General features: G+C 39.5%; 2 protein-coding genes and 1 pseudogene across 2 annotated transcripts in view; 2 read left to right on the top strand and 1 right to left on the bottom strand.

Annotated features, from left to right (window-relative positions):
* Positions 1 to 2,866: 2,866 nt before the first annotated feature.
* Positions 2,867 to 5,555, top strand: LOC129349941 (tripartite motif-containing protein 16-like; annotated as a pseudogene).
* A 2,914-nt stretch (positions 5,556 to 8,469) lies between these two features.
* Positions 8,470 to 50,608, top strand: LOC111563110 (solute carrier organic anion transporter family member 5A1-like). The gene is made up of 9 exons (XM_023262027.3): positions 8,470 to 10,103; positions 28,947 to 29,079; positions 32,383 to 32,600; positions 33,698 to 33,862; positions 37,562 to 37,760; positions 41,740 to 41,899; positions 43,613 to 43,857; positions 45,690 to 45,754; positions 46,395 to 50,608. Exons 1-9 carry the CDS (start codon positions 9,143 to 9,145, stop codon positions 46,901 to 46,903), a joined length of 2,655 nt encoding a protein of 884 aa, XP_023117795.1. The 5' UTR covers positions 8,470 to 9,142; the 3' UTR covers positions 46,904 to 50,608.
* Positions 50,609 to 60,800: 10,192 nt separating this feature from the next.
* Positions 60,801 to 72,089, bottom strand: part of stard3nl (STARD3 N-terminal like) — a 15,408-nt gene continuing 4,119 nt past the window's right edge. The window contains exons 2-9 of the mRNA XM_023269106.3: positions 70,027 to 70,321; positions 68,190 to 68,267; positions 68,016 to 68,093; positions 66,752 to 66,805; positions 64,435 to 64,552; positions 62,998 to 63,096; positions 61,878 to 61,939; positions 60,801 to 61,580 (exon numbers count right to left, since the gene is read on the bottom strand). Of these exons, the coding sequence (XP_023124874.1) occupies positions 61,887 to 61,939; positions 62,998 to 63,096; positions 64,435 to 64,552; positions 66,752 to 66,805; positions 68,016 to 68,093; positions 68,190 to 68,267; positions 70,027 to 70,230 (684 nt within the window). The 5' untranslated portion in view covers positions 70,231 to 70,321 and the 3' untranslated portion in view covers positions 60,801 to 61,580; positions 61,878 to 61,886. The remainder of the gene's footprint in view (positions 61,581 to 61,877; positions 61,940 to 62,997; positions 63,097 to 64,434; positions 64,553 to 66,751; positions 66,806 to 68,015; positions 68,094 to 68,189; positions 68,268 to 70,026; positions 70,322 to 72,089) is intronic.

Genomic DNA, 72,089 nt, shown 5'->3' on the forward strand with positions numbered 1-72,089 from the left:
TTCATTTTTCAATCTAAAGTCCTGCGGCTCGATGGAGGTGTACATGGACATCTTTAACACTTCTGTCTTTGTTTTGGTTTGGTTTGACAACACCTCAGAGGAAATCACTGTAACGGGACATTAAAACTGCTGAGGATCATCAGCTCTGACCTTTCCTCCATGAACCCTACATACACCTAGAGCATCCTCAGGGACCACCCAGATCCTGCTCTGTCCAGGTGGACTCTGGCTACAACCTGGGACCCTGCAGAGCACCAGACCTCACAAGGTTCACTTCCATAACAGCTTATTTCCAGCCACTGTCAGGCTTGTGCCTCAGGACATTAGGGAGGGGAGGAAGTACGTCACTCCACAACCCCATCAGTCTCTGGACAATTAACCACCTCACCGACCACCCCTCCCCCATCTCCCCATCCCCCCATCTCCCCATGCATAATGTTCCAGTTCATCTACAGTATAATTGTGGTCATTTTACTTTCACCTACAAACCAACATGTGCACTATTACATCAGTGCACTACATAATATGTGCAACACCTTCTCAGTGTATTTATTTTGAACATGTGCTTTTTTATAATATGTACTTATTTTTATTCTGATAGTGTATATTTGTATTTTTTTATTGCTGCTGCTCTTACTTTTATTATTTACATTTTTTCTATATAGTTTAAGGTGACTTGAGAAAACGCACAAAAATTCAAATGTACTTATACTGTAATGTACCTGTGCAAACGGCAATAAAACTTTACTTTAAACCTTGTTCAGACATTTAGACATGCCAGTTGGAAAACGTTTTTTGATGACGGCTAAAAATCTCCTATTTTTTTTTCATTCAGACCAGAAGAGCACTCGATGAACAGAAACACAAGAAAAGGTGTAAATGAGCAATACCATAAAGGTAATATGCATGTGTCCCCTCTGGTCAGTCATTCACAAGTTGATCTAAGGTCATGACCTGTTATCTAAAACTGATGCTACGCAGCATATTGTGACGACCCTCCACCTGGACACCAGGTGTGTCTGTTCCAGTCGTCACCTGATTGAGCCACACCTGTGATCTAATGGCTCAGCTGCACTTATTCTCTCCCACTTCCATTCAAGCTGGCTCTCTGACAGGAGCTGCTGCTGTGTGCAGCTCCAGCAGCATGATTCTGGGTTTTGGTTTTGGTGTTTAATGCCCATTTGGTTGTTTTGCGTGGCAATAAACTGTTTCTAGTCACCACACCGTTGTTGTCTCCTGGTTTTGTTGCGGCTTTTGGAGCCAAGTTGTAACAATATTCAGTACATTTAGACTGAGATGTTTTTACGTCTGGTCCTCTGTTTTGCTGAATTAACTGCCTTTTAAAGCAGCTGCATGGGAAAAATGGAACAATGGCGCCATCAGGTGACAGTAAAACATAACTGTGTGCGGTTTGTGAACTCGAAGTTCTTAGAAATAAAATCTGCATCAGGGATGTAAAGGAATAGATTTAACTTATATGAAAATGGACCAGATCTGAAATTAAAGACTAAAACTGTGTATATCAGGACAGTGTCACGTATTTTGTTCTTTAACAGTTTTGTTGCAGGTCTTCTGGAAATATGACAAAATCTGCTGGGTCAAAATATACATACAGTAATGCTAACGTTTGTCCATGTTCACCTCAGTCTGGTTCTTCTGGTTTCCATCTACAAGCTTCTAGCTTATCCTTGACTCCCCTGGACTAAACTGGTTCAGTTCAACTAAATTAGTCTTTCTGACTCAGACTTGTTTCTTCTTCAGTCTTCAGGTTCTTGATGGGTCTAAGTCAGGACTTTGGGGAGACCAGTCTAGAACCTTCATTCCAGCCTGATGGAACCATTTCTTTACCACGTCTGATGTGTGTTTGGGCTCATTGTCTGGTTGAAACATCCAACTGTGTTCAACATCAACCTTCTGCTGATGGTTTTAGGTTCTCCTGAAGAACGTGGAGATGATCCTCCTTCTTCATTATTCCATTTACTTTGTGTAAAGCTCCAGTTCCACAGAGCATGATACTGCCACCACCATGCTTGATGGTAAGTTTGGTGTACTTGGGGTTAAAGGCCTCACCTTCAGTTTTAGTTCCATCTGACCACAGAACTTTCCTCCAGAAGGCCTTTTCTTTGTCCATGTGATCAGTAGCAGACTTGAGTAGAGCTTTAAGGTTCTGTTTCTAAAGGAAGAACTTCCTTCTTCATGGATCCTCTAGAACCCTGTGGACACTGACAGCTGTGTTCCAGCAGCTTCTCATTCATTCAGACCTGCTTTCTGATGGTTCTTGGTTGACTCTTGACCATCCTGACCAATGGTCTCTCAGCAGCAGGTGGTAGTTTGTGTTTTCTTCCTGATGGTGGCAGCAACACACCTGGATCATGAACTCTATCCTGACAAACAGATATTTTTTTGGACGTGGAGCTGCTTTGAAATGGCTCCAAGTGACTTTCTGACTTGTTCAAGTCAATGATTGTTTTTTTCAGATGTTTGCTGAGCTCCTCAGACTTTCTCACTGCAGTGTTTGAATCTAATGAGTGGATCTAATGGTTCTATTAAAAATGGCTCAAAGGAGTCAGCAGCTGTAGTCAATCATAATCACTCAGGAGAAGTTAAGAGGTCATGAAACTTTCTACATCTTTAAAGCTGATAATTCAAGTTGTTGTATGTATATTGTTGACCCAGCAGATTGCATCATATTTTAAGAAGATCTTTAATAACCTTATGAAATTTTAAAAAATGCATGTGTTTCAGGAAAATAAAGAGGTTTAGGAGTCATTAGAACCAGTGTTTGTTGTCCACAGCTGATTTATATGGTGTGAAAACCTTCTCCTTTCAGTTATTAAATTATTGCTGCCATCTAGGCTCAGCAGGACACATGTTAAACTCTCAGTGTCTTCCTGAATGAATCGGCCTGACAACCCTCCCTCCTCCTGGTTCCTCCCCTCTAGATCTGCACTGTGTGGATGGGTGGAACCAGCATGATGGAAGTGGAACCAAGGGGGGTGGAACTATTCACTGCAGGAACACATGACATAGAGATCAGAGCTCAGAACAGTTTCAGCTACGAGGAAATGAAACTCAGTCAGTCGCTGCTGCTCAGAGGAGAAAATGGCTCAGAAAGGAGTTCAGCTGGACCAAGACACCTTCTCTTGTTCCATCTGTCTGGATCTACTGAAGGATCCGGTGACTATTCCCTGTGGACACAGCTACTGTATGACGTGTATTAATACCTTCTGGGATGAAGACCAGAAGGGAATCCACAGCTGCCCTCAGTGCAGGAAGACTTTCAGACCGAGGCCCGTTCTTTTGAAAAACACCATGTTAGCAGCTTTAGTGGAGGAGCTGAAGAAGACTGGACTCCAAGCTGCTCCTGCTGACCACCACTATGCTGGACCTGGAGATGTGGCCTGTGATTTCTGCACTGGGAGGAAGATGAAGGCTGTCAAGTCCTGTTTGGTTTGTTTGGCTTCTTACTGTGAGAAACACCTTCAGCCTCACTATGATGTACCTCCATTAAAGAAGCACAAGCTGGTGGAGCCCTCCAAGAACCTCCAGGAGAACGTCTGCTCCCGTCATGATGAGGTGATGAAGATGTTCTGTCGTACTGATCAGCAGTTTATCTGTTATCTCTGCTCTGTGGAGGAACATAAAGGCCACGACACAGTCTCAGCTGCAGCAGAAAGGACTGAGAGGCAGAAAGAGCTGGAGGTGGGTCAACTGAACATCCAGCAGAGAATCCAGGACAGACAGAAAGATGTGAAGCTGCTTCAACAGGAGCTGAAGGACATCAGGGTCTCTGCTGATAAAACAGTGGAGGGCAGTGAGAAGATGTTCAGCGAGCTGATCCATCTCATCCAGAACAGAAGCTCTGAGGTGGAGCAGCAGATCAGATCCCAGCAGGAGATTGAAGAGGGTCGAGTCAAAGAGCTTCAGGAGAAGCTGGAGCAGGAGATCAGGGATCTGGAGAGGAAAGACGCTGAGCTGAAGCAGCTCTCAGATACACCAGATCACAGCCAGTTTCTCCACAACCTCCCCTCAGTGTCAGCATTCAGTGAGTTCAAACACTCATCCAGCATCAACATCCGTCCTCTGAGACACTTTGAGGAGGTGACAGCAGCTGTGTCAGAACTCAGAGGTAAACTAGAGGACATTCTGAAGGACACCTGGACAAACATCTCACTGACAATCACTCAGCCAGATGTTTTACTGTCAGGACCAGAACCAGAACCAAAGACCAGAGCTGGATTCTTAAGATATTCATGTGACATCACTCTGGATCCAAACACAGCAAACACATGGTTGGTTTTATCTGATGGAGACAGAAAAATAACAGGAGTGAAACAACAACAGTATTATCCTGATCATCCAGACAGATTCAGTAGATGGTCTCAGGTTCTGAGCAGAGAGAGTCTAACTGGACATTGTTACTGGGAGGTGAAGATGACAGGAGGATCTTCTATAGCAGTCGCATACAAGAGTATCAGTAGAACAGGGGATGAGAGTGGATTTGGCCAAAATGACAAATCCTGGGCATTAGAATATTATGACAACAGTTTTAAATTTATGTACAACAGCATCTAAACTCCCATCTCAGGTCCTTATTCCTCCAGAGTAGGAGTTTACCTGGATCACAGAGCAGGTATTCTGTCCTTCTACAGCATCTCTGAAACCATGACTCTCCTCCACAGAGTCCAGACCACATTCACTGAGCCGCTACATGCTGGAATCTGGGTTTATTATGGTGGAGACACAGCTGAGATCCTTAAACTGAAGTAGAGTCACAGAGGTGAAGAGTTTAAGTGTCTGTTTTTCACAGGGCTTCTGGAAATATGACAGAATCTGTTGATTCTAGAACCTTCATTCCAGCCTGATGGAACCATTTCTTTACCACGTCTGATGTGTGTTTGGACTCATTGTCTTGTTGAAACATCCAACTGTGTCCAAGATCAACCTTCTGCTAATGGTTTTAGGTTTTCCTTAAGACTGTGGAGGTGATCCTCCTTCTTCATTATTCCATTTACTTTGTGGAAAGCTCCAGTTCCACAGAGCATGATACTGATTCATTCTTCAAAGGGCTTAAATGTGTTGTAGTTTTGCATTTTATTTTCTGTCCCTGATTGTTGTGAAGAGATCAGCTGTCAGTCCAACATCATGATGGTTCCTGGACATGTTCTCCACAGTTGTTCTCTTGAAGTGATCAAGGTTCTTTCTTGTGTCTGTTCAGTCCTGAAGGCTGTCGCTGCTCATGAAGATATAAACTTCTCTGTGCTCTGAATGTCTCAAACATTTGTACTGATTAACTTTCTCCACATCCTGATGTGCAGCACAGAGATTTGCAGCATTTTTCATTCTGTATGTTTCATTTGTGGATTTGAAGTCTGATTCTCTTCATGTTTGTGTTTCCATTCATGTAAATGATTTCTCTTTGGATTTCTTCAGCATGGCTTCACAACATTATAACAAACACTCTTCAAACTGTAATTATCATTATTATTAAGACAGCAAACATTATCTTATATTGCATGTGGATGATTTGACTCATTACATTAAACAAGAGTCCAATAATGATTGATTTTATTCATTGTTCATTCCAGAAACTCAATGAAAACCTCAGACTGACTGTATGTGAGAGTTTTCCTTCACTGACTGATAAGTGATTGTTCAGAACTATTAGAGACAATGGAAGAAGAAACCAGGATCATCCAGGAGACACCATTCACTCTGAGGAGAAACAGTCTATTTTTTTTTATTTAGATTTGGTTGCTTTGATCTGAAATGACCCGTCGTCCTTTATCTTTACCTTTGCAGATCTTGAGTTCTCCACTAGAGGTCAGTGTTTACAAATGTATCCCTCTGTCACCGCCTGTTGTTTTCAGTAAGAACAGTGCACTGTATGGCTAAAAGTATGTGGATGTTCCTGTCTGTTTATTCAGATACAATATGCAGCAGAAGTCAGCCTAATATCATTTGAATTTAAAATAATCCAAAGCTGTAGCACCGCACAGTAATCACATCTGCTCTGTTTGGTGGTACTATGACTCCATCTAGACCTCCTGATTAGTGGTACTATGACTCCATCTAGACCTCCTGATTAGTGGTACTATGACTCCTTCTATACCTCCTGATTAGTGGTACTATGACTCCTTCTATACCTCCTGATTAGTGGTACTATGACTCCTTCTATACCTCCTGATTAGTGGTACTATGACTCCTTCTATACCTCCTGATTAGTGGTACTATGACTCCTTCTATACCTCCTGATTAGTGGTACTATGACTCCTTCTATACCTCCTGATTAGTGGTACTATGACTCCTTCTAGACCTCCTGATTCCTGCTGACTCTGTGCTTCTCTGGTTTTTAGTTTCTCACTGATCTTCCTGGATCTTTTTCCATCTTTGTTGAGTCTCTCAGTCAGATGTTTCTCTTCCTCTGTTCAGTTCTTTTCCATGTGGAGCCATGATGCAGACATAGATAGACCCAGTCCATAGGTCCAGGACTGAGAAAGTTCTGCTGTTTACAGCTCATTTTAGAACCATGTTCATGGTGTCTTATGTTTAGTTTTGTTTTATTGTGACACACAGCTACATGTGAGTCAGAAAATGTCGCTAGTTGACTTCTGCATTATTCATTGTTTTGTTAAAATGAGCTCAAAGACAGAACTTTCATGATGGCTTCATTTTTTCCCCCATATTTCAACTGACCCATAATCAGAGATTACTTCATCAACTTATCCAATATTACAGATTCTGAATCAGTGACATGATGAGAAATAACAGAGACAATTTCTTTTATCTTTAGTCCTGAGATATTGTCCTTCGAACTTACATTTCTGTGTGTGAAGAAAAATGGCTAAAAGTGGGTCGACGAAAAAATAAGTATCTGTGAAAGTATTGGCTATATCGAGCTGTACAGATATCTTGATATATATATATATATATATATATATATATATATATATATATATATATATATATATATATATATAGATATATATATAGAGAGAGAGAGAGAGAGAGAGAGAGAGAGAGAGAGAGAGAGAGAGAGAGAGAGAGAGAGAGAGAGAGAGAGATATCCATGCTATATAAAAATTCAGGCAAATCAGGGATGGCTGAGCAGAAATAGTTTTTAAAATCAGATGATTTGAGACAGAATTTTGTTGTAATGAGTTTCTACTTTCAGTAAAATCTTTCTAAAATCATTTAGTTTTTATTGTTGACATGAGGAGTCAGAAATAATGCTAATATTCAGAGGTGATGTTTTGAATGATTTCATATGTAATTGACATTGCACATATGTTTAGTCACTTCCTGTCCCTGCACTGCCACATTTAATCCTGATATTCCCAATTTTAGCTTTTTTTAGAGCCTATTTTAAACCTAATTTATGTGTATTTTCTACGGCTTAGTGTTCCGTTTTGCATCTTTTCCTTTATGTTGTCCTTTTGCTAAACTGTGCGACCAGACTGCTGGGTGCTGCTGTTCCTTTATTTTGAAGGCGGACTGTCAGTGTTTAACTGCACATTGACGGCGCTCATACTGAAGATGTTTTCTTGGTGTTATTTCTAACCGGTTTTTCTGCCTCAGAAGGTGCAGAGCAGCTCGGACACGAAGGTTTAAAGGCGTCGGTTACCACAGACTTCCAGGTCGGTGCAGCGCAGCGTCGTCCTTGTTGCTGTTGTTTAATTCATCGGTGAGTTAGCAGTTAGCTCAGCGGCTAGCTCACCGATGCGGCTTTCCAAAATAAAATCACATGAATGCGCCTGTAACTGAAATATTAAACCGGTTTAACGTGTTGGTTGTAAAGGTTTCATCAGATATCCAGGACAAATTAATCTACAGAGAAAAAATTCTTACATTTTACAAGAAGTTAATGGGGTTCAGCAGTGCTGCTAACATTGTATTTTTTCACAGGGGATTTAAGTATCTAAAAAGGATCTAAATAGTAAATGATTCCACTTTATGCTTTAGTTTGACTGCCCAAAACGTACACGCTTTTCTAGAAATCTCAAATATTGTTTTACAGAATTAAGTTAATGCTTCTATTTTGCTAAAGTGAGTATAATTAACTGGCTGATTAAATGTAAATTCTAGCAATTACTGAATTCGTGTTCTGGACGAATTCATCAGTAAACAACAACGATTCACACACCTGTTTCGGTTTGATCAGATATTTAGGACTCATGAATCTACACAGAAAATAATTTTAAATTTTATCGGAAGATAATGGGATTCAATATTGATTTGATCTGACTTAATAAAGGCACGTTCGTTCTTTTAAACTAAGATTTTTAGTGTTATTTTTAATGTTAAGTAGCTTAACATCTTAAATGTAACAGTCATTCAGTCGTAAAAAAGAATAACAAGAAAAACAAAGAAAAAACACGTATAAGCATAAATAAACGTATGAGCTTCCATAGTGAAGGCGCGGCTTTTATTTTGAAGAGCACCGGTGCGGTGTGCGTGTGCGCACTGTGCGCTTTGACGCAGTTGTTTTTGAAACAGCGACCGAGCAGCTGAGCAGCACTGCGGTGGTCTGCGGCTCTGCTCCGTCTCTCCTTTCTCTCTCCGGTTCCCTCGACGGCTCCGGTTCTCTGATTCCCGTCTTCTGTCGCTCCTCTCCAGGGTCCCAGCAGGAGTCTGGCCGCTCCATGAACCCGCCGCTGCGGCCACAGCATCGGAGTCGGGGTTGCCCTTGACTCGGTGGAGGAGTTCGGAGGAGGGGGGTCGATCATGCAGAGCGGAGGACATTGTGACTGAGATCCGTCAGGATGCGGATCTTCCTTCCATCCCTGCCGGCCTCGGAGCCTCATCGTCCTGAGAAGCATCTGCGGACAGCCGCGGCCCCGGAGCTCCGCCGGGCGAGCTGAGGAGGCCTGAGGTCTCCTCCTCCGGATTAGATGGTGGCAGAAGGCAAGTGTGCATGACAAGATAAACAAACCTGGAGACTGTCCTGCCTGCTGCAGATAAGCAGAGCTGAGGTCCACTCTCTATTGGCTGTCATTGTTGTTTATTTGGGGTTTTGGGGCTCCGCAGACTGTTTGTGGGAGTAGATGCTCATTTAATAATGGATGTGATGTTCAGCAGCCCCTGAACTGTACATGTAGGCTTGGACCAGCTTATTTTTCTAACCCTAAAGAGACTGAAAACGATGGCCGACCACGAGGATGTGGAGCTGTCTGAGTCCCTGCAGAAGGAGGACAGGTTCTCCAGCGAGCTGGAGGAACCTGGTACCAACTTCAAGTCTAAAAGTTTGCCTATTTTAAACGAAGAGGCGCCTCAAGAGAAAACCTTGCTGGCTAGCTCAGGACGGATGTCCACAACAGCAGAAGAAAGCGCAGAGTTCATCCAGCTGCCAGCCAAGACCGAGTCCTTCCAGGCCGAGTCTCCGACCAGAACCAACTATCTGCCCAAGCCGGGGAAGTCGGCGCTGAACCGGCCCAGTTCGTACATGGAGAACACGGAGATCCGCAGGAGTAAAACCACGGTGAGGAGGAAGCCCCCGGGGTTCTTTGCTGCCAGGTTGGCTCAGATCCGTCTGCCCAGCAGGAAGCACCTCGGCGTGATCCTGCAGGACTCCCGCTGCTTCCTGTTCTGCATGTGCTACCTGACCTTCATCCAGTCGCTCATGGTGTCCGGCTACCTCAGCAGCGTCATCACTACCATCGAGAAGAGGTACAGCCTCAGGAGCTCTGAGTCGGGCCTCCTGGTCAGCTGCTTCGACATCGGAAGCCTCCTGGTGGTGGTCTTCATCAGTTACTTCGGTGGGCGGGGCCAGAGGCCTCGCTGGCTGGCGGTAGGTGGGATCTTCATTGCTGTGGGTGCCGCCCTCTTCTCCTTACCTCACTTCATCTCACCGCCATACCAGATCCAGGAGGTCAACTCGTCCTCGGCCAACGAGGGCCTGTGCATGAACAGCAACGCCAGCGGCAGGGACCGCGTCGACATCACTTCCTGTCCCAGAGACCAGGAGGGCAACGAGCACAACCTGTACGTGGCGCTGTTCGTCATCGCTCAGATCCTGGTGGGGATGGGCTCCACGCCCATCTACACACTGGGACCCACCTACCTGGACGACAATGTCAAGAAGGAGAACGCCTCGCTGTACCTCGGTAAGAGCTGCTGGGCATGTCTGGGTGTTTGGGTTGTTCTCACCAGTAGAACCGGGTTCTCCACGCCTTTCACCAAAATGCAGCTGAAACAGGAGCTGGTTTTATTCACAGCGTTTTACTGAGCGAACAGACGAATGACACCACCAAGTCCTCAGCAGAGTCCTTCAGGTTGTGTTTCAACCAACGGACAGCAGCCGGCAATGATTTGTTTTTACAAAAGTCAGTTCTCGATGGACAGACAGACAGACAGACAACAGACAGACAGACAGACAGACAGCAAGTATTGACCCATATGGATTCTTTTCAGGGCTGGTGCCGATTGTTGGCCATCAAGAAAGACCAACAACCAACATTTAGACTCCATATCCTTTAAATGTAATGTTTTAACAGCACGTTATAGCTGGGACCCGTCATTCATTAATAAGGGTGACTATAACTGAATACATAGAATAGAGACTGTGATTAAATTATCTCCTCTGTTTCAGGGAAGTTTGAACTCAGTGTAGAAAGTGTAAAAGGTGTACAGCTTGCAGGGTATTTTTGTGTATATTCAGTGTCAGTTGAGCGTTCTCATTGGTCAGAGCAGATGAACGTGGTTTTCTAAGTTCTGTAAGTCAGAGAGAAGAGAACTGAACATTTGCGGGTGTTTATGTGGAGATAATTAAGCTGCATTTCATACTAAACAGGGCCAGGATTACTGCATGCCATGAACCAACCTCTGCTGAGTCCACGTGACGTTAAGTTTAGCCAGCGAGGAACCACAAAAACCTAAACCACAGGAAAATGTGAGAAAGGAAAGTTTCACAGCGTCAGACTGAAGATAACCAACACAACAGGTTGGCTGCTGCCTTTAGAAACACCTGAGATCAGCCTCATCGTAAGGACTTTAATTGAGCAGCCACAGTTTGAAACATCTGCCCGTCCATCAGTCGGTTTCAGCTCCAGTCATTGGTCAGCTGAACTTTTTAGAAAATGGCCGCCCGCTGCAGAGTCCAAAAACCAGAGGCTGCAAAAGCATTCGAGTTCTCCAGATGATCACAGAAGTAGAAGATGGTTTTTAAACTGAGCAGTTTCCATCCATCAGCTTCTCTCCTGCTCGCTGAGCTCACATTAAGGGTATTTTAATAGAACTAAATTCACAGTAAAGCTGCTCTCATTTACAGATGTCAGAAAACAGAAGAAGTTCATTAAAACTAAAACTCTTTTATGACATCGACTGACAAACTCACCAAACACAGGTGTTAAAGACGGCGGATGTCTGAGGATGCAGCTGTTTCCACTGAACTCAAAGCTGCTACCAAAGTTAAAGGGAAAAAATGAACTGATTTAGCCGCTCTAAGCTGTACAACATCCACGCCTCCATGTTGCACTTTGTTTAACGTACAGACTGAACCTTTGGCTTTGTTAAGGGATTTAATAGAAACATGGATTTCTTTTGGAGTCTTTTGTTCAGTTTGTTTTTGTCACGTTGAGTTTCTATTTAATTCTCCAGTGTTGCACTTTAATATGTGAACCGTCCATTTAGTCCTGTGCTGCATTATTTATTGCTATAGAAGCTGTCCAGATAGAATGAACTTGGTTTTCGGAGGAAAATTGATCCTTTAAATGAACAAAAGTAGTCGTGAGTGGCAGCTCTGTAATAATATCACAAACAAACCTCACATTTTGACAAATGTGTGTGAATTTGTGAGGAAAAACTGTTTTTATCTGTCGCTTGGCTGCAGTTGGTTACAGATAACGGACATAAACAACTAACCGCCAGGTATTCTGATCTCCTTACAAAATGGTAATTTCATGCGACGAACGGTGAAAAATCAAACATATCCAAGTTACTTTAATAGAATCCAGGAAAATCAGCAAAATTCTCTTGAGATTTTAAGAGTTTTACTTATCAGATGTTCGATTATTAATTTGTGGTTCTAGTTTGAATCCAGATATGGAGGTCCTCGACTTACGTCCGAGTTCCGTTCCTACGGCCCGACCTAAGTTGATTTTTGCTATAAGTCGGAACTGCGACAGAAATGTAAACAAAGCCGTTCCGTGTATCACGATATCGATCAGTTCTCCAGAAAAGTCATGAATACCAACGACTTTCATGCATGTGTCATTTTACAAGAAGATAACACAATATTGTAACCGACTGATATTGTTGTTGATGTTGAGGATTCAATGTTTATTGTTCAGTTCCAGATTTACCTAATGTCAGTGACCGTTCCACATTTAGTTAGCTCACCTCTGATTGGCTGAGAGTCAGTAGTAGAGAGAGCTGGGAATGGTGGCTAATTCTGTAGCTAAGTTATGGGGTTTTTCTAGTTATTCTGGCGTTGGCTACAGCCCACAGTAGCCTGTATGAAGGCTACTGTATGAATAAACGACCAGAGAATGGGATTAAGTCTCACTCATTCATGACAGAGGGTCACTATAGAGTCTGATTTAAGTTTGGGAGCCAAATTAAGGGCAAAAAGTTAGTGAATGTAGCACAATCTAAGGTGGCGTACAACCAGAGAATGTAGAAAAAGCCGTCTGATAGCGCCGTGTGACGACGTATTCATCCGCTCCAATCATCACCTAGTTCCACGTAACCAGCTCTGATATAATGATGAAACACCGTAGGTTGATGGCGTCATAAACCGAGGACCTCCTGTATTAGTGAAGAACACGTTTGGCTTCATTTGGGGTCGAGGCGAAGTCATGGTTTGTATGTGACATAAATTTAATCAAACGTCCTGATTGGCCGGCTGACGAACTGATCGGAAACCCAACTTGTTCCTCAGTTTGGTATTCCACATCTGTTTTCTGTTTCTCATCTCGTCCAACCAAACACAATAACCGTGAAGCTTCCTTTCATATCTGACAAAGAAAAGCAGCTAACTGTCACATTTTAGAGGCAGATCAGCAAATGATTTGCTTCTGCTTGAGAAGGGACTGAAGTGGTTCATTGATCTTTAAACCAGTCATCAGCTAGTGGAAGCCGATGGATTAATTATCTGGTGCTGTTCTAGTTTAAAACATTGAGAACATCCAGGCAAACAGAAGAAAGGTGGATGACAAAGTGGTAGATTGTAAAATTCTGCATATTTCTGGTATTTTTTTGTTGTCGTGAGTCTGAGCTGAATTGCCATAGACTGTAGCTGCAAACACTCTTCAGATCTGTACCTGTTGAGTTTATATTTAAAACTCAGGTTCTCAGTGACTAATGCACTGAGGAGAGATATTTTTAAGTTGAACGTTGAACTTTATTACAAAAGACTAAAGTTGACCTCATGATAACTGGAAATCACATGTTTTTACCCCTTGGGTGGATTTCTTTTGGTTGATGCTGACATGCTGCCATGTGGACACCTGTGATTCCCGTCTAAAGCTGTGGACTTTTAACATGCAGCTATAACAGCATTATGTGGAGGATTTCCATCAGATCTGGATCTGCTTGCAGGGATTTGCTTCCATTCAGCTGGATTAGAGTCACTCAGGTCCAGCGGCGATGTTGGATGATAAAATCTGCCTCACAGTTGGTTCCAGACTAACCAGCACATGACTTGATTGCTCTTTAGTTGGTTTTCTTCAGTCTTAAATGCTGATGAGTGGTTGTTTCTGCATTTGCTAGTTTTTCACTGATGTAAAACTTGACAGTAACTCGAGACTTTGCAATATTTGCGAATATTTTTGTGTGAAAATGTGTTAGTTTTCGCATATGTCTTGTCCTGGAGGTTGTTAGATATTACTGATGTAAGCTGAGCACAAGCTTCTTGTCGATCATGTACCTGAATGCTACCTGTGGAGGCTAAAATAGAAGCTAGTTTGTTAGCTCTGCTAAGAAAAGCTTCTAGTCTCCACTGAGATTCTGTAGCACAACAATTCAGACAGGGATGAGACCAAAAATGAGCTTAAAATGCTGAAAGAAGGCAAGTTGAAACCAAGAGAGCTTTCTCCAAGCAGAGCATTTTGAACATTGGTTTTATAGCCGGTCATGTTACTTCAATCAAGGGTAATTATTATTATTTGATTAATTCCGTCGCCCTAGTTCTGCATTAGCCGTGGTAATAAATTTAGTGATTTTTTTCTTCAGTGGTTCAGTTGGATCGCATGGATTTTTATCATCAGTCGGACCTTTCCTTTCACCTCTTTCTTCTCATTTTGTTGTTAAAATAATCAGGTCAGTAGCGCTTTGTCTTGCTTCAGGCATGGAGAGGCAGTGAAGAAGAAAAAGCTCTTTAAACTGAAAAAATCTGTCACAATAAAAAGTTTTAATTTCAATCACTATTTATTGGTTGCTTTTAATGACCTAATTTTTATAAATACAAAAGGTAAAAAAAAGTTTTTGTTTTGAATTTAACTTCCCGTACGTACATAGGTAATAATTTTAATGTTAATGCAACAATGAAAAACACACAGATGAATACATGTGCGCTCTTAAACATAAGTATAAAGGGATCATGTAACCTTGATTCACATTAATTAAAGAAAGCCGCTAACATCTGGAGGTGCTGGTCTGAACCTCTACCTAATCTGGTCTGAGATCGGGTGGAGGTGATGGAGGACACTGGGTCTTGGGTGTATGTAGACCATCTTATAAAGGCAACCATGGACTAGGACACCTGAATGGTGATGTAGGGCGAAGAAGCTGAATTATCAGGAGATGTGATGGGTGTTTATGATCCTGTTGATGAAGCGTCATAGTCTAGTCAATACGTACTGCCACTGATTTGTCTCCTGCGTCTGGTTTCAACCACAGTATCTATCACTGTAGCTATGCTAGTGGTCATCGTGTGCTTGCAGAAAACCAACCATTTTACCTTCCACACCCTCACAAACTGGATACAACCATTTTGGTTGTAGTACTCGACCAGTCAAGTTCAAAACCATTTGTTTGTATTCAAAATATCAATGTGTTGAAACAGGAAGAGGTTTTCCTGAACTATCTCAGTTAGTTAGTTAGTTCTTGGACAAACACTATCCGTGTCCCAATTCAGAGGCTGTATCCTTCTAAGGACGCAATGGTCAGACCTTCGACAGACTTCCTGCTTACTGTAGCACCGCACCTGTAGTCTAGAAACCTGGACTGCCAAATTTTTATCACAAAGTTAAGAATAAGACAATAAACTATGATGATGTAGTTTTACCTAATCCTAAAATTGTCCATCCATCCATTATCTATACACCGCTTAATCCTCACTAGGGTCATGGGGGGGCTGGAGTCTATCCCAGCTGACTCAGGTGAAGGCAGGGGACACCCTAGACAGGTCACCAGTCTGTCACAGGGCTACATACAGAGACAAACAAGCACTCTCACATTCACACCTACGGGCAATTTAGAATGATCAATTAACCTCAGCATATTTTTGGACTGTGGGAGGAAGCCGGAGTACCCGGAGAAAACCCACGCATGCACAGGGAGAACATGCAAACTCCATGCAGAAAGATCCCGGGAAAGCCGGGACGTGAACCAGGGATCTTCTAGCTGCAAGGTGAAAGTGCTAACCACTACACCACTGTGCAGCCTATCCTAAAACTGTGCTTTTTGTTTTTAATATTTTCTCTATACTTGAAGAACTTCAGGTGTTTGTACTGTAACGGTTGTACTAGACTGAACTGTCTGAAAAAGAAGAAACGTTCAGGGCTTGTTTAAATCTGTTAACATTTACACTAATTTGAACTTAAAATACAAAATCGCCACAAATTTAGTAAAATACGACTCCAACACTGAAGCCGTGCAACTGGAAAGTTTTAAATTGCAGCAGCTCACGTCAATTTCACATAACTTAATCAATTTTTTAAAAACAAATTTTAAGTTTTTTCGGATTTGTATCATCACCGATGAATTTTGGGAGCTGTTGGGCTGCGAAGCATCCACCTGATGCATCCTTCAGCTGTGGAAATGAAGGACACATTCCAAGGAGTCTACATGTCTTAATGAAATGAAACCGCCTTCATATTCAGCCTTCAAATACAGCCTTGGAATTGGCTACTGTTGTCTAAAGTATTAAAGTTGTACTGGTCAATGTGTGTCCTGCAGCTCATCTACCAGTTAAAACCAGAGCTGGCAGCGCTGGTGTTTTCTGGAGTGGTTGCATCAGCACGATTTGTTTGCAAAATAGTTTCCTATGTCAGAAATGAACTTATATTATCATTCAAATGTTTTGGATCACTCAGAAATGTCCTTATTTTTGAAAGAAAAGCATTTTTTTTGGAATAAAGATAACATTAAATATGTCATGAATCCAGTGTAGACATTGTTAATGTGGTAAATGACTATTGTAGCTGGAAACAGCTGATTTTTAATGGAATATCTCCATAGAGGTACAGAGGAACATTTCCAGCAACCATCACTCCTGTGTTCTAATGCTACATTGTGTTAGTTAATGGTGTTGAAAGGCTCATTGATGATTAGAAAACCCTTGTGTAGTTATGTTAGCACATGGATAAAAGTGGGAGTTTTAATGGAAAACATGGAAATGTTTGAGTGACCCAAACTTTTGAACGGTAGTGTAAATAAAAGGGTTATTTTGCTTGTTGGAAAGGTAGAGGTTGACTCAGCCAGTGGAGAAGGAAAAGGTCTAATTTCAACCAGAGCAGCCAGATATTATCCAACACTCACACCAGTGTGACCACTTGAACAGTCTGAAAAAATGTTCTCATATGCGGCCATCTTGGTTGCAGACTGGAGTCTCGGTTCAAACATAAAACGGTGGCACCGGGTTCCTCTGGTTGGCCTCCAACACGGCCTACATATCTGAGACTTACTCCAGAAAGTCCTGCAGCCAAATCAACTGTGTGACCTCCAGACCGCCTCCCTCTTTTCCCAGTTCACATGCTTCCCCAGAAATTCTCGCCCCAGTAGTCTCAAACAAGGAAAACCTAATTAACCCAGCAAATGAGAGCCGGGTTATGAAACAGAGCAGGGGAAGGTGGAGGGAACAGGGCAGGTCTTATGAGCATTCCTGTTGTTGGGGGGGAAAGTGAAAGTCCCACAGAGGCTCGGCTGTGGTCCGACCTCTTTGTTCTTTTTAAAACAACCAGAGCAGCAAAAAGGGAGAAGCTTTGATCAGCCGGGCAGCTGGACGGTGGTACGATTCTGCCTGGTTGGTTTCCAGGTTGGAGAATAAAAATGAAATGAAATGGCATTTAGCAAAGAAACACTTTATAGATAGATAGATAGATAGATAGATAGATAGATAGATAGATAGATAGATAGATAGATAGATAGATAGATAGATAGATAGATAGATAGATAGATAGATAGATAGATAGATAGATAGATAGAAAGATACTTTACTAATCCTGAGAGAAATTAAGTTGTAATTTGCAAAATGCAGCTTATTGGTCTTAAATTCAAGATGGAAAAAGTAACATTTGCAGTGAAAAACTTAAGAAAAATTCCCCTATACAACATACTGCGTAGCCAAAAGTATATAGACACCTAAATCTGTCAACACAAAGCAGAAAAAATATCTGGAATAGTCTTGGAACTTGGTCGATTCTGGAAAAATATTACTGACTGAGTTTAACTGCAGTTTTTATATTATCTGACAGTTCAACAGGCACTTCACGGCTCTTTATTTGAGATGTGATCTGCTTCTCGGAGGAATTGTTCAGATCTTTATTTTGAGGGTCCAGTTGAGCTAACCAGTTAGCTCTGGCCCATCCCATCTCGTTATTACCACCTGCAGACTTCGTAGGCCGCTATTGTGATGATCTTTGATGTTATTCGGGTTATACAGGAGAAGATAGCAGTGACTTTGACACTTCATCCATAAGAAAATAGCTGAAATGTTCAACAGCTTCACTGAAAACCACCATGAAAGCTCGTAACCGAGACACAAAGTTGGGTTGCGTCCTCCGTCCCTGGGTGGTAAACGCTCTGTCGTACCTTGTTAACTCCATCACTTCCTTTTGTGGCTGTCTGGACCTAGAATTGAAGCTTCACGGTCTGAAAACTCCCAGGATTCTGTGTCCTCGGCTCCCTGCTGAGGACTGATGGACTTGACGTAGGGGGCTCGTGGACGTCGGTGTTGGGCCTCCGTCCGGTGATACTCGGTCCAGTTCCTCCACTCTGAGCCTGAACTTCAGCTCAGCTTCGTCCTGGTCCCTCTGTGTAGCTCCGGGTTTTGCTGGATTTTTTATGTACGTTTCACTCTGCGCCTGTGACAAAATAACCCCGATGATGTCACAGTGATGTCATCTCGCCACGGGCTTCGGTGGGGTTTTCCCTAGTGCGTCTGATTTTTTTAGAGCACCGACTTTTTGTAAGCAAGAAGCTGAATCGTTCAATAAAAAATGAAATGTTTTAGAATGCTTTGGAAGGAATAGCTCAATAAATTGTTGTATCTTTTACATATTGTGGACTTTCAGGCCGATCACCTGTAAATTTTCTGATTATTTTTCCTAGAGAGAACTGACAAACACACCCAGACCTTCCTCCATCTAATGCTGACAAAATGATAATCTTTTTATTCCCCTGCATTTCTCTGTTCAAGATTCTTGCAATTCCAATACGTTTTGGGTTTTTTCGGACACAAACAAATTGTGATTTTGTGAACTTGTGGCTTTTTCTCAAACTTAATTATCAAGTGTTTAGGTAAAAAGATTTTCCTGGACCAGATTCTTCTTTTCCAGTGTGGAGAAGAGCTTAAAACGTAGATTTTAAAGTTGCAGTGTGTGGCTTTGGAGAGCATCCAGAGTGTTTGTCTGGCCGGAGCCTCTTGACCACTAAACGCTGGTATTCAGTCTCTTCTGTGGCGGCTGAATAGAAGCGTTTGTTCCCAGTTTGTGGTGAGCGGCGGCGGCTTTCCTGGCGAGCAGAGCCAGACTGAAGCATGTCGGTGGGTTAACAGCAGCCGACAGCTTCTGCAGTTACTGGAATCAGGACACGGTTCAGTGAAAGCAACGGTTTTCTTAGTCTCCTGTCCTGAAAAAACGCCCATCTGAAGCTGGAGTTTTATAATAATCTCACCTGCTATTAAATACATAAGAATCCATCATTAGGAGGGAATATGTCTGATAAGAGCCACTTTAGTAGTGAAGATTTTCTTGTCTTTTAACTTTTTGTGGCAACATAATAATTGTCATGAACAGACTCGAGTCTCGGACGTCAGAAATCTTTTTTTGTTTGCTTTGATTTAAATAGAAGCAGCGTTTTGTCAGGTTTTTCCCACCAGTCAGTTGCATTAGTTTATGTTCAGACTTGAATCTGTTGTTCACCATAATTCAGAATTTTGCTGAGATAGAAGAAATTGTGTGACTTTTTGTGGTATTTTTTCAAACATGTTTCTCTCAATCGTATGTTAAATATCCCCAGAGTCTCTCATCCACGAAGCCTGACTTCGTTCCCACCATGTCCTCTAAACTCCAGAAATTGCCTTTTTAAAATTTAATATTTCAAATACAGATCCATTTGTCTCATTTTTCCTCACAGTGTCTCATTCTTCACTGCAGTATAAAAATCTGCAGCTCTGTGAAAATAATATAAAACATCAGAACAAGTTATAATGAAACATTTAAAAACATGAAAACCAAATGCAGAGTTTCTTTATTTATTATTTTTTTATTAAAACTTTGAAACCTGGAGTCAACATGTAAAACCATTTTTCAGAATTGTTGCTAACACTGGAATAAATGGTGAACTGCACACTATTGATATTTTACATTTCACATTTTTTAATAGGTTTCACGCTGTAAACACAGCCTGCAGTTCAACACATTTCAGCTGAAAACTTGCTGAATTTTTGCCTCGTGGCTGTTGCTCACAGCTAGATCACTCATGGCTCTTTTGTTTCGACATGAGGGGCAGAATTTTTTGTTTTTTACGGAATGTTTTTAGAGCAAACTGTTTGGTAACTTTTTAAATTTGTGATTTTAAGCTGAGATTTGTTTCCGACTGAACGTCACACACGGTTAGTTCAAGACCGTCGGAAAGCTGACAGTTTGACAGATCTGTGTCTTTTCCTTCAGTTTCTGACTGATAAATAGTGCACTTTGCAGTCTTATTTCGGGTCCATTTGCCCCTTTAGAGGGAGGAGTCTCTTTATTATCTGTATTTATTTGCTGAAACATGGATTCTATGAAGACGACCATCTACAGATAAATAGTTTGATGAAAATGTTCAGATTCAGATGCTTTTCTTTGGGATGTTTTGGACTGATGTCTTGGACAAAACACTGAAAAGCACCAAAATGAGCAAATATCTTTTGGAAAAATGGTGTTTATCAATCCAGTGGAGTTCCAGAGACTTTTTTAGGAGAACTGAATCTGTTCTGGAGGCCAAACATCTCCAGCTGTTTCATTTGTCTGTACATTCAGCTGGACTTTGGCAGGATTTGTGTAAACACCGCCGACCGACCTGCTCAGGAAGAAGCATAAAAAGGACTATTGTTGTTTTGTTTAAGGATCTTTATTTTGCAATGCGTTCAAAATGTCCCATAATTAATATTGAGCGCTGGTTTGCAGATTTGACTGTCTTTTTTACATGAGTCTTAACACAGACCATGAAGGGCTCACAAAGGGCTGACTGTACACAGATAGGCCTCTTATGCTGCTTAGCCTACTTAGGTTGTTATGTTAGACGGAACGTGAGATGATGTCTTATTGAATCTGTGGATTCAGCAGAAGCTTTTCCAGCTCAGATTCATCGTCACAGATCAGTCCATCTGTCTGCTGATCTCCGGTCAGAACAAAGCTTCTGGTTTCTGTCGACCGCTAACCGGCAGGAAGATTTAAAGTGGAGGTTCCAGTGAATCTTTGCTCGGATAATGCAGCGTTTTCTTTAAGAACCCCCTCCAACTGGGAATGTCCTGCCGGGACAAAGACAGACTTCATTCCTGGTATTTGCTCATTTAAAGGAAACTCACATGACACAGCAGCTTCAGGACTATTGAATGTTTGTAGCGCTGCTGCTAGCGCTAACAATGCTAAAGTCTCCTTGCTCTAAATGTATTTACTGCAGCACAAATCAAACAAAACTGCACAACGTCACCTTTCCAACAACCCTGCAGCATCAGCAAGAGGAATAAGTTCAGTTATAGTTCCAACCGACGTCAGTTTCCTCACCCACATATCTTTTATTTCAATATTAGTATAGATTAGCTTCATGACTTTAGCTTGCTGTCTCAAATACTTTCCACCAAACAGAGATATTTGACAGTCTGATCAATGTAGAACACAATTCTGGAGTTTCAAAATGGTTCTTGAATAATATGTTGCCGCTTTTTTTTGTTATTATGAGCCCAAAGATGGAACTTTGTTTGATCCACAAACTCCAGATATTTAAAGTTGTCTTTGTAAAACTTGAGCTTAAAATATCAAATACTTGCAGAGATCATTAAAAAAAGTCTGCCCGTTGACTCACTTTCAGCAGCTTTTTTTTGCTCACATTTAAATTTGAATCTGTTTGAACAACAATATCTGAGGAACTATTAAAGATTAAAACCTAAAAACTTTCTTATTTCTCATCATGTCACTGATTCAGAATCTGGAATACTAGAAGCATTAGTAGGTCAAATAATTTCTGATTATGGATGAGTTAAATATGAAAAGAAGCTGATGTCATAAAAACTCGACTTTAAACTCAACAAACAAACAAAGCTGGAAGTCGTTTTGTTTATTAGAGTAAAAACAGGTGTTTTCATAAAGAAAAATTTAAAAAAGTCTTGCTGCTGTATTTTTAACCAAATGGAAGAAAAATGAAGAAAAACTCTCCAGTCAGAGTACAGATGTTTGAAAAAGACAAACATCTGTTTTCACTGTTGAGCTCATTTAATCTCAGATCATCAGAATTCTGCTTCTCCATCTCTGATTTCTGTGAAAATGTTGTGTTTTGTACATTTTAATATCTAATTTATGTTTACAGCATAAAATTTGAACATTTAAAATGATATCTGTGAAATTTTAGATCAAAATATCAAAAACCTTCAGAGAAACATTTTTTTAAAAATCTGCCCTTCGACCCACTTTCAGCTGTTTTTTCTCATATTTCTATCTGAGTCTGAACAACAACATCTGAGGAACTATTAAAGATAAAAACCTGAAATTTTCTCTCATTTCTCATCATGTCATTGACTCTGAATCTGTAAAAATCTGTAGAACTATTTATCAATATTTCTGTTTCTGTGCTACAACTATTCAAATCTGCTCAATCAGTTATTAAACTTAAAGAAAAATAACTTTTCTCTCATTTCTCTAACCAAATATTTCAAATTAAAGTTTTTTTGTATGTTTAGTTTTGTAATATTATGACCTGCAGCTACATGTGGTTCAGAAAATATCACTAGTCGAGTTCTAAATGTCAGTTTTCTTGTTAATATGAGCTCAAAGATGGAACTTTTGATGGTGGCTTAAATTTTTTAAATATAGTTCAACTCACCAATAATCAGAGATTATTTTATCAACTTGTCCGATATTCCAGTTTCTGAATCAGTGACATGATGAGAAATAGGAGAGAAACTTTCAGCTTCTTATCTTTAATAATTCCTCAGATGTTGTTGTTCAGACGCTCAGATTTAAATGAAAGAAAAAACAAACAAGCTAAAAAACAAATCACAGTTCAAAAATATCTTTATAAATGTTCATTTTTTATCATATAAATCAGGCAAAGAGAGATAAAAAATTGTGTGTTTCTTGTCCTTAGTGACTCTAAACTTTCCAAAATGACACTAAATTTGTGAATAAAATGGCACAAAATTTACCTTAAATTACTGAAAACTCGTCCACAAGGACTCAGAGTTGTCTGAGATTACATGAAAACTGTTGTTCCTTATTTCAGCTGAGCCATAATCAGAGATTATTGATCTACTGTCTTATATTCCAGATTCTGAATCAATGACATGATGAAAAATAACAGAAAATTTCAGGGTTTTATCTTTAATGGTACCTCAGATATTGTTGTTCAAACACAATCACATTTAATGTGAAAGTGGGTCGACAAGCAGCTTGTTTTTTTAAATGTTTAAGAAAACTTTTAATGCATCAATCTCAAATTTCACCGATATCTGTATAAATATCCATATTTTATGCTGAAGCAATTTAAATTATGCCAAAAATGTGCAGTTTTATGAGAATGTGTCTTGTATTTAATATATAAATTTCACATATTCCATTTGAAATGTCTGTATTTTGTGGAGCAGATTCCCTCCATGTGGACGCCTCCAGAACAAACTGCTTCACGTTAGCCTACATATGAGATCATGCCCAAAGGCACAACAGACATCCATTAGAATAATTCAGCACAATATTGCTTTGTAGCCCCAATAAGAGACGCTCTGTTTGGCTGCACAGCGACGAGCTGCAGCCACTTGAAATTTTAATGCGACAACTCAGAGACACAATCTGGTCCTCGCCGGGTTTCACGGTTTGGAGCGCTTCATCATGTTTCTGGTCCACACATGAGCCCAGAGCTGAGTTCTATGTTCTCCAGAACCGTGGTTCCGAAGTACTGATCATGAAGAAACGTCTGCTTTGACTCAAGTTCAGGGAAATAAATCTGCTTTTCTGACTCATTTGGCTTTGGTCCACAAACATTGGCTGGTTTTTGACCCTTAAGTCAGGATAATTTAGTGTATAATCAACCAAATCTGATAAAACTTCCCACCTAACCTCCTCAGAATCAGCTGTTCTGTATCCGTAGTAACTTTATTTACCTTCATACTGTGAATGTTTTACTGGAGTGAATGAGGAATTAATCTGGTCTGTGAACAAATCATACCTGCTGTAATGTGACACAAAACAACCCCAAAATGATGAAAAACAACCAGAATGAGACGCTAAACTACCACTAAAGGATATAAAACAGCTAAAATGTGATGCTAAATGAACTCATAAAGATATAAAATGACCAAAATAATATATAATTAAAGAAATTGCGTGTTTATTTTTTGTTTTCTACGGTTTCCATCATTCTAACTGTGTGATAGTGCTAGGAGACCTTTGTGAGTTCTGCTTCCGTTCAGCTGGACGTTGGTTCGTCCGTCGAAGAGCTGAACAGACTCTTCAGCGAGCAGGAGGCCTGGACACAGATTTCAGGGATGTCGGTTCTTTGCAGCCCGCTGGGAAGTTGTAACCAGACAGTGCTGTGTCAGCAGGTTGCCACGGCAACGCCGCCATCCCATAACATTTCATTGTGCCTCCCTCTGCTGTGTTTCCATCTCGGCCTCAGCAGTCCGTCTGTCTGTCCGAACGCCACATTAGCTCCTCGCTCAGCAACACAAAAGACAACAAACAACAACCGACAAACAAACCAAGTTTCTGCACGAAGCAGCTTTAAAACAACCAAGAACCTGTAGACAGACGGATACGAAGAAAAATGATTGATCCTCTGCAAGAAATTATTTTGTTACAGCAACGACAATCACAGTCAAGAACCCACAATATAGGAAATACACAGTGTGCAAAAAACCAAAGAAATAGAATAAAATCAGTCATGCAGCAGCAAAAACGTGCAGAAGCAACAAAAAGCAACAGAAATATGTGCAAAAGCAACAAAATGTCCTAAAAATATGTACAGAAAGCAACAAAAAAGTGCAAAAGCAACTAAAAGTATCAACAAATATACAAATGAAACATAAATATGTGAAAATGCAACAAAAAGCAACTGAAAATATGTAGAAAAGCAACAAAAAAGGTTCAAAAGCAGCAAAAAGCATCAAAAATCTGCAAAAGTAAGAAGAATATGTGCAAAAACACCAATAAGCAAAAATAAATATATACAAGAGCAACATAAACCAACTGAAAATGCGCAAAAGCAACAAAATGCATCAAAAAGCATCAACAACTGTGCAAAAGGAACAAAAAAATTTGCAAAAGCAGCAATAAAAGCCAGCTGAAAATGTGTAAAATCCACAAAATGTCATAAAAATATGTGCAAAAGTAATGACTGTGCAAGACCACCAAAAAAACTAAAGAAAGATGTGCAAAGAAACAAAAATATGTGCAAAAGCAATATAAAAACAACAAATGTATGTGCAATAATATAAGATTAATATATATATATATTGTTTTTAATGTCAAATAAAGGCAGATATCTGTAACATAACTTTATTTCTACTGATTTTAATACACCTAAAATAATTCTACACTGATGTCATAAAGCAATAAACTACTATTTTTAATAATCCGGACTGATGCTTACGTTAATTACTGTTTTCAGTCTATATGTAAAGTAATTTAATGTAATTTAACAAAAGAAAATCTGTTAAATAGCCGTAAATTGTTCATACATTCCAGTCAAACTATGAAATGATGGGTTTTTTTTTTAGAGAGGGGTTTTTCAGACTTTTTCCCACTATTTAACAGGACCTGGAAATTTCTTCTACATTTTCTGCTCGTCTTTATCTGCAGCCGGTTGTGTAACCCAGCAGGCTGCCAGCCGAGGGTTTTCCTCCCCGGCTGGATCAGGGATTATCCAGGATGCTCCATCATCCAGACTCTGGTGATGTAACATGGAGGCTGGAATACAGAGGAATAAACTCCATAAACCATGAGGACGGGCTGGGAGTTTAAACGCAGACATCTTAGTTTTCATGCTTCAGCGCAACAAGAAAAACCTCCAGTACCTTTATCAATAATCAGAGTTCTACCTTCATACTGGGAATATTTCAGAGTTCCAGGTCCTTCAAGTCCATAGAGGAGAACGTCCCCTGGAGAAAGTTCTAGAGTAGACCTACCGACAACTGGACAATCGTTGGTAGGTCTACTCTAGAACTTTCTCCAGTTGTCAGTAGGTCTACTCTAGAACTTTCTCCAAGTGTTAGTAGGTCTACTCTAGAACTTTCTCCAGTTGTCAGTAGGTCTACTCTAGAACTTTCTCCAGGTGTCAGTAGGTCTACTCTAGAACTTTCTCCAGTTGTCAGTAGGTCTGCTCTAGAACTTTCTCCAGTTGTCCGTAGGTCTACTCTAGAACTTTCTCCAGTTGTCAGTAGGTCTACTCTAGAACTTTCTCCAGTTGTCAGTAGGTCTACTCTAGAACTTTCTCCAGTTGTCCGTAGGTCTACTCTAGAACTTTCTCCAGTTGTCAGTAGGTCTACTCTTGAACTTTCTCCAGTTGTCAGTAGGTCTACTCTAGAACTTTCTCCAGAGGACGTTCTCCTTTCCTGCTTCCAGTCTTTCAGTTTAGTCTCACTGAGAACATTCCAGGTCCTTCAAGTCCATAGAGTTGGGTCCAGATTTATCACTTTTTATTGGACTTTTCCATCATTTCTGATCCTCAGAACTTCATCAGTCCAGCAGATAGAACCATGACATTTAGGAGGAGAAACACATCTGAGTTCTGGTAGAAACTGACACCAGTTTAAATCCATCCAGGCATCACAGTTTGAACACTGGATCTGGTTTCTGTTCATTTCCTCTATAACCAGCTATGATCATCAGTATTATGGGATGTATCCTAGTGTGAACAGTTTAATATCTATGACGTAGGAATCTGTTTCAGTTTGTCCAAAGTTACTAAAATGGTTGAATCTTCTTTAAACTGCATCAAATCCTTCTCAGAATGACTCCTAATGTGTCCAGAGTTCCTAACATCTGTCCAAAATGCCTCAAAGCTTTTCCAGAGTGACTTGAACCTTGACCAGAATGACAACAACTTGTTAAAAATGTCTCAGAAATTATCTGAAAAGACTTTGTTTCATCCAAAGTCTCTTCAAAATGTGTCCAGATGATTCCAAACCTGCCTTAGATCAGTTAAACATTTACTGAAGTTACAATAAAATGGTTCAAAATGGCTCCAAACCTTTCCAGTCCATGTTAGAACCAGCTGTGATTATCAGTATTATGGGATGTATCCTAGTGATCATCAGTATTATGGGATGTATCCTAGTGATCATCAGTATTATGGGATGTATCCTAGTGTGAACAGTTTAATCAAAACCTTCAATCAAATGTAAAAAAAAAACAACAACAAAGAATCAACTATGAATGTGTGAATCTGAACCTCCTGGTCTAGACCCTTGTCTGAATTCTGGATCTAGAACCCTTAGATAAGCGTTCTGGACCCTGGTCTGGACCCAGTCCTCTTAGATAAGCAGTCTGGACACTGGTCTGGACCCTGGTCTGGACTCGGTCCTCTTAGATAAGTGGTCTGGAACCAGAACCCTTAGAAAAGCGGTCTGGACCCTGGTCTGGACCCAGAACCCATAGATAAACGATCTGGACCCTGGACTGGTCCCGGTCCTCTTAGATAAGCGGTCTGGACCCTGGTCTGGACCCGGTCCTCTTAGATAAGCGGTCTAGACCCTGGTCTGGACCCGGTCCTCTTAGATAAGCGGTCTAGACCCTGGTCTGGACCCTGGTCTGGACCCAGTCCTCTTAGATAAGCGATCTGGACCCTGGTCTGCACCCTGGTCTGGACCCAGTCCTCTTAGATAAGCCTTCTGCTGCTGCAGCTTTAGTTTTCAGTCACGCCACCAGATTTCTGCGTTCGTTTCAAGTCGGGCCAAAGATTTAAAGATGTTAATTCCCTCTAATTGGAGGAATCTGACCCTGAAGGAGGCGTCATGTGATCCGGACACATGGAGACTCACATGGTCCAGATTAGTTCTGGTCCGACCCGTTATGTAACAGCAGATGTCGGGGAGTTTGGATAATTGATACTTCGACCTCTCAGGAGGCGTTCAGGTCCCAAAACACAGAAACTCAGAAAACCAGCGACTGAAAGAGACTAAATGAGACGATCAGCTGACTGTTAATAAAGGAATAAAAAGAGTGAAGATGTTACTATGAAGAAGATCTGATGTGTTTTTGTTTCCTTAAACATCCTAAATCATTTTATTTATTAACCTTTTGAAGGTTTCAAAGACGTAGAAGAAGAAGTTTATCAGCCAGAAACTGTAGAAGCAGAAAGATTCATTGGATTTTCAACTTTCTGACGGTCCTTGAACGACTCATCTGTCTGAGTGGAGATATTTCATTTAAATCATTTTATTCTGTGTTTTTCATTTAACAACAATGTGCTCTTCATTGTTTATTGTCTTCTGTTTACCTCTGCTGCTCCTCAACATTGTTAAAATATTTTCTGCATTTCTTTTTCTGTTTCTTTTTTATTCAGTGTATTGACATTTTCAAAGCATTTCCTGTTGTTTTTTGTGTCAGTTTTTATTCCTTTTTGTGAAAAGTGAACATCAAATTCTGTAAAAAACAACTAAATAGTTTTACTGATTGTTTTTATTTTTCACTGAATTTTTCACTAAATATTTTCTGCATTTCTTATTTAATTAATAGGAAAACCACAAGTTACTTTACCAGATGTTTTAGGTTTCAGTATCAGAGGATTTTATTCTGTTTTTGTTCACAATTTTTTTTGGAAAATTGCTTTTCATGGGGCTGCACAGTGGCGTAGTGGTTAGCACTTTCGCCTTGCAGCTAGAAGATCCCTGGTTCGCGTCCCGGCTTTCCCGGGATCTTTCTGCATGGAGTTTGCATGTTCTCCCTGTGCATGCGTGGGTTTTCTCCGGGTACTCCGGCTTCCTCCCACAGTCCAAAAATATGCTGAGGTTAATTGATCATTCTAAATTGCCCGTAGGTGTGGATGTGAGAGTGATTGTTTGTCTCTGTATGTAGCCCTGTGACAGACTGGTGACCTGTCTAGGGTGTCCCCTGCCTTCACCTGAGTCAGCTGGGATAGACTCCAGCCCCCCCATGACCCTAGTGAGGATTAAGCGGTGTATAGATAATGGATGGAAGTTGCTTTTCATCTCAGCAGCAAATGGAGTCAGTTGAATGTCTATCAGCTAAATAAATCTATTTTTCTGTGGGCCTGATGGAGAAACTAGACTGAATGCTGGAGCTCTGTTGATGTGAACTGACTCCAGATGGATCTTTTTGTGTCTGTCGGCTCATTTCTGATATTTTTTCCGTCCTCAGCCATCATGTATGTGATGGGAGCTCTGGGACCGGCGGCCGGATACCTACTGGGAGGCGTCCTCATCGGATTCTACGTCGACCCGAAGACGGCCGTCAACATCGACCAGAGCGACCCTCGCTTCATCGGAAACTGGTGAGAACCTGCTGCTGTATGAAGTTTATTATTTTAGATTCAGTGCTGATGCTAGAACAGCAAGTTCAATATTGTAGTCTCTGTTTCACAGGTTTCTTAAATTCATTTTTGTCTCTTTGCTGTTGTTTTTGACTTTTTGAGTTAATTTTACGGCCTTTTTGGTCAATTTTAATGTCTTTCTTGTCATTTTGTGCATTGTTTTGAGTATTTTGGGTTTTTTGGTCAGTTTTGATCCCCTTCTTCTCATTTTTTGTGCCTTTGTGTTCATTTTGCATCTTGTTTAGTTAGTTTCAGTCTCTCTTTGGTCTTTTTGTGCATTTTTGTGTTCATTCTGTGTCTCTTTCAGTCAGTTTTCATCTCTTTCTGGTCATTTTGTGCACCTTTGTGTCCATTTTGCATCACTTTTGGTCACTTTGACATTGTACCATTTCGTTTATTTTTGATATATTTAGCGATATGAAAAAACTACAGAAGTTTTCAGCGGATGACTCGACTGATTGATTTGAAAGTTCAGACTAACTGTGTGGAGGCAACAAGTGCAGCGATGTATCGTTCAGCCTTCACAGGACTCTAGATAGCTCAGAGCAGACTTAGTTCCTGCTCAGATCTGTGATAAAAGTCTGATAAAAGGAGGAGAACTTAGTCTGAAACTGGACGGTGGCCGGGAAACTTCACAAAACCCTGAGATCACAACACTCAGCGTCACTTTTCCATCCTTAAAGTGCACGTTTCTGCTCAGATCTTCCATCTGATGCGATTAGTCATCTGTGCAGTGACTCGCAGCTGAAGACTTCCTCCATGAATTATAGCAGGAAGACGATGATGAATGTTTGTTTATTTATTAATGAGATGATATCAGGTCCAGATTGAGTCCTGGATGGCAGACGGAGGCGTCTCATCCTCCGACTGACTCACCAGCCCTCCTTTAACTCTGAGGAGCTTCAGTTTTCTGCTTCTGTCTTGTTTTTACTCACCGTAGGTTCATTTTTCTCTGCAGCTTGATGAAAAACAGAACGACCATGAAGGAGAGAGAACTCAGAAAAGTCGCAGTTTTTATACATTCTCAATAAAAAAAATTAACTTTTTGGATTATGTATGTTACAAAAAAATAATAAAGCATGCAGTCTAGATGTTTGACATTTTTTATAGTGCCCCCAGGTGTTATTAACGCTGGAAAAAATAACCATAGCGCCTCATACTGTCAATATTTTACTGATCACATTTTTAATTTAGCTCCACACTCGTCTCCACTCTGCTCTCTGGAAACACTTCCTGCAATTCAGCCGAAAACTTCATGAATTTTCGGCATGTGACTGTCGGTCACAGCTGAGTTGGTCATGGCTCCACAGTTACGCTGAGGATTGAAGAATTTTTTGTTTTTTACAGAATCTGGTTGGATCAAGGCCTTTATTTCTGGAGAATTTTCAAACAGCAAATGAAAAAAAAAATCTTGATGAAATATTGCAATTAAAACTGAGATTTGGTTCATTTTCCTGACAAAACTGAAGCTGAAATTCTGATGATTCTCCTTGTTTTTACTTATTTTGGCTCTCATGATTAGTTTTTTGGGGGATTTTTAAAAACACAAGATGTCATTCAAATCCAGCAGCAGGTTTTTGGGGTTAAATTTAATTCCTTTAGAGACTGAACGTTTCATATAAACTGCTTCTTTTTAAGCGTGACTCAGCCCTGAGCTCTACTTCCTCAAGCTTTGTTGGATTTCAGCACCTCAATTATGTGTTATCATCTGACAGTCATATATGACAGATATTTCTCTATTTTCATTTTTAATTTTGCTCCACACTCGTCTCCTTTCTGCTCTGTGGAAACACTGCCTGCAGTTCAGCCCAAAACTCTCTGAATTGTTGTCGCCTGACTGTTGGTCACAGTTGAGTCACTAAAGGCTTCACAGTTTCATCGAAAACTGTAGAATTATTAGTTTTTGTAGAATCTGGTAGAGACGTTTAGAATTTTTTTTTAAGATTTGGTTATTTTTCCAGCCGAAATTCTCACCACACGTGATACGCCAAAGGACTGTTGGAAAGTTAAAAATCATACAATTCTTCTTGATTTTATAGTTTCTGCCTCTGATAGATGCTGTAATTTGGGGACATTTTTCATCTTAGTGTTTTAAATTAGTTTCCGTCCATGTTTTCTCTCTGCTCTGTGGAAACACTTCCTGCAGTTCAGCTGAAAACTCTGAATTTTAATCACCTGACTGTTGGTCACAGCCGAGTCAGTCGAGACTTCACGGTTGCAGTTTTTAGTTTTTTAGGGAATCTGTTTAATTTCCAGTAAATTTTCAAATGAGGCAAGCAAAATTAAAGGTCATTTGATGACATATTGTGACTTTAAGGTTGGATTTGATTGATTTCACCAACAAAACTGTGAGTCCCTCATGGTTACTGAACCTTTTGTCTCCTTTTGTCACAAGTTCTCATCATACCACTTTCATTCAGACTGCAGCATAGACAGCGTATCCATTCCCCCAATGCCAGTTTGTGCATATTCAATACGTACCTCGGAACCTTTTAAAACACTGGTTTCTGGTAGGATCGTTTGGAGTGGGACCTAATTATTGTAGATCTGTTATTATTATAACTGTTCCATATGTAATAGACAAATTAACAATCTCCACTTATTTTAGCATCAGCTGGAAAGCAAAAACACCCAAAAGGTTATTTTTTTAAATTTAATTGTAAATAAATTCAGGCATTAAGGGGTTAACAAAACTTCCTTGTATAGTTGAATATTTGATAATTCTCTTTGTTATTACAACTTGTGGCTCTTCTAAATCATGTAATTTATAATAATAATAATAATAATAATAATAATAATAATAATAATAATAACAAACCTTCCATTCCCAGCAGCTAGTTTTGGCTGTTAAGATTCCTGAGGAAACACTGCCTGCAGTTCAGCCGAAAACTCTGAATTTTCATCACGTGACTGTTGGTCACAGCTGAGTCAGTCAAGAGTTGACGGTTGCATCGAGGAGTGCAAAAGTTTGAGTTTTATACAGAATTTGGTTATTTCAAATACTTTATTTTTTGCAGACTTTTACAAAAGTGATTTTGATGAAATATCACAGTTTTTAAGCTCAGTTTTTGTTGACTTTTCTGCAGGAACAAATGTTGCAGATGAGTCGTTCAAGTACCATCAGATTCTTTCTTTTCATCCAGTTTGTGGCTCTGATAACTTGTGTTTTTTTAAAAACATTTTTTGACGTTAACATGCCTTTAAACCTGCTGGTGGGCTTCAGAACTGCTAACTCGGTGGTCTTCCTGTGTTTTGGTCGTTCAGGTGGAGCGGCTTCCTGCTGTGTGCCGTCGCCATGCTGCTCGTCATCTTCCCTATGTTCACCTTCCCCAAGAAGCTGCCGCCCCGACACAAGAAGAAGAAGAGGAGGAAAAAGCTGAGCCTGGACGACCTGTCCAGCGACGACGACGTCCTGAAGGAGAAGAGCAACAACAAGAACCAGACGGTCACCTCGTCCATGGGCTTCGGCAAAGACATCAAAGGTAAAACGCTGCTGCTCCACCGTCTACCTTCAGTTCAGTTTATCTGGGCCCCAGAACGAAGATCTGCAAAATATGTTGGCTGAATTTAGAGAATGTCATGTTTTCAGACCCTAAGGAAAAATGTTACCTTGAAAAACCACTTTAATCTTTTGGTGTCACCAGAAATAATACTCTCACAGCCCATAAATGTGGTGAGAACAAACAGAATAGTTTCTAGTAGATCAAAATGATTGAATGGATTCAGCAGTTTTAATTTTTGGTCCTTCAAAATGGAAATCGTGCAAAATTTCCAATCCAGGCTGGTCTAGTGTCTCCGTAAAGTTCCTGTAAGTGTTTATATATGGATGGACCCAGTCTTTGGTCGACATTTCACCAACTTTTGAGGCTCTAACATCAGTAGAATCTGACCTTCAGATTCAGATTCTTCACCTCTATGAACACCAACATCTACACCTCTGTGAATATCTAGACCTCTATGAACACCAACATCTAGACCTCTATGAACATCTAGACCTCTATGAACATCAGGTTCTGGTTCCTACCAATGAGTCCACATCAACATTTAGTCTAAACATGTAAAAACTGGAACGTTGTCTGGTCAAACTTTAACACATCAGATTCTACTGATTTTAGAGCCTCAGCAGTTGGAGAAATGTGGACCATAGACTGGATTTTAGTAGAAATATGGATCCATCCATAGATAAACACTTACAGGACCGTTACGGAGACACCTTACCACCTTTGGCTAATCATTTTGAACCTTTATTCCATTTTCAAGGGGAATAAATGTTCAAGGGAATAAAATGGACTTTTAGCTTCTGATCAGTGACACTTAAAGGAGACCGAATACAAAGAGAGGAAGTAGAATCATTTCACTTCCTGTTTTACTTTAGTTTACACAGTTGGAACCATGAATTCTCTCATTCGTCTGATGTCGAGCTGAAGTTCAAACTGGAACAGGAATAACAGCTTAAAGTGAGTCTAGGCAGGACATTTTATTCATAAACTGCTGCTGGTTTCACTGTACCTGCTAACACAAAGCCTGCAGTTCAACCAGCAGAGAACATTAAATATTAAAGCTGTTCCTTTCCTTCCAGACCTGCCCAAAGCCGCCGTGAGGATCCTGAGTAACGTGACCTTCCTGTTCGTCAGCCTGTCCTACACGGCCGAGAGCGCCATCGTCACCGCCTTCATCACCTTCATCCCCAAATTCATCGAGTCTCAGTTCGGCATCCCGGCCTCCAACGCCAGCATCTACACCGGTGAGCTGAACTAGCGCTTCCTCATCACCTCATCCAGCTCTGGAGCCTCTGAAATAGGACTTCTTAAAAATCTGGTGCTTCGAAAAATCTATTTTTTGCATAAAAGCCTCTTAAAGAATCTAGTTGTTGAATATCTCACAGACAGACCAGAACATTGACACAGGACTTTAGTTTCTGCCGGTTTAGCTCTGGTTTTTCTCAGCGAGCTGAGCAGGAGGAGCTGAATACATTAATAATAAAGCAAGTCTTCAAATGAAAGAGGCACCTGGGAGCTCTGAGTGCTTTAAACAGCGACGTTCCACAATCACACGTTAAACACTGAAACACAGAGAGTTAGCTTTAGAGTCGACACAAGGAAGCTTTTAACTGGTGCTGCACAGCCTGATCACCACGGTAACTGATGCTGCGGAGCTAAGCTGGTCTGGAGGAGGTTCTGTTTGGATTTAAATCGGCTTTAAGGAGCGTCTCTCTTCAACCAGCTCTTCTTCTGATGATTCTGATTCTGAAGTTTTATCTGCAAACCTGTAAAACTGAATGAAGGTTTACAGTTACAGCAGGTACACTGTGTGCGGTGCGTTTCCATGGGAACCTTCATACCTTCAGTTGATTTTGCAGAATACACATAAAGACGTTTTTATGTTTGGTTCCAGTCAGTTTTACTCTGCTGGTGCTGAAACTCAGTCAGGTTTTCAAATTGTACTCAAATGAAATTATCCTGCAACCATCGATTTCTAAAAGCCTCCTGTTTCAAAGTTAGGTCTGACTGAAGTGACGGTATGGAAAGAGTTAGCAGCAGAATGTAGGAAGGAAGTCTGTTCTGTGCACAAGACATAAAGTGACCAAAGTACGGCACAAAACAATCATAAAATTATGGAAAACAACAAAACCGGGATGTAAAAAGATGTAGAACGATCAAAATATGACACCAAATGAACTCATAGACATAAATTGACCAAAATTTTACACAAAACCACAACATAAAGAGATAAAACCACTAAATGTCACACAAAAATCACAAAACGATGTAAAACAGCCAAAATGAGACGTCCAATCCTAAAGACATAAAATGACCAAATGATCAGTCTGTTGGGGTTTATAACAGAAAATATTCAATCAATAACTTCACTTTGATTTGTCCAAAAACTGAACTGGTTTCTTGTTTCCTTCATTCTGGGACCAGTCGATGTTTAAATGAATGAAGTTTAAAGTTTCAGAGCTCTAATGTTCAACTATAAAATCAATATATTTACTCACAGCGTCCACAGTTTTCTACCAGAGTTTATCTCATTTAAAATAACTTACTGTAATAAACATTTATATTCCTCACAGCTCTCCGTTATAAACAGAAATAAACAGCACAACAATTAAATCTTTTACTGGAGTCTGAGGCAGAAAACCTGGTCGACAAATCCAGCTGAGATCCACCGTCTGACCCCTGATGGAGGTTTTGGGTTTTGTTGAGCCGGTTAAGGCTAAATAAAGGCTGAACATGTCAGAGCTGCTGTAGTGCAGCTCTCAGCTCCTCTGTTCCAGTTGAAGCTGCAGATCCATCCTGCTGACGATGACCTTCTCAGTCTCTGTGGGTATTTTAGCTTCACCACATTTAGAAGCTCTCCTCTGCTTTTCTCTCTCAGTTTCACCGACATGTCTGCAGATACACACTTCTCTCCAGGAACGAGATGGAAAATTCTCCAACTAAACCGGGCTTTGATATCGGCATTCACGTGGTTTTCCGTTGTCGGAGGGTTGAGCTGCAGGATGAAACTGTGGCCTTTTGAAAACCTGCCTTTGATTTGTCGTCACAGCTGCAGGTGACTCATCTGAACCGTCCACACAAAAAGCTGTTATTCACCGGCGAGTTTTTAAACACTCCACTCCCTCATCCGGAGGTTTTAAGGCGTCTGAGTCACGCTCCTGTCCAGTGAAGCCACATGTTGTTGTGAGAAACGTTTCGGTGCTGAGTTGTGTAAGTGTCTCGGCTGAGTGGGAAGTGAAGCCAGAACCGCCACTCAGACATATTTCCACATCATCATCCTCCAGAGACAGAAATCAGATCATTTCTAAGAGATAGAGAGTCTGTGGACGAGTGAGGAAGAAGTGTGTAGCAGGTTGAAGATTAGTCAGCACAATCAGTCTGACGTCAGCCCAGATAAAATCAAGCACATCTGAGAAAACCTCCTCAGATCATCTGGTTCTTTATGTCCACTAACTTTAGTAATGATCAGAGTTCTACCTTCATACTGGGAATACTTCTGGTCTGTGAACGAATCATATCCACTGTAATGTGATAAAAAACAACCACAAAATTATGTAAAACAACCAAAATGTGACACAAAATGAACCCATAAAAGACATAAAATGACTAAAGTACAACATAAAATGGCCACAAAACGATGAAAAACAACCAAACTGGGATGCATGAAAATGTAAAACGACCAAAATTACAAAGTGCCCAAAATGATGTAAAACAGCCAACATGTGACACTAAACTACCACTAAACAATACAAAACAACCAAAATGAACTCATAAAGACATAAAATGGCCAAAGTACAACACAAAACAACCACAAAATGATGAAAACAACCCAACCGGGATGTAAAAAGATGTAAAACGACCAAAATATGACACCTGATGAACTCAGAAATATAAATTGACCAAAGTTTTACATAAAACCACAACATAAAGACATAAAACAACCAAAACGTCACAAAACGATCACAAAATGTGACATAAAATGAACTCATGAAGACACAAAATGACCAAAGTATGGAACAAAACACTAACGCTAACAATAACCTAACAAAAAGAATAAAAATCATGTAAATTAACCAAACTGTGGCTTAAAGGTGAGTTCTACCTTCATCCTGTGAATATTTCAGAGTTCCAGGTCCTTCAAGTCCATAGAGGTGGATCCAGATTTATCACTTTTTAATGGACTTTTCCAGAACTTCATCAGTCCAGCAGATAGAACCGTGACATTTAGGAGGAGGAAAATCTGAGTTTTGGTAGAAACTGACACCAGATCAGTTTAAATCCATCCAGGCGTCTCAGTCTGAACACTGGAAAGAGGAAAGAGAGAAAGAAACAAAACTGTCCCAAAAACACATAAAACAATCAAAATGTCACATTAAACGACAAAAAGGAGACACAAAATGCCTAAATTTAGACACAAAGCAAAACAAAGAGTTATGAATGAAATTATTAAGTGGTGAAGATTAAAATCATCAAAAAATGCCTCATTATTACAACAATTTCTGCGTTCACAGCATAAATATGGATATTTATGTGGGGATTTGTTGGGTTTTAGCTACAAACCGCAGTAAACTTTGTGGAGTTTTTAAGCCACAAATGATAATAAATTAACATTTCACTTTCATGTACAACATTGTCAGTCTAATATTTAATTTTCATGTTTGTCTAATTTTTCAGGTGCAATATTTCATTATCATGTGTATATTAGTATAATTACCAGCATTAGATTAGACTTTTATTTATTTTATATCAGTACTGTGTCATTTATAGCATGTTTTATGTCATTTTGTTTAGTTTTTGTCATTTTTCATGTTAAATTCAGGTTGAACCACATTTTTTCTCAACAGTTTCATGTTTCCCGTCGTCGTCCACTGAGTTTGGAACCTCTAGTTTTACTGCTTTGACCAAACCTGCGTATTAATGGGGATTAATTCTTCCCTCCTCAGGTGTGATCATCGTTCCCAGCGCCGGCGTCGGCATCGTCCTCGGCGGCTACATCATCAAGAAGCTGAAGCTCGGAGCTCGCGAGTCGGCCAAGCTGGCCATGATCTGCAGCGGCGTGTCGCTGCTCTGCTTCTCCACGCTGTTCATCGTCGGCTGCGAGAGCATCAACCTGGGAGGAATCAACATCCCCTACACCACCGGGTGAGTCCAGGACGGACAGAAGAGCTCCAGCCGCCCACACAGAAAAACACAGTTATGAAAGAAAGAGGAGTCTCTCTTTTTACCTCCTCGGCTGCTCTGTAGATCCAGTTTAACGTCCTGTAGCTACAGAGAGTTTAACATTCAGACAGCAGGAGAAGTTAACATCTTCAGCTCCAAATCACAGGTCAGACGGTGTGTTTTCAGCAGAACCTCATTCAGAGTCCTGATAGCCATTATTGGTAATAAAGTAAGAACAACTAGAAAAGCCCCCAGAGAGTGCAGTCCTCCTCCAAGGCTGCTCATTACCCCACATGGCAGAAATGCAGTGGGGTTTTTTGGTTTTTTTTTAAATGCAACATTAATTTTTAGTTATTGATGATCAGAAATCACAACAACATGGAATGTGGTTATTTAATGTAGATGAACCCACAAACTAAATGACCTTGCTCTGAGCACAGGCGTGTGTTCTGCATGTGTACGTTATGTACGGATATCGGATCACGTGACCTAAATATGTAGCGGGCGGCGGGAATTGATGTGACTCAGAAACACCCCCACAATTTAATCAGTTGTTCCTTGGATCATTTCTGACTGATAAGTCCTGATAAGTCCTCAGAGGTGGATTTGTAGTAGGATCACAATCATGTGATCGTCAGCAGGCAGCTGATGTAGTGTTCACTTGTTGTCATGGTTACAGTGACACTGTGCTGCTATCTGGCAATGATACAGAAATATTTAACAAATCTCTGGATCCAGACTATAAGCTGCATCACTGCCAAAATCTAATCACTTGGTCCTTGTGTCATTTCTGATCTTCACTGAAAATTTCATCCAAATCCGTTGATCTGTTTTTGAATCATGTTGCTGACAGACAGACAGACAGACAGACAGACAGACAGACAGACAGACAGACAGACAGACAGACAGACAGACAGACAGACAGACAGACAGACAGACAGACAGACAGACAGACAGACGCTGATCATCACATAAATTGGCCACGTTCCTTGGTGGAGCAATAACCGATATTTGGAACTGATATACATTAAATGTTTTAACATCACGTTATAATAGAGAACCTGTCGTCCATAATTATCATTCTCTATTAATAAGGATGATTGTGGGATCAGCCGACAAAAACGTTTCCAAAATGACTGAAAGTTCCAAAGCGACAAAAAAATTGTCCAAAATGACTTAAAATCAGAAAAAAATGACTCAGGCATTTTATGAAATGACTCCAAACATTTCCAAAGTGATTCAAAATTCTTCAAAATGATTACAAACTTTTCCAACATGACTTAAAAATGCTTTAAAATGGTTCAAAAATTGTCCAAAATGACTTAAAATATGACAAAAATGACAGAATTCTCCAAATAGTGTAAAATAGGATACAGTGAGGAAAAAAGAGCCCATAGTGAGTAAAAATGAGCCTGTAGAGAAGAAAAATGAGGACACTGAGGAAAATTTTGTCTCCAGTGAGGAAAATGAGCCCAAAATAAGGAAAATGAGCACACAGTGAAGAAAAAATGTCTCTACAATGAGGAAAAAGGAGCAACGTTTGAATAAAATTGAGCCCGTAGAGAAGTAAAATGAAGACACGATGAGGTAAAATTTCTCCACAATGAGGAAAATGAGGCAGCTTATAAGGTGATGGGTGTTTTTATGTTTCACACAGAAAATGATCCGTCCTAAAGGATGCGTTCCAACATTCTTTGCTTAATACTCTGGGTAGAAACAGAAACATCACATAAATGATCACCAACAGTAAAAACGCTGAATTCTGCTGAGTCTTTCCTTCGACACACTAAACTGATTTTAGCTAACGGCGTCTTTTAATCTTCCTGATGGACGCGCTGGAAGCTTTCCTGGATCTTCTCAGAGCTCCACCTGAAGCCGCTCGGCCTTTCTTCAGTCGTTTTTATCAGTTTTTATCGGCCCATCTGTGGCCGGGTGTTCAGACGGGGGCAGGATGGCGGCGAACGGAGGCGTTTCCTGTCGGACTCGGCGTCCCTGAGAGCGATTACATGGCGGCGATGGAAGACGTCCAAGGACAGCTTGGAGGAGAAGATCTCTGGCTTCCTGCCGGCCTTCCTCTTCCTCCCTCTGGCCTTTTTATTTCCCTCCCAGTCCGTTCTTCCAGCTTTTAATCTCCTCCCATTCATCTTCTTTATCTCATTATCTCTGTTTTCTGCTTCTTCTACTCGTCCTTTCTCCGCCATGCCGTCTTAGTTTGTCCTTTATCCTTCCTTCATCTTCATCCCTCTATTTCTAAACCTTCTGTCACCGTCTGTCCTGAAAACTGGTCTCTCAAAGTCAGCAGGAAAAAAACATTCAAACAGACCTGAGGAGGATCTACAGTAAGGAAGAGTGAGCAAACAATGAGGAATGATGGGGACAGTGAGGAGGAAGAGCGACTGGTTCAGGGAAGTTCAGGAATCAAGAAACTCAGTTGAATGTTGGTGATTTTAAGTCCTGAAAGGTTTGAGGAAGTTGATGATGGGGTTGTATTTTAAAGCTTTAGGAACATTTAAAAGTGAATATATTTAGCCTCAGAAACAAGAACTCAGGAATCATGTTGCCACAGTATCTAAGATTTAGTTAGTTTTATAGTTTGTTATTTGAGACCCAATATTTTTAGCCGAATTTTGCAAATTTCACGTTGTCACAACAGTCATTTTTTATCTTTTCATCATCAAAAAATGCCTCATATGTGAATCTATTTCAAAGATTCAGTATCTCCAGAAATAAAAGTCCAACATCCATAAAATGTGGTGAGAACAGACAGAATAGTTTCATCAGACCAGAACGACTGAATGGATCCAGCAGAAGACACCGTTTTAATGATTGGTCCTTAAAAATGAAAAAAAGTACAAAATATTCACACCAGGGTGGTCTAGTGTCTCCATAAAGTTCCTGTAAGTGTTTATCTACAGATGGATCCATGTTTCTACTAAAATACAGTTGAACATTTGTGATTTCAAGTCCTGAAAGTTGTAAAGAAGTTAAAGATATTGTTGTATTTTTAAGATCTAAAACTGAACACGGGGCTCAGAGACTCTCTCAGTTCAGACAGAATCCAGGAAACATGTTGCAGCTTCGTCTAAAACTTAACCAAAATTTTGTTCTGTCAAAAATGTTTGGCTGAATTTTAGGAATTTTCCATTTTATCTGCGAACCTGTTGAGAGGAGCCGTTACAGTCGTGTAGACGTCCAGTCGTCCGTTATTTCCCTCCATTCTTAGTGTTCTCTCCACAGCGTTTTTGCTTCTTTTTCATTCTTTTTCGTCACTGTTCAGTCTTGTCGTGCTGTGAAAGCTGTTGCTGACTTTTATGGTGTCTTTTTTCAAATTTTTCAGCATTACTGTTCATAAAACATCCCTTAACGTATTGTTTGTGGGTGGATTTTCCCCCAATAACTTAGAACACCGTGTTAAACTATTTGACAGAAATCTTCCATTTTTGTGTATTTGTCACACTGCAGTGATGTTTAGAGTCATATGCGGGTCTGAATGGTGAAATTACCAAATGAACTTGGTCATATGGTAGATTGGTAACTAAGGGGGCAATTACATTTTCACATAGGGCAAGATGGTCTGGACATCATTATACCTTCAGTAAATTAAATCATGTTCTAAAAACTGCATTTAGTGTTTCTATCACGCCTTACTCTCCCGTTTATCTCGCCTTTTTAATCACTTGTTTCTCTGTCTGTGCTCCTCACCAAGGAGAAACGATACTAAAATAAATTCCATGTTGTACAAAACCAAAGTTATTGATTAAAAACAAGCCCATTATTAGCATCTTACAGTTACTATGATGGTTAACAGCTCAGCTTGAATAAAACGTTTGGTTTAATATTCAGGCTAAATGTTGATTAAAACCACCAGACGCTGTGTTGTGATTCTACTTTAGCTCCACTAATCATATCAGTGTGTTCAGGAAAGCTTCAGTTTAAATGCTGGTTTCTGTTTCCTCTGCAGACCAACACTCACCATGACTCAGAGGAACCTGACCGGAGGCTGTAACGTGAACTGTGGCTGTAAAATCCATGAGTACGCTCCGGTCTGCGGCTCCGACGGCATCACCTACTTCAACCCCTGCCTGGCCGGCTGCAGCAGTGTGGCCAACGACAGCACCGGGGTAAGAAGCACCAGAACTCACCTCCGCTTTCCTACTTTCAGTCCCAAAGTCCAACAAATACACCATGAAAAATAAATTTAATGGTCTTCAAGACCTGAGGAGGAACGGCGACTGGTTCAGTGAAGTTCAGGAACCGAGAAACTCAGAAGAAACTCAGTTGAACGTGTGAGATTTTAAGTCCTGAAAGTTTTAAAGAAATTGATGATAGGGTTGTATTTTAAAGATATGGGAACATCTAGAAGTGAACATGTTTGGTCTCAGAAGCAAGAATTCAAGAATCATGTTGCAGCATCTGAGATTTAGTTTGTTTATTTGTTATTTTGGACCCAAGACAGGTCAAATATTTTTGGCTGAATCCATTTTAAAGGCTCAATATCTCCACAAATAAATCTATCGGACATGAAATGTGGTGAGAAGAGACAGAATATTTTCATCAGATCAGAACGACTGAATGGATCCAGTAGAGGACGATTTTTAAATGACTGGTCCTTAATAATGGAAAAATGGGCAAAATCTCTAAACCAGGCTGGTCTAGTGTCTCCATAAAGTTCCTGTAAACGTGTATGTATGGGTGGATCCATATTTCTACTGAAATACAGTTTTGGTCGACATTTCACCAACTTTTGAGGCTCTAACATCAGTAGAATCTGATGTGTGGAAAGTAAATGATATTTATCATTTCAAGTATATTCACGAGAACATTAATGAGGCAAAATCAGCCTCTATGTTGGTAAATGTCTACATGAATTAACATGAAGCATCTTGTAACTCTGCTCATCTATTACCAACATCTAGACCTCTATGAACATCTAGACCTCTATGAACACCTAGACCTCTATGAACACCTAGACCTCTATGAACACCTAGACCTTTATGAACACCAACATCTAGACCTCTATGAACATCAACATCTAGACCTCTATGAACACCAACATCTAGACCTCTATGAACATCAACATCTAGACCTCTATGAACACCAACATCTAGACCTCTATGAACACCTAGACCTCTATGAACACCTAGACCTCTATGAACACCTAGACCTTTATGAACACCAACATCTAGACCTCTATGAACATCAACATCTAGACCTCTATGAACACCAACATCTAGACCTCTATGAACATCAACATCTAGACCTCTATGAACACCAACATCTAGACCTCTATGAACACCTAGACCTCTATGAACACCTAGACCTCTATGAACACCAACATCTAGACCTCTATGAACATCAACATCTAGACCTCTATGAACTCCAGGTTCTGGTTCCTACCAATGAGTCCACATCAGCATTTAGTCTAAATATCTAAAAATTGGAACCTTGTCTGGTCAAACTTTAACACATCAGATTCTACTGATGTTAGAGCCTCAACAGTTGGAGAAATGTGGACCAAAGACTGTAATTTAGTAGAAACATGGATCCATCCATAGATATACACTGACAGGACCTTTATGGAGACACTAGACCAGCCTGGGTTTAAAGTTCTGCATGTTTTCATTTATAACAGTCAGTAACTAAAACTGTGTCCTCTGTTGGATCCATTCAGTCATTGTAATCTGCTGGATTTGATTCTGTCTGAGTCCTCACCGCATTTCATGGCTGTAGGAGTTTTATTTGTGAAAATCTGCAGGTCTGAAGACATGAAATTCTCAAAATGCCGTCCAAATATTTGTCCCAAACAGCAGATAATGAGTGATCTCTGTGTCCAGGTGAGGAACTACTCGGACTGCGCCTGCGTCCAGAGCCGGCAGGTGATCACGCCGTCGTCGGGTGGTCAGGGTGGAAACCAGCTGCAGCTCGTCATCGTGAAGACGTACCTGAACGAGAACGGATACGCCGTGTCGGGGAAATGCGACCGCACCTGCAGCACCCTCATCCCCTTCCTCATCTTCCTCTTCATCGTCACCCTCATTACGGCCTGCGCTCAGCCCTCCGCCATCATCGTCACGCTCAGGTACGCCCTCTACAGGCGTCAACTGGGAATTCACTGAACCCACACCAGCGTTGATAATATCCACAACATGACTGACTGTTGGCCACATCTCCAGGTTCCCCAAACACTGATCCTAAAAAGATCCAAACCTAAGAAACCTTATTGACTTTTAAGAGAGTAAAGTCGTCAAACATCACAATAAGACAGTAAGAAACCTACGTAGCAGCAAAATACAACCCAATCTCTCACCTATTTGAGCAAATTACCAAAGAAAATGGATAATGCAGAAGTCATTTAGTGATATTTTCTGAACCATATCAGCTACACATCACAATAATGCAGAACAAAAAATAAAAGGTATTTTAGTTTTTAACTTTGATAATTCATTGAGCAGATATGACGAGTTGTAGGACATGAAAAGATGGAGTTTCAATGACGGCTTCGTTTTTCTTTCATAGATCAGGCAGTTAGAAGCAGAGTGGTCGAACCCACAACAATCCAAACTGAGTTTTATATAATCCCTGTAATATTTTATGGTCTAGATTCTAGTATCAGAGTGGTCAAACCCACAACCCAAATACAGCGTTACAATGGAATGTTAGCCCATTCTGAAAAACACTGAACGTTGAACCCATTTTTCTCTAAAATTACAGAAAGTGAGTCAGACCTTTCTGCTTCTAACCCTTCATTTCAACTCACCCACAATCAGAGATTATTTGTTTGATATTCCAGATTCTTAATCAATGACATGATGAGAAATAACAGAGGAAGTTTCAGGTTTTTATCTTTAATAATTCCTCAGATATTGTTGTTGAAACAGACTCAGATTTAAATGTGAGCAACAATCAGTGGGCAAAACAAAGTGTTTGGTATGTCCATCTCAAATTTCACAAATATCTTTATAAATATCTGTTTTGCTCTGAAAACTTTTGGCAAATCAGAGAAGATCAGACAGGAATTCTTCTAAAATGTGATGATTTTAAAAATAAAACAACCCAAACGTGAACACCAGATTATTCAGGATTCTTCTCTTTGTTTCTATAAATCTCACAGTTTCTCCACGTTACTGAGGCAGGAACTTAAACCTGGTTATAGATATTTATGGGCAAGTTGAAGTTAATGTTCTCAAATGCATTAAATAAAGTGGTCAAACTGAACATTTAAAGAATAGAAGGTTTTACTGCACTTAACATGCTGCTTCTGTTTTATTCTAGACCTCTATGAACATCTAGACCTCTATGAACATCTAGATCTCTATGAACATCTAGACCTCTATGAACATCTAGACCTCTATGAACACCTAGACCTCTATGAACATCTAGACCTCTATGAACATCTAAACCCCCATGAACATCTAGACCTCTATGAGCACCTAGACCTCTATGAACATCTAGACCTCTATGAACATCTAGACCCCCATGAACATCTAGACCTCTATGAACATCTAGACCTCTATGAACATCTAAACCCCCATGAACATCTAGACCTCTATGAGCACCTAGACCTCTATGAACATCTAGACCTCTATGAACATCTAGACCCCCATGAACATCTAGACCTCTATGAACATCTAGACCTCCATGAACACCTAGACCTCCATGAACATCTAGACCTCTATGAACATCTAGACCTCTATGAATATCTAGACCTCTATGAACATCTAGACCTCTATGAACACCTAGACCTCTATGAACATCTAGACCTCTATGAATATCTAGACCTCTATGAACATCTAGACCTCTATGAACACCTAGACCTCTATGAAGCATTATTGTAACTTGGACGTTCTCCTGAATCTTCCTGTCAGCTTTTATTGATTATATTCTGCTGGATTGGTGGTGTTTGTGCTGCAGGTCTGTAGCAGAGCAGGAGAGGCCGTTCGCTCTGGGGATGCAGTTCGTTCTGCTCAGGACTCTCGGTGAGTGGAAACGTCGTTAAGTGTCTTTAAAAGCAGCGTCGGCTAAACGTTGTAAAAACGCTGCACGTTCTGCTGACCGACCGGCTGACGGCGCAAATCACACATTTGTTTAGTGTCTCAGACGTCCTGAATGAGGACAAACCAGGTCAGTTAGATTCCAGAATGCTGCCGTCAGTTTAAAAGATGTTCAGCTTCTGGTCCACTGGACAGTTTTCCTCTGCAGTATAAAAACCTGCAGCCTGCAGGTTCTGGCTGATAAATGGTGGCATTTTGGTGATTTTTGGCCTGTTTTGGTGAACAAACATTTATCATGTATAAAGATGTTTATAGAAGAACTTTTTCTTCATATTTGCGATTTAACTTTATGATATCCAGAGTTTTTGGAGCCAGAATAACATATCTCATCTTCTGCAGTTTTACTGAATCAACAGTCAACTCTCAGATTATTTTGTCAGTTTGAAATTCTTTCGTCTGTGGTTGTTTCTGCTCACTGTCTCTTTATCTTCCTTTACCCTCCCTGGTGTCACCCACTCTCCTTCTGTTCTTTCTTTCCCCTCCCTTTGTGTCTTTTCCCTCCTTTTTTCTGTTTCCTTTCTCTCTCTGTTTGTCTTGTCGTTTCCTCTTCCTGTTCTTCTCTCAGCTTACATCCCGACTCCTATCTACTTCGGCGCCGTCATCGACACCACCTGTATGCTGTGGCAGCAGGACTGCGGCGTCCACGGCTCGTGTTGGGAATACGACGTCACCTCGCTGCGCTTCGTCTACTTCGGCCTCGCCGCCAGCCTCAAGTTCCTCGGCTTCTTCTTCATTTTCCTCACCTGGTACTCCATCAAGTACAAGGAGGAGCGGGTGGAGCGTTGGCTGAAGCGCCACCTGTCGCCCGTCGACACCGTGGGCAGCCTGGTCTGCCACCCTGGCGGCCACAAGGGCCACGCCCGGACCCGGTCCTGCCCGGTCAACATCCCCCGCAGCGACCCCAACGCTCCGCCCGCCAACGCTCCACCGCGAGCCGGCACCCTGAACCGCGGCGTCAGCACCCAGAGTTGCCCCGGCAACGAGCTGAAAGCAATAACTCCTCCCCCTCCACCTCCTGCGGTGGCTTCGCCTGCACCGGCCCGATCGCTGGAACAAGTTTCAGTTCGAGTCTGAGCTCCAGATTCATCTGGAGATCCGGTCGGTTGGAGGCGACCTGGAGGTTCCTCTGATGAACCACCCACTGGTTCTGCTCAGAACCTTTTCTGATCTTCTGCTTGGGTGGTGGAAACATTGAGGCGAGTTCAGTTTGTGCAGACGAAGGCTCGGCTTCATCCTCATCAACCCTCAGCTCCTCCCACCACGGCAACATGTGCCTTCTGCCACCATGGTCCTCACATGTCCAGTAAAACACAGCCAACCCCAACAGATACCTCAGCTCCATCCTCACGTCTGCTTCTTCCTCTGTATTTCCTCACCGAGCGCTTTCTGTTCTCTGGACATGGCATATCTCAGAAAAGAAAAAACCTCCCCATGGAAATGTGACACACTGTTCAGTGTTCCAAACTGGAAACCGATGGCATGGTGCTACGTGAAAAACTCTGTTCGGCGTCCATTTTTTGTTCTTTTTTGTCATTTTTTTAGGGTTTAAAACACTTGAAAAGAACCGAGCTGGACAACAGGTCACCAGGATGGATTCCTGCTACACAACCACTCATAGTTTCACTGCTGAAAGTCGGATTGTTTGGCTTCTCTGCATTAAATGCATCCAGACTTCTGGATCACGAAACATTAGAACTGAACACGTAGGAAGACGAGTCGAACGTCAGCGTTTCTGGACCGAAGCTTGTTGGTTAAAAGTTCAACTGCAGACTTTTGTCCGTGAAAGAAAAAGATGCAGTTTGTGAGTTAAGGTTTGGAAAACTGCAACGAAGAAACAGGTCCAGGTCCTGAAACATCTCCAGATCACTGTCGAACTGCAGCTAATGATTGTTTTCTTTGTAAATCTACTGATTCTTCTTCACGCCGAGTCTTCAGCCGTGTTTCTGTTTTAGTTTTTATCACAACAGTGAGAATAAACGTCTCCAGTTTGGCAGCGAAGCTTTTCAGGTTCGAGATGTTTGTTTTTTTTTAACAAATTCAAGCAAAGAGCATTAAATGCCGCCACCTGCTGCTGTGAAAGAGGAAATGCAACAAATCCTCTTTCAGTTTTTATCTCGTAGATGGATAAAGGTTTGTTTCTGCTTCTGAGAGTTTTTTTAGCAGATAGCAAACAGCCACATAATCTGCAGCGCCACCTTCTGACAGTTAGACGGAAACACGGCTGATAAGGTCAAAAACTGTGAACGCCACACTTTTGTCCCGAAATCCCATCTTCTGATCCCATTCTGTTCAACTCGAAATTCCAAAACCCAAAGATATTCAGGTTTTAGTCCTATATACACATGTATGAATTTAAATATGTATTCAAAAAAGAGAAAAAAAGCAGCGAATCCTCCCAGAGAGAAGCTGGAACTGTTCAGTGTTTAGTGTTTTTACTTGATTCAGTTGATTCTCAGAGATGTTGTTGATTAAAGTCAGTTGACTAATCGTTTAGCTCTAGATCGCTCCACGCTCACCTTGTTCTGCCGGTTTCTAACGTAGTTCCTGTTCACAATCATTTTCACCGAAGTTCTTCAACCAACGAATCATGACGCTGGGAATTAACCGACGCGTCGTCGGGTGATTTTTAGTGCTTTTGGGATTTAAAAAGTCGTTTTCTTGAAAAAACAAAAAGCAAAAAAATCTGCCAGCGAGTTGAATTTATGTGATTATGGTTTTTTTTTTGTTTGTTTGTTTTTTAATAGTATAATCACATGGTCTTCATCCATCCATTAGACTCTTCCAGTCTTTTCTCAGAAGCAAGTGAACATTTAGTAGCCGAACTGGAGCTTTCCATTATTTCACATGATCTTCATCTGCAGAGAAAACAGGTTTAAACTCGTCTAGAGCCATGATAATTTCAAACTTTATCAGCGAATGAAGTTCAAAAAGCTCCACAGCAGCCGCTAAAAGGACCTTTTCTGCAAATGAGCCTCAAAATGACAACAAAAAGCAGCTTTAAAAACCAGACAATTCATGAAAACGAGTGGATTTGTTGAAATGTTGTTGACGCGGTGGCAGATTTTGATGCTTTTTTCTTTTTTTTTTAAATGAGACTTTTAGGACTCGACAGAAATCACTTAATCAGAAGAAAAAACTAAATCTCCTAATCAGACATCAATATTCAACCATTTAAAGCTTAAATTAGTTAGAAGGTAAAATAGTGAAAATGTTGTTTTCAGCAGCCAAGTGGAAGCAAATAAACCCTGTAATAAACCAGAGGTGCTGATATTTAACTTCTCTTTGGGTCTGTGTGGTTTGAATTTCTCTCTTTGAAATATAGAAAATGAAGGAAGGCTTATTTCTCTGTATAATAATTATAATAATAATAGAAATACTGAATTTATAGGTGTAAAAATTAAGTTTTTTTGTGAAATTAGACCAATAATGAACAAATTCCAACTAATAAGATTGTAAACATGTAAATAAGGAGATAAAATAGACACATAAAGATGTTTTTAAACCATCAAAAAGGAGAATTCAAACCACAGAAAAGCAGCTTTTCTCAGTTAAACATGTCCGAGTCGTCAATAAAATCAGGGAGGATTTGCTTCTGCTGTGGTTCAGATGAAACTTTAGAAAACAACGTGTTTTTTTCGGAACCTAAATGCGTTATTTGGTGCAGAGCAGCGTCATGTTAGACGCCTGCTGGACAAACCTGGAACTGCAGGAATGAAACTCATCAGAACGGTTTGTGTCTCGTCATCGTGGCATTTTTACTTTCGGAGACAATTCTTCAAACCGAAGCCGCAACGAACGAATAAAAGTCTCGTCCTGAAACACAAGTTAACGTCCTAAAGAGAGAAAATTCGGTTTATCATCGTGTCGATTTGTTCAGATGCACAGAAGCAAAGTACATTTTTAACCTGTTTTTAAGAAAAGCTGCAAACAGACCTGGAAGTATTTAGCATCTTTAGCAGCTAAGAAACAGTTTAAGAACATCAATATGCTGCAGAAATAATCATGTTTGAATCGTTACAACTTTATTATCTGGTAATCCAGTGAAGGAGCTTTAGCTGTTTGTAAATCCTTTCATTGATTCTTTAATTAAATATTACACTGCCTGCAGTTTAGGCAAAAATTGTCCAAAATGACCCAAAATTGTCAGAAATGACTCAAAATTGTAAGAAATGTGTGTTAAAGTTTGATCCACGTTTGTTTATCGACATGAAAACAGGTCAAATGTGGATAAAGTCAGAAAGCTCAGCTCAGTTCTGGTGTTTTTATCGACGACCTGAAACCAAACATCAAACGCTAAGTGATGCAGGATCTTTGTACCAACACGACGTCTGTTTACTGATTTACCCTCAGAAATAAAGGAAGATTTAATTAAAAGCTAATTATTTCCAGCAGAACAGCAACTCCAAGGACGGAACACTTTGTTTAGTTTAGTTCTGAGCTCAGAATCATTCAGTTTCAGTATTTTGGTCGTAGTTTGAGTCTTTAACGAGGAAAACGTCCCCGATTTAGTCCTGCAGCTGTTTCAGTTTCTTTTTACTGTTTCCATGTTGTTTCATGTCGTGATGTGGTTTCATTTCCAGACTCAACGAGCTCCTTCAGGCACGTTGCCTCCTCCTCCTCCTCGTTTTCTCTCAGTATTGTATTTATTTCAGACCAACAGTTTCTGACTGACTGCTGACAGGCAACATGTAGATTTGTGGACTCACTGTTTACAGATGCCTTCTATACTTGACTTGTGTCAATAAAAATGTGAAAAAACAATAAAACAGTATTACAGAAGCTGCTGCTTTTCTGGGTTTTGTCTCCCCCTGCTGGCTTTGAGGGAAATTACACTAAACACTTGTTTGTCAATCTGTTTCTTTAAATTACAGATAATTACATGTAAAAATCACAGAAAAATGGTTTGATTTACATGTTAACTGTAGAAAAAAAACCCTAAAACTGTAAATAATGTCCACAATAAATGTACAAATGGTCATTTGTTCTTTAACAATGTTTTAATTATAAAAAAATTACAATAATTATGCTTTTATTGTATTTAATCAGCTAAAAATATTTGTATTTCACAGATATTTGCTGACATTTGAAACAAAAATTCTGTATATTAAAGACTGAAAAAGGTGATTTTTAAAACCATTATTTTACATATTCTCCTTGTAAATATATGTAAATATATATATATATATATATATATATATATATATATATATATATATATATATATATATAGCAAAAACTGCAAAAACTCTAATCAGTCAAGTTGTCCAAAATGATTTAGTAGATGTAGATGTTCTCTGAAACACTGCCTGCAGTTCAACCTGAAAACGCTGAACGTTTCCTGACTCTTGGCCGCAGCAGAACTGCTCTTCACTTCCGACCACTGTTCCCTCTAAGCTGCGCGCATGCGCAATTGCGCACTGCTGACACGGTCTCCGCACACAGAAAATCTGCGCTGCGCACAAAAAAAAAATCCAACCTAAATTGTAAATAAAATAAACACGTAACAATTCATTCTGTGCTATTTTTCAATGTGAGTCAGTGAGTGACCGGTGACTGGCTGCTGCAGCCAATGATGCGATTCACATACGTATTTACCATAGACTGTATATAATGGTATTTACGCAGCTAATCAACGTCAGGCGTCCTTATGTGCAGCCATCGTTGTTCTCATAGATATGAATGAGTAGATAGGACACGCCCCTTTGAGCTGCGTGCTACAGCGAGGCTAAGCTAGTGGGGGCAAAGTTTCAGTGCATTCCGTTGATGTAGATGGCGTGAAAACGGAAACAACAAGTATGCCGGCTCACTGTGCTGCATACAATTACACACTACGTCGTACGATTGAGACAAGGAAACTTGGAATGACTTTTCATAGGTAAGAATAGTTTTTGGGTCTTTTTTCATTATGAAATCTTGTTGAGAGCTTCCAGTCTATGAGAGCTAACTAGTTAGCCACTAGCAAAACACTAAGGCGAGCTAGCAGCTTGACAACCAAATACCAGACGATTAATAGTAGCTGTAGTATAGTTGTACAAGCAGTAGTAGTAATACTAAAAGTACAAGCAGCAGTAGTAGTATAAACAGCTGTCAGAGTCGTAGAAGTAGTATCAGCATTTGTAATAGTATTACAAGTTGTTTTAGCAGTGCCAGTATCAGCAGCAGTTAATGTACTACTAGTAGTAGTCACATTACTATTACTACCACCAATACTACCAATAGTAGTTATAAAGCCTCACTCATGTATATCCAGATTACCATCTATGTTCTTCCTCCAAACCCATTTTATGATTGGGATTACAGGCAGTTCTTTAGAACTGCTCTCAAATAATTGAAATGTTACTAAACAAGGTTATACTTATCAAATTAAATAGCTCTGGTCTCCAGTATATTGGCGAATTTGGTTCTATGTACTTAATTTATTAGCATGAGTTCTTTTTAATATGTTGTCTACAGACTTAATTACTTCTCTGTCTACTTTTCTTACTCCATGTAGGTTTCCCAGAGACTATGGGTTGAGGAGGAATTGGAAGTTTGTCGGCTTAGACCTGGTGTCATTCCATCAGTGTTAAACTTCCCGGCTCATCTTGGAAGAGTACGTGCCAGAAAGACCACGACCAAGCAGCCTTGAGATCTTAGGCAGCGTCTCCCTGAGGTGGGTGTCAACGGTGTTCACGGTCAGGTCTGTGGTAATCCTGTCAAACAACAAAACAGAAAAAAAATCTGGATTATAAATCAACATGTAACCAAAGCACTCTGTGTATAACGCCATAGTATAGGATGTAGTTCAGAAAATGTCAAAGTATAGTATGCTTTACTCAAGAATAACATAGTATGGCCTGTAGTTCATAGTACAGCATGTTGGCAAGAAAAAAAAAGAAAACATAGATTATTATGTGGTTCAAAAAGCGCAAAATGATAGGATGTTGCCTAAAATTGTCATGTATGATATGTGGTTCAAAAAATGTCATAGTGCAGTATATTGTCAAAATAGTATGTGATTCAAGAAAACATCAGAGTATAATATGTCATCTAAAAAATGCCATAGAATAATAATTTCATTGCACAAGTAAAAGTATAGTAACTTTTAAAACTGTTCGAATTCTTATATGTTGCTAAAAAAACAAAAAAAACTAAAACAAAAAAAAAAAACGTCACAGTAATATGTCAATTAAAAAAGCCTATAGTATAGCGTGTCACCCAACAAACATTATAGTTTAGCATGTCGCTCTAAAAACGTCACAGTATAGCCTTTAGTCCACAGCTGTCAGTAGGTGAGGAGCAACACAAAAACAGTCCAAACGCTGGTTTCCAGAGGGTTAGACGAGTATTTATTTGAAAGAGTAAGTTTACAACAACACAACATGTGAGGGAGTTAAAAACAAATGGGTGTTAGTAAAATAAAAATAAATAAACAGAACTAAAAGTGAACTTCATGTTGACATTGATGGGCATTCTAACCAGGAACAAAGTAAAAGATAATCAATAGGAAAAAAACTCTTCCTGTTCACCTCTTAAAACCCAAAAACACACCGCAGTAGCACCCTAAACTAAAACTACCAATGGGTTCCCTGTTTTCCTTTGTGAACAATTCAAAGGTCCCTCTCTATCTCCCCACACATCCACCAACCACTGGAACACATCTCCAAAGTTCTGCTGGACCAGCTCAGCTTCCCCTCAGAAGAAGTGCCACCACCTGCCAGATGAAGGAGCCTTTTGAGAGGCAGCTGGCATCGTGATTGGACTGTACTTTGGTCTGTTCCAATCCAGCTTCAGCTCCAGAAACGGCAGGCGGGACGAGTCAACGGAGGCCGGATGGACGAAGGCATGAAGCTGAGTACAATCCAGAAAACAACAGAGGAGGAGTGCAGCAGCCCAGAGCCAGAACAACCAGAGTAGCATCGTATGTCTCTTAGAAAACATCATAGTAGAGCCTTTGGTATGAAAAAATGCCATCATATACATCGGATATTGTACAAATAACAAGTCAAAGGAAAGAGACATACATTGTAGAATTGTAGTAATTGTGGGCTGACTGATTTACTGATTATCAGTATTTTATTTTTTACCGATTTACGGTAATAAATACATTTAAAAATGGTGCTACTTTGGCTCTGAACCTTTATCTACCTGTGGTCGCTCTGTCTTCTGGACTGATTTGATTGGCTATACGTAACGAATAAAACTCCTTGAACTTAACATCTGTAAACAAAACAAAAACGTATCAACAAAGTTTTCTGTTAGAGTTTGTGTTCTTCTAAGTTTAACTCCAAGATTTTAAATATTTTCATTTACTGCAAATGAATATCTACTCCAAATGTCTCACTAATAATCATTATCAGCCTTAAAAACCCACAAAACACCCCTCTATACTCGACCACACTTAGTACAGTCCCGTTCCCCCTTCTATAAATCTGCTTGGAATCTTCCACTTCCTGTTTGTCAAAGTGGCCTTCTACCTGGACAGGTTTTGTTGGAGCTCATGCAACAAACATTTTGGGTAATTGCACTTTAATATGGATGGATGACACTGAATTAGAGTCTGTTTTAATGAGACTGAGTTCAGATGTGTAGCTCTGTCATTAAATAGTAAATTATTTCTCTGAATTCACAGAGAAAAGTCTGAAATGTTTGCTAGGTTAGCATCCCACATGTTCTTTGGCTCAGCTAAAGCTAACTCTCTCAAACTTCTGGATCTCTTGAGTTGCTTGTTGTTAAAATATCTTGCTGTAGGTGCTGAAGCTCAGAAAGTCTGAGATGTTTGTTCAAAATAAGCTCATTCTCAAGTCTTACCTGAACTGTCCTCTTTTGTTTGAACTTTCCCTAAACTTAGGAGTTAATGACAGAGCAGCACATCCAGACTCAGGCTCATTTATGTAGAGATTAAACTTCAGTGTCATTCATTGATGTTAAAGTGCAGTTTTTCAAATGTTTGTTGCACATGCTCCCGACCAAACCAGTCCAGGTGGAAGACGATGTGAAGAGAAAGCTCCAGAGGTTGAATATCACACATTTACGTTGGAAATAAATGTCCTTTAATTAGACATTGTCATGCAAAAGTTGGATTTCCCTTTAATGATGTTCAAATCTTTGTTGAGTGTTTTGTTGATGTTGGTTTCTAAATGTTTTTTGACACTCGGCCCCAAAGATTAAAACCTTTTACGGCTCACAAGCTGCAACAATTCACACATTATCAACTATCTTTCTGACTAAACTAAGACAAAAAGTGAAAAACTGCCTGATTCCTGCATCATGAATGTAAATCTTTTTGGTTTTTATGACAGTAAGCTGAATATATTTGGGTTTGACAATTTATAAACCAAAACAAGAAATGAATTACTGGAGAAAACAATCAACAGATTAATGGACAAAGAAAATGTGTTTTCCAACATATATGGCTGAATTACTCCAACATTACAAGATACATACAATTTTAATTTAATTTTATTTATATAACGCCAATTACAGGTCAAATTGTCTCAAGACACTTTATTTTTCCATTTTCAGTCATATTTAAAATATGACAAAGTAAGAAATTTAAACCTCTTGACTAATCCAATTTATTATTTGGTTTTTAAGAGACTAATTGACAATTCAAACTTTCTCCACTAAAACTAATAAACATGAGATCAAATAGAAGGAACAGTTTTAAATACTGCAGTCCCACGACGACAAGAATAAGTTTGTCAAGAAAAGGTAAATCTGCTGGTGGATTCCATTGAAGTCCTAATAAATGATAATAAAGTGTGATACTAAAGTTTTGTGGTGCTAAAAATCTCCAAGTAAAGCTATGAAGTTGAACATGTGGATGGAGGTTGATAAAAGTTGACGTCCCTTCATTTCTCTGGAGCGACTCCATGGATTTTATGGATGGTGGTTAAAGACCTGCTCTTCTAGTCGTCTTCCTTCTAGTCGCTGTAAAAAGTCAGTCCATCCTGGCTGACTTCAACACCTCTTCATGACAAGTTGTTCTGCCTCCGACCTGGTGGAAACTCCAGAAACTCAGGAAAACCTGTGGAGACTCGAAGAACTCGTGGAGACTCGAAGAACTCGTGAGGCGGGGGAAGGTGTGGTGGGTGGTGGGGGGAGGCGGGGGAGTAGAGGGGGGAGGCCGCCACCCACCTCCCCGCCTACTCTCCGCCCTGACTCCACCCAGACTCCGCCTTGGCTCCACCCATGTCATCACTTCAGGAACTACGATGTCAAAGGGACGACGAATTTATTTCTTTGTATCTGATCTGTAGCTCAGTGAGTTAAGGATTTGCCTATGGAGCTGCAGGTCGCTGGTTCAAGACCAGACCCTTCTTAAGATTTTATGAAAATCCTGACAAAGATGAACAAAGAAAACTGCCAGTGGTGGGTCTCGAACCTGCGACCTTCCACTTGGTAGTCCGTCTTCTTATCCCCTGAGCTATTCGCTCAGATACTAATTCTTCTTTTTTTTGCGCATTTATCATCTATTTTTTGTCGTTTTCGAGTTTTTTTTTAACTCGAGTCTCGACTCGACCGTTTTTCTCAGGAGGTTGGGCTTCAGCCTTTGTTCTGGAGGGTGGAACCCTCAGTTCCAAGACTTTCCAAGCCTCCAGACCTCCCGAGTCCTCAGGACCTGAGCTTTCACACAGTCTGAGGGCTGAAATTTTCAAAGTCCCACAGTAGATCACTGTTAGATTTAACTTTCAGACAGTCCAAGGACTGATATCTTCTAAGTTCCTGAGTAGTTCCCTGTTAGTTTGAACCTTCAGACAGTTTGAGGACTGAAATCCGAAAAGTTCGTGAGTAGTTCTCTGTTAGTTTGAACTTTCTGGTTAACAGAAGCCTTAAAACTTGTGACCATGAGTCTTGATTTCACATTTAGATCATCCATCTGAGTTCTTCTCAGACCTTCACCTGTGGGTTTTTTAGAAATCCTCAACAAACTTTGATTCTCTTCACTGAACAGTAAAGTTTGTGGAGATCAGAAGGTAACATTAGTTTGATCGATGCCTTCAACTACTAGTAGACTTTATCTGGAAAGCAGTTTTCTGAAATGAGTTCTTAGTAAATCTGTCCACAATCAAACCAAGAACATAGAAAGAGGAAATGTTTGAAGAAACAACTTGATGTTTTCATTTCAGACTAGAAAATGCTTTAAGACCTTGATCTGTTTTTGCTCTTTTTGATCGTTTTATTGTCTCTTCTGTTTAATTTGATCTTCTAAAGTTTAACTGGTGTCTTTTCAAATGTTTTGTCTTTAGTTTGATTCTTCTTAAATGTTTAGTTTTGCTCTTTCCTCACCTTTTATTCTTTTCTAATGTCTGATTTGATTTCGAAATGTTTTGTCTTTTTAATGTTTAATTGTTTTTTCAAATGTTTTATCGGCTTGTTTGAATTTTTTTTTCTTTCCCAAATTAAATTTTTCCATTAAATCTTGAAGGTTTTTCTTTTTAAATATTTTACCACCTTTTAATGTTTAATTTTCTTTTAAAATGCTTCATTGTATTTTCTGTTTAATTCCTATTTGAAGTTTTATTGTCTTTAAGATTTAATTTTCTAATTAAACATTTAATTTTTTAATTAAATGTTTTGTCTTTTTAAAGGTTAATAATCTAATTAAATGTTTTGCATTTTTTAAAATGTTTAATATTCTTCTTGTTTAATTGTATTTTTTGAATGTTTAATTATCGAAAATATTTTATCTGTAATTTTTAATATTTATATTTTAAAAATTTGTTTAATTTCATAGTTACATGTATCTTGTTTAATTATCTAATTCAATATTTTGTCTGTTTAATAGAATTTAATTGTATTTAATGTTTAACTATATTAAACAGACAAAATATTGAATTAGATAAACAAGATACAATACATGTCATTATGAAATTAAACAAAATTTTTCAAATACAAATATTAAAAATTACAGATAAAATATTTTTGATAATTAAACATTCAAAAAATACTTTTTAATAATAAACCTTTTTAAAAGTTTTATTGTATTATTTTTTTCCTTTGATTTAATTGCTTTTTGTTATGTAGTTTATTTCTTTAATCTTCTTTTTCTGTCAAGATTTTAACCCCAACCTTAGAAATGAAATAAACCCTTAAATCACAATAAAAATACTTCTGTTGTCACAATCATGAGTTAGTCAATTATTCAGTTAATCAATTCAACTTTATTTGTTTAGCACCTTTTACACAGATGACAGAACTAAACAAGCAAAGAGAAAAAAAAACTATGCTAAAAACTATGATTAAAACTCAAAAACATAAAAAAAAAAAAAAGATTTAACATGGTAATAAAATATGTTGTGTCCAGGGGATGGAGGGAGTTTATTGAAGTCTTCTTGGGCTCACATGGGAAATCATTTAAAATATAAACTTGATATTCAGTCTAAGGAAACTGCAGAGTGACAGAAGAACCAACAATATCTCCTGTTTTCTCCTTTAATGAGTCGACTCTTCTTGTGCTTTCAGACCAAAGAACTACAGACTCTTCACAACCTGCTCAAACTCTTGGTACAGGACCTTACCACACGGATCAAGAAGGTTTCCTTCTCCTCATTTCTACTCTGAAGCTCACCTTCTCCTGCTCAAACTGCTGACAAATGTTTCTGCTGCTCTAAAGTCTGGTCTCCAGAACTTCCTAAAAACTCTCAAAGTCTCTTCTGCTGCAGGTTGCTTTGTAGAACTGTTCCAGAAAACCTCACTAAACCACATGGAGGAGCCTCAAGATAGTTGTCCAAATGAAACCATACAAAAACCAAACTAGCACAACCCAAATGCTAAAGTCTCCTGCAGCCTACCAGAGAACCTCTGAGAACAGAGAATCAGGACAGGAACTCTTACCTTCTGGACAACCAACGCTGGTTCACTAACAAGAATACAGAATGTGTCTGACCAAAAACCTCTAAAGACTCACTACAGCCAAGATAAAGACACAACTCAGCTGCAGCAAATCCACTAATCACTGCACACATTAGTACCATGTGCTAACTGTGGCTAAAGAACCACATTTACCAAGACAACTATCCAGTACAAAGCCCTAAAACACACCAAGAAACACATTAAAGATGATTTTACTGCTGGAAGCTGCAAGCCAACACCTAAAGAACAAACTAAAGCAATGGAGCCAAACCCAGTTCACTGGTGAAGAGAAGCAGAGGAAATGTTTGTCTGCAGCTAAATAAAGCAGGAAGACAGTGAGCTGCTCAGGTGTTCCTGATAACACCAAGCAGCCACCTGGACAGCCAATAGGAACACAGCCACCTGGACAGCCAATAGGAACACAGCTTCCTGGAAGTCCAGAGGGCGGGGTTAGTCAAGGAAATTTAATTTAAAGTTGAAGCAGAAACTTAACAAAGAAAGTTGAAAACCACCTTCTGATCCCTGAAATCTCTGAGTTTTCCCACAAAGAACACCTGAACATGTCAAACTGGTTCCATAGTAGAACCATCATTGTAAAAACATCATAGTATGGTGTGTTGCTCAAAAAACATTAGGACCCGGCTGTCAGGGGACAAACCTGTAAGAAACATGAGAACAGAGAGAACCCAACCAGTAGGTCACAGTTTATCATCATCTAATCATCTCCTGAAGTCCATATGGTGAGAGACATCAGTATCTGGTTGTTAATTTACCAGAGGATGCTTATAATCATGCTGATGTGGTCTGTACTCTACAGTATTTTAGTGACTCAATAAATGTCTAAGTTGTTTTTTTTAATGCTTTTCAGTTTTTAATAAACATTTAAGAGCCTATATGTGATCAATAAATGGCCTTTGCCTATCTTAAGAAAAATTCACTCAGAACTCTGATATGTTAACAGTACTAAATAAATCAATAAATACATGCATACACACAAAAATAAGTTAATACATTAACTGTGTTAAGATAAGATTTAGATTTTTAAAAAAGTTGTTTATGTTTTTGCAGAATCCAGTATTGCTCACTGGTTGGTCATTACATTTTATTAGTTTGATTTCACTGTTTAAAATGATGCCACCTCTTTTCAGACAGAACCTGTGATAATAAAACAATACAAAATTTTTATTTCCGTGTTAATAAAGCACTTAAAGCTTTAAGTATGGCTAAATGCTTTTTTCAAAATTAAATATATCACTCCTTAGGTGGTAGTGGCCCCAAGTTCAGTAAAGTTGGAAAGATATTCACAGATTCAGACTTCCAGCATCAATAACTCATTAGATATAGGTTGTCAAAACATAAACGGTGCCTCTTTCCCATTGTTGCAAGGCAGACAATGTGCTACAAGCCCAGTTTTATCAAAAGTAGCTGTCTTTCAAGCTACAGGAATAACATTGGTGTCTATGGAGTGAACAGGGTCCGTCTGCAATTTGCAAAACCGCTGCAACAGTAAAGAGAGACAAATATTCAATAACTTCACTCTTATACATTGTAGTGTCACTAAAATCACTGCAGCCTTCAACTGGCTCCTGTTGACAAAGTGTTTTAACAGAAATGTAAATGCTGTAATTTGATTCTTTTAATGAACCATGTAACTTGAATGGATGTGATGCTGGTGTGACCACAGTGCATACGTCTGATGTTGCTCACAGTGGTCCAAGGGACGCTCAGGGAGTTTGTGTTTGCTCACACTCAGACTGAAAAATTACAGGGAACATTGCTTGAGTTGTGACAAGGAGCTCAGAATTTTTTGCTTTTTACAGAATCTGATTATTGTATCAGATTATTAACTCTCTTTTTTATTGAATTTTTAAACGAGACGTGTAAAATAAATTCATTTTTTTGTTCAGATTTGGTTCATATTCCCAACATTTTACACATGATTAGTTCAAGGACCATGGGACAGTTGGAAATCTGGCAATTCTGCCTGTTTTTACAGTTTCTGGATAATAAATTGTGCCATTTTGATGTCTTTTTTAAAGATAACATGCATTTCATTCTGAGATGAAAAAAGCAGCTGGAATCAACAAAACATGACATGAATTAAAATCTGTAATAAAGAAATGGACAACACCACAAAGATTCACATTTTAATGATTCTGTTATACAGACAAGCTTCCATAAAAACAGCAGTGAGCTGCATGCAGAACATAAGAACGTTAGATTCACCTTCTTCTCCTTCAGCAGCTTCAACACAGTGCAGGAAACCCGACGTTCGCCGGGAAACGCTGTACGTTTATGGCTCGTTTTGTTCCAACTCTTTGCCCACATTTGGAACCAAACCTTTCTAACGTGGGTATAATATTGTTCCATGCGTTGCTGCAGTGCTTTCGTAAGACTTCTACGTATTCGGACATGTTTCTGAGTCTGACGGCGTCTCTGTTTGCTCCAATCTGCTCTATAAACTCTGTACTGGCCGGAACATCCTTCTTCTCCACGTGGAGTCTGTGGAGCTTATTTTCCTTTACAGTGATGTCAAATCATCAACAAATCCGAAGTAAACACGGTGACAGAAATATAAGACATTAATAAACAACTGTGTAAAAAAAAAAAAAAAAAAAAAAAACAATAATTATGGTTGGACGCTGAAGAGGATCTAAAAAGTGCTGATTTAGTTTCTACCACCTTCTTCCCTCTCACCAGGAGTCCATGTGAACTTTTATGTAAAGATGAATTCTTTGAGCATTCAGAGTTCTTTGAACAAACTCAGAAGAATTCTCCTGGTGCAGATATCAGAATGTGACTGAATTCATGGATACAAACAGAAAAAAAGAGGTTCTTTGGGACAAATAAAAACTAAATGGGCAGAAGTTGTAAGGCAGAACTTTCCCTCAGCAGCAGGAGAAACTCCAGGATCCTGAGGAGACAAAACAACAGGAGCTTTAGTGACGTCAGCTGAGAGGAGATGTTCTACTGCTAGACAAAGAGGAAGCAACACCACAGAAGAAGAAGCAACACCACAGGAGAAGAAGAAGCATAAGAAGAAGCAGCAGAAGTAGAAGCAGAATTAGTATTAAATTAGTAGGTTGTTGTTGGTCATCATTGTCGTTGTTAGTCGCTGTTGGTAGTTGTTGGTTGTTGTTGGTCACTGTTGTGGTCATCGTACTAGTATTAGTGGTAGTACTAGTAGTAGTACTAGTAGTAGTCCTCTTACCTGTTGCTGCTAAATGAGGCCTTTCACTGGATCATGTTTGTCGTCGAGTTCCTCATCAGAGTCTGAAGGAGAGAAAAACAGAAGGGACTAAAATCAGTTTTTTTAAAGAAGTAAAACCTCATCAGATCTTTTAAGTGGAGCCTTAATGCTGTCAGAAACTTTCATTTTATGTAAAAGTATTATTGGAGAAATCTGGTCCTCATCTAAAACTAATCCATGAAGAACTCGATGATCTCAGAGGCTAAAGACTTTACAACATAGATTCTTCTTTCTTAAAGCGTTTTTCTATTTGTTATTTTACAGCTGGACAACATTAGACCAGGTCCAGGTTTAAACCACCTCATTTATTAAATCACAAACTGGTTCAGAGAGACTTCAGTCTCCAGGAGATCATCTAGCCTCCAGGAGATCATCTAGTCTCCTGGAGATCATCTAGCCTCCTGGAGATCATCTAGTCTCCAGGAGATCATCTAGACTCCAGGAGATCATCTAGTCTCCAGGAGATCATCTGGCCTCCAGATCATCTAGTCTCCAGGAGATCATCGAGTCTCCAGGAGATCATCTAGCCTCCAGATCATCTAGTCTCCAGGAGATCATCTAGTCTCCAGGAGATCATCTAGTCTCCAGGAGATCATCTAGTCTCCAGGAGATCATCTAGTCTCCAGGAGATCATCTAGTCTCCAGGAGATCATCTAGTCTCCAGGAGATCATCTAGCCTACTGGTTTTAAATCTGTAGTTTGTCTAAAGTTGTCCAGCTGTGAAAAAGAAATCTTGCTTTTTTGCATTTTAACAAAAATGATAAAGGTTTCACAAACCGTTTAAATGAGTCGCTAGCTTCCAGGAGATCATCTAGTCCACATTGGACTGTCTATAAATCTGGATCTGGTCTAATGTGGTCCAGATGTAGGAGGAAAAAAACAATGAAATGTCCTTTTGTTGTATTTTCACAGAGAGAATAACGGTTTCAGACATTTATAGGTAAGTTCAGACATGAAGGCTTTACCTGAAATACAAAACCTGCTGTTACATCAGAGAAGGAAAAGGAAGAAAAAGGAAGAAGAAGAAGAAGAAGAAGAAATAATCATGGGGTAAACTGGAAGTCAGAAGATGATGTTCTACCTGCCAGAGACTCTGGAGGAGAGTAGAACTGTCCATCAGATAACGGACCTGGACCAATGAGAGGAGCTCGATCTGTAGCGTCCATGATGGACTGAAACCCTGGAACCAGAGGAACACATTTATTATTGATTACTGATCAGCAATCAGAGACAAATACTTCAAAAAATACTTCTAATCAGTAACATCATGGAGATGACAGTAAATGCTGGGAGAGTAACTGCAGTATTGGGAGGAAACATTCAAGTATTTAATTTTAAAAATTCACTCACATTAACACATGAAACAGTAGTACTAGTAGTACTACTACTTCTAGTGGTAAATAAAGTACTCCTAATGAGTTTAGTAACAGTAGTAGTACTTCTAGTGGTAAATAAAGTACTCCTAGTGAATTTAGTAGTTAATAATATTAGTGAAGTAGAAGCTGCAGTACAGTGAAGTATAATGGCTCTGACTTCCTGTACTGTGGTTGTTACTACAGCAGTACTACTACTCAAACTGTTGTTTTAGTTGCTACTAACGCTAGTACCAGTACTACAATATTTATTATTATTGTATTTATTATTATATTTAGCGGTACAGTTATTGTTACAGCTCTTCCTATTCATGATTATTTTTCCAGGTATTATTTTTAGTGGTACTTCTACTAATACTACAACTACCACCGCTGCTGCTGTTAGTACTACAGTCGTGATGGCAGTATTGCAGTAATAGAAGTAGTTAAAGGAGTCAGATTACTTCACTGTACACCCATAAACCGTCAGACTTGTCTTTGGTTCAACATCAACACATTTAAAGCTGTGAGTTAAAAACTGGAATATCAGTTTATCTACATAAACAAGAATATTTGCAGTATGAGTACTTCTTATATTAGTATTTCTACTCAGGAAAGAGTCTGTGCAGTACCACTGATGTGTGCTATATTGTTATTTCCACCAGTTTGGACAATCTGAACCAGTACTCATGTATATTTTGGTTTATTTTTCTACTAATATTTCCAAAATGTTCTGCAGATTTCCTCACTGTAGGATTAATAAAAACTTATCGTATCGATTAGTAGTACTGCAGTGATGTAGTAGAATTTACCGTCTTAATGCTGGTCACATCAACAGTAAATAAAACTTTCCTGAAGTGCAGTTTTGAGGAAAAAATGTACTACAAGTAGCATATTCTGGTACTTTAGTCATAGTAGTGTTAAGTCCTCTACTACTACATGTGCAGTACTTGTATTATTCTACTACCAATAAAATTACCTCGAATACTTCCAGTACATTTTGCTGCCATTTTGAAGCATATTCTGCACATGAATTATTTGTTTTTCTGTGTATACACATGAATATTAGGTGTATTTTCTGTACTTGTTGATGAATAAAGTCCTCCATCGCTCGTTTTCTGGTGATTTAACGTTTGCCGCTCGTTAAAGAAGCGACTGAGACTCACTGTTTTCGTCTTCAGCCTCCTGAGGCAGAACCTTGAAGTCGAGCAGCCACGTTTCTATCCAGGCCAAGACGAAGGAGATGATGGGCAGCAGGTAGCCGAAGGCCCCCTGAGACAGCAGCTGGACACCAAAGTACCGGTTACTAGTAAGTACTACCATCTGACAAGTAGTAGTCCGGAAAAAGAACAACTAAAAGTGAGAAATGTTCGACCCTAGAACCTTCTCAGATCATCTGGTTCTTCATCTCCAGTAACTTTATTAATGATCAGAGTTCTACCTTCATACTGGGAATATTTCCAGAGTTCCAGGTCCTTGAAGTCCATAGAGGAGAACGTCCTCTGGAGAAAGTTCTCGAGTGGACGTTGGTCTACTCTAGAAATTTCTCCAGTTGTGGGTAGGTCTACTCTAGAACTTTCTCCAGTTGTCTGTAGGTCTACACTAGAACTTTCTACAGTTGTCAGTAGGTCTACTCTAGAACTTTCTCCAGTTGTCTGTAGGTCTACTCTAGAACTTTCTACAGTTGTCAGTAGGTCTACTCTAGAACTTTCTACAGTCGTCAGTAGGGCTACTCTAGAACTTTCTCCAGTTGTTGGTAGGTCTACTCTAGAACTTTCTCCAGTTGTCAGTAGGTCTACTCTAGAACTTTCTCCAGTTGTCAGTAGGTCTACTCTAGAACTTTCTACAGTTGTCAGTAGGTCTACTCTAGAATTTTCTCCAGTTGTCAGTAGGTCTACTCTAGAACTTTCTCCGGTTGTGGGTAGGTCTACTCTAGAACTTTCTACAGTTGTCAGTAGGTCTACTCTAGAACTTTCTACATTTGTCAGTAGGTCTACTCTAGAACTTTCTCCAGTTGTCAGTAGGTCTACTCTAGAACTTTCTCCAGTTGTCAGTAGGTCTACTCTAAAACTTTCTCCAGTTGTCAGTAGGTCTACTCTAGAACTTTCTCCAGTTGTGGGTAGGTCTACTCTAGAACTTTCTACAGTTGTCAGTAGGTCTACGCTAGAACTTTCTACAGTTGTCAGTAGGTCTACTCTAGAACTTTCTACATTTGTCAGTAGGTCTACTCTAGAACTTTCTACAGTTGTCAGTAGGTCTACTCTAGAACTTTCTCCAGTTGTCGGTAGGTCTACTCTAGAACTTTCTCCAGGTGTCAGTAGGTCTACTCTAGAACTTTCTCCAGGAGACGTTCTCCTTTCCTGCTTCCAGTCTTTCAGTTTAGTCTCACTGAGAACATTCCAGGTCATTGAAGTCCATAGAGGTGGGTCCAGATTTATCACTTTTTAATGGACTTTTTCCATCATTTCTGATCCTCAGAACTTCATCAGTCCAGCAGATAGAACCATGACATTTAGGAGGAGAAACACATCTGAGTTCTGGGAAAAACTGACACTGAATCAGTTTTACATCCATCCAGGTGTCACAGTCTGAACACTGGATCTGGTTTTTAGTCTAAAATGAGACAAAACGACCCAAACGAGACTCAAAACAACAGTTAGGAGATAAAACTTTGCAAAACACAAACGGAAAATAAAACACATAATGACAAATTAAGAAAAAGTACACAACTGAGACACAAAATGCCAAAAAAATGTGCCAAATGACATAAAATAGGTCAAAAGAGAGAAATAAAATTAGACAAGATAGAAAACAACAAAATAAGACACAGAATGACAAAAACAAGACACAAAATGATGAAAACAGCAAAATACAGAACAGAAATAAGAAAAACTACACAAAAGTGATTAAAAAAAATGACCAAAAAAAATTACAAAAATCAGGCACAAAACGACAAATGCAAGACACAAAGAGCCATCAAATTAGACAAACAAGACACAGAATGGCAAAAACAAGACAAAAAATGATGAAAACAGCAAAACGGAACAGAAATAAGAAAAAATACACAAAAGTAAGGCAAAAAAAGACAAAACGACAAAAAATGACAAAAATCAGGCACGAAGCGACAAAAGCAAGACACAAAATGACAAAAACAGACACAAAACAACAGATGAGACGACAGCCAACTAAAAGCAGTTTTCCATTCATCCAGGTGTCATTAAACTAAAGTTACTGTGGATAAAGAATCAGCTGATTCTGACTGAGATTTATTAGTGTTGGTTCCGATCACAGAATTCGTATTTAACAGTAAAGTTTATCAAGAAGCGAGTTAAAACTCAGGATAAAATGAGGTTTTAAATAGGACCGCAGGCTGAGTACAACGTTCTTCATGTTTTCATCTCAGAGCAGAACTTCCTTTATTTATAATATTCATGTAGAAACTAAACCAGAAATGCCTCCTGATGTTCTCCTTGCTGCTCTTACCTTTGATAAAATGACTTTAGCGATCAGGAAAGCACAGCTGGCAGCAGTGGTGATCTGCAGGAGAACAAATGATACCAAACAGTTCCAATTATTACTATTATTATTCATCTTTCTAATATTTTAACTGCAATTACTCTGTCTTCCTGGTGTGTCGACCAAAGACTGGATTTTAGTAGAAGTTTTCAATTCAATTTTACCTATATAGCACCAATTACAATCATATTGTCTCAAGACGCTTTACAGAACCCATATGTCTGCCGCACTCATTACCAAGCATCCAGGCGTGAATATTTATAAAAGGGATCGGTCTATGAAGTTATGTCAGAGAGCTGGCAGTAATTTTATTGAAATCCAGTGCTCCCTGCCTGACTGTATGATTTCCCTGGTGGTTGACGGTGTTCTCCTGAGCTCTTACAGCCTGATCAGAGATGTGGGTTTGCTGTTTATTTATTATTTTAATCTCATGGGTGCGTTCTGATTCTAGTTTCTTGTAGTATGGATCCATCCACACACACACACACACACACACATATATATATATATATATATATATATATATATATATATATATATATATATATATATATATATATATATATATATATATATATATATATATATATATATATATATATACATACACACTGACAGGGACTTCATGGAGACAAATTTTGATTTATTGGCCTTTGACACTGGAAAAAAAGTGCAGAATGTTCAATTCAGGCTGCTATCTTTGGTCCACATTTGTCCAACTTTTTAGGTTCTAACATCAGTACAATCTGATGTGAGGAAAGTCTGACCAGACAAGGTTCCAGTTTTTAGATGTTTAGACGTACCAGAAAGGAGATATTAATCCATCTGGACAATTCATTTGGTTTTAAGCTGTTTTAAGCCATTTCTGTGTAGTTTTGGGGGAAAAAATTCTGTCACATTGGACAAAATTTGAGTAGTTTTCGAATTTTTTGCAATTTCGGACAACTGCTGTGTAATTTGGACTGATTTAAAATATTTTGGAGAATTTCTGACTAATTTTGGACAAATTCTAAGTCCTTTTCAACAGGTTCTACATTGTTTTGGATCATTTCCAGCAGATATAAAAGATTTAATGACTCAGAACACTAAATAATCAGCTCAAATACATGCTGGGCACCCTGATTTACAATAAAAAACATTTACATGCAGAGAAACAACAACAGCATGTCGATGGCGCCATCTGCTGGCACAAACCAAGAATTAAGGTGTTGTTACTGAACCAAAGACTCACAGCGATGGCCCACCAGTGACGCAGCTTACAGACGGCGTAGGCCAAGATCAGAACGGCAAACCTGAACACGGCCAGCAGCTGAGGGAGGAAACAGAAGGAAAAACACTAAAGAAACCAACAGAACCGACAAATCAAACATGAACCGTCTGACCAGGAGCAGAGGAAAAGTCTCACAAAGATGTCGAAGAAGGAGGCGTGGTAGTCGTAGTGCAGGACTTCTATCTCCAGCTGCTTCTGAATGCCTCCGTTCACCTGCAAGACACAACATTAACATGGCATCTGGAGTAATACTCCATCTGAACCGTATTTAATAAAACCTAGAGCGTTTCGTAAGACTGAAACACTTTGGTTCTGATACAGTCGAGGAGCTCAGACTGAGAGGCTTAAAATCTTCATCTCATCTCTGTGCACCAAAGTTTTTTACATTAAAATAATCCTGTTCTGCCTTCAGATTTCTCAGCTCTCAGCAATAAACACAAAATGAGACAAAAAAATAGATAAATAAAATAAAAAACTATTTAAAAAAGACAAATCAACATAAATAAGACAAAAAAAATCAAACAAAAGTCAGTTTAAATCCATCCAGGTGTCTCAGTCTGAACACTGGATCTGGTTTCTGTTCATTTCCTCTATAACCAGCTGTGATCATCACTATTATGGGATGTATCTTATTGTAAACAGTTCAATGTCCATGATGTCAGAATCTGTTTCAGTTTGTCCAAAGTTACTAAAATAGTTGAATCTTCTTCAAACTGCATCAAATCCTTCCCAGAATGACTCCTAATGTGTCCAGAGTTCCTAACATCTGTCCAAAATGCCTCAAAGCTTTTCCAGAGTGACTTGAACCTTGACCAGAATGACAACAACTTGTTAAAAATGTCTCAGAAATGGAAGCTGTAGAAATCTCCAGAGTTTTCTTGTGTTGAAAAAAAGAATTAAATGATCATAATAAGAGGCATGAGAGTAAACCTGTCGAAACTATCTAATCCAGGATGCACAAACTTTAATAAACTCTTTTCAGAGCTCAGAAAAAACAATCAAACTGCCCACATTTGGTGTTGAGAGGAAGGATGGCAGATTTCAGAAACGTCATGAAAGCGAGCAGCTCAACGTTCAGCAGTGATTTCAGCTCAAGGTCGACTCTGCTTTAACCGTTCTGGGAAACAGTGTCGCAGTAAAGTCACATCAGGGCACAAAGTTTTACAGCAGCGTGACCTGGATTCGCTCCTGACCTGCTTCTGTCCCACATCAAACAAACGCTGCCACAATAAAGCAGCACCACTTTACCACAGCTGAACTCCAAGTAATAAAAAGTAGTAACTTACGAGGTCAGACCAAGAAAGAAGCCAATGAAAAAATGAACAAAACTGTCACATAAAAACGACTTTTATAACATTCAGAGAAAACTGAGATCAAAAGTCTCGCTAACGCGAGCACTGAACTTTTCCAGAGTCAAAAAATCTTCAAAATGACAAAAAAGTTTTACAAAGTGATGTGAAATTTGACAAAACTTAAAATTCTCTAAAATGACAAAAGTTTTCCAAAGCGACTCAGTTTTTAAAAAAAAAAAGTTAAAGAAATGTCTGAAAATCTGACAAAAATGACAATTTTTTGAAATGACCCAAAATTTTTCCTAAGTGAGTCAAAAAAATCTTCAAAATTGCTAAGAAATTTGTCCAAAATGACAAAAATGTTTCACAATGTGATGTAAAATGTGACAAACAACTATTAAAGTTAAAAACATGAAACTTTCTCTGTTGTTTCTCATCATGTCACTAATTCAGAATCTGGAATATTGGACAGGCAGGTCAAATTATCTCTGATTATTGGTGAGTTGAAATATGACAGAAAAACTGAAGTTCTATTTTATCTCAAAGCTGTCAGATAAACCATCGGTCCGTTCTGAAAGAAGCTGCAGGACGAGAACAGCTGGAGGGGAAAACCTAAATGCAGCTGTTTTGTAGGAAAACTTCAAGAAATCACAGATTATGAACGTCTCTTCCTGACTTACGTTGAGCTCTATGATCCAGAGCAGGGTGACGAAGAGGAGGTCGAAGGTGACGAAGAGGCAGAAGGTCCTCCTCACGTCTGAGATGCACTTCTTCTCGCCGGCTTCGTACGACTCCACCCTCACAGAGACCGGAGTGGCACCGGCCGAGCCCAAACCTTTGCCGGTCAGCCGGGAGCTGGCGCTGCCGCTGCATTGGCTGTCCATCTCTGGCCACGCCCTCCCGCAGGGCTAGCCACGCCCACCGCTATGAAGGCCGGTCGGTTGGGTAGAGTCAGCGTGAGGCGGCAAACTGCATCTGCAAAACAACAAAGAGTAAACACAAACATCCAGAATTACTTTAAATTCATTTCAGTGTTAGAAAACCTCATTATTCTGGAAATTTTCACTCATTTTGAAGTAGTTTTGAGTTACCTGAAGTTATTTTATACATGTTCAGAGTCATTTTGGACAGTTTTGAATCATTTTGAACAATTTTGAGTAATATTGGACAGTTTTTGAGTAATTCTGGACAATTTGGGACATTTTTTAATTGTTTTTGGACAACTTTGAGTTATTTTGGACAATTAGACTAAGAGTAAAATGCAGCATGACTCAGAAACAGTGAACAGAGGTTGTTGGAGATCCATCCAGCATGGTGAAACATCTTTCTACTGATGATGAGCAGAGTAGAGAGGAAAAGTCTGGAAACATGGAGATGGAAAAACATCTACAGAATTTTACAGTGTTGGTAACATCTTGGGAAAATGCTGCTGATGTTGATTTCAGTTTTTTTGGAAGAAAAATAATCAAGAAATTCAACATATTCTTTTTTATGACTTCTGTCATTCTAACGAGGTCAGACTTTACAAGACTTTATGAAGCCTGCAGCTGGAAAATCTGCAGTGTGACAGCAGCAACGGGAAAAATGCAAAACTGAAGGATCATCTGTGGAAAAATAAATAAACAGGAAATATACATAAATAGAGTTGATATCGTAGAGATTATTCTACACAAAGTATTGCACTGATTCTTCCACCAGAAAAGAAAATTGATAATAAAATGCAAAGATTGTTGTTTAATTAGGGAAAAAATCAAATACTAGAGAATATTAAAAAAATATATTGATAATGCAGGAGACATTTGGTTTCCACAGAGCTGCAGGATTTTAGGTTGCAGGAAAAAAAGAAACTACAGTGAGGGAAAAGACACACAAATCCAAAGATAATCAGTTTAATATGAAAGCAAAACTGAAAACATTCTCATCTAAGATCAGAGGAATTTTCGAACACCACAGAAACGTGTTGGACTACATGTTTAATCCAACGAGCCAAACTTCTCATCTGTTCACTTCCTTTTTGAGGCTTTGTTATTTAAATGTACTCAAAAGATCATTTTTAATTGCAGAACAAGCAATAAATGTAAGAAATCCTGTTTTTGGAGCAGCGATCTGAGACGTGACCTCAAACACCAGAGTTATAAAGTCAATTACAGAGTCTTTCCTGTTCCGTTCTAACTTTCTAACACTTTAAATCCCTGCTTCACTGAACCGCTGTAAGAACCAACGTCAGTAAAGCAGAGTTTCCCTGTTTCTGTCTGCTGCTGGACTTTTAACTAGAGGTAGACCATATCGGTCTACCTCTAGTAGAGGCCGATATTTTGGGCCATATATGGACTTTTTTTTAATCTCGGCCATCAGCCGATATTTACAGATAAAAAGCCGATTTGTGATCAGGCACCCGTACGGGCAGCTGCCGCGACCGCTTTTCCCTTAGAAGGACCCCCGGCACTCAGAGAGCGGAGCATGAGCAGTTACATATATATAATATTTATATACTTTTTGAGTTAAATTTATTGAAAAAAAGTTTTATTTAGTCACTGAAGACACTTGAGAAATTACCATTGATGCCAATTTCATATTAAACTTTTGTGTTTTATTTTGTGGTTTATCTAAAGATTTGTAATGTTTAACTGCACTACGTTATTTAATTTAATTAGCATTTATTATAGTTTTTATTTTGTGATCATGTTTATCTTTTATACTTGAACAAGCAATTGCACTTTCAGGTTACTTTTTAATTGTATTT

The sequence above is a fragment of the Amphiprion ocellaris genome, chromosome 10 (genome assembly GCF_022539595.1).
Source record: "Amphiprion ocellaris isolate individual 3 ecotype Okinawa chromosome 10, ASM2253959v1, whole genome shotgun sequence".
NCBI classification, from domain to species: Eukaryota; Metazoa; Chordata; class Actinopteri; family Pomacentridae; genus Amphiprion; species Amphiprion ocellaris.

Bases quoted from the DNA above. Each gene is read 5' to 3' on its own strand.
- LOC111563110 (XM_023262027.3), top strand. From the start codon at position 9,143: ATGGCCGACCACGAGGATGTGGAGCTGTCTGAGTCCCTGCAGAAGGAG. The intron at 32,601-33,697 runs GTAAAACGCTGC...CTTTCCTTCCAG, and splicing joins CTTCGGCAAAGACATCAAAG to ACCTGCCCAAAGCCGCCGTG. The intron at 37,761-41,739 runs GTGAGTCCAGGA...TTTCCTCTGCAG, and splicing joins AACATCCCCTACACCACCGG to ACCAACACTCACCATGACTC.